Raw genomic sequence first — 72,089 nt, 5'->3', positions numbered from 1 at the left:
CCTTGCCCCTGGAGGGGGGAATTGCACCCAGACCCAGGTGGTGTTACCCTTTTCCCTGCGGTGGGGAGAGGCAGACCACCCCGACTCCGCAGCAGCAGGGAGGCCCCACACCCCAGACCGCAGTCGGACGGCCAACTCCTCCTACTAGCCCTCCCGCTCCAGCAGGCCGCAGAGAATGGGGGTGGGAGAAGACTCCAAACCTCCCTCCACCCGCTCATTGTAGTGTTGATGCATATGTGTTCTAAGGTGCAATTAAAACCCAGGAGGGCATGGAGCTACCTGCCAAGGAGCAGCAGGTAAGCGCATAGTCCCTCCTGCTAGCCCTCAATGACTAAGTGTATTTAAAATTGAGAGGTGGGCAACGACGTCAGGGGTGAGGTATACACCCTGATGGTAATTTGTATTGTCCTTATCTTCAACGTATGCTGCTCGATTGTTTGTTAATTGCCCCTTGGGGATAAAGTCTTCTGATTCTGATCAGTGTTTATATTTGTAGCGATTAGGGATAAATTGTTCAGAGAAAGGAGAACTACAAAAAGAAATATACTTTAGTCAATCATTAATAACAAAACATACAATCAAGCAAAAAAATCATTTTGAAAAAGTGTAATGTTAACTATGGACAAATCTTAATGAAAAATTGATTTACCTTTCAAAGTTAGAACACAAAAACCAGTATAGTTTGTTTTTTTAAATTTTGGCCCTTTGAATCACTTTTTTTCTGAATGTCATAAACCAAGCACATAATAAATAAATTCTTTTATATTCTTGGTCCACATGTATTTTCCTCCCACTATACGCTACTGGAGATTTTTATCAACAGTCTTCAGTGATTGTCATGTGAAGGCTAGAGAAATAAAGGATCTTTGAGCGACCAGTTCTATTAATGGAGAATTATTCTGTCACTCAAGTCTCTGCCTCACCATTGACATATCATGGTTTTTAAATGGTGCTCCCAGGGTATCCACACTAAACTTGACACAAAATGAACTGTTGAGAGACGCATTTTAAATATGAAGTGCCCAGCAGTACTTAAGGGGAGTGGAACACATCCTTCAGTGAGAAGTCACCCGAAGTGGCCGGCTTCAAAACCTGACATTTGTCAGCAGTCTATTTCTTTCCTTTTGCAAAACCTACAGTGGAGATGAACTGTTAAACTTGCATTGTCTCAGGGAATGGTAAGGGTGTTTTCAAAAATAAGGATGCTTATGTCTTCTTTAGACATTTACCTCGACAGAATTCGTGGCTGTACAATTAAAAGCCTCTTTGTACTTAAAAGTGTAAAAAATATAGTGCGTGTCCAGTACATACAATAGAGAATTGTCATCTGCTTCTTGTGATGTCGCAGTTAGCTGTCACGTGGAAGGAAAAACTTTTTTTTCACATTTCCATTGTAGCAAATTCAGCCTGTTTTTAATTTTTACCCTACATTGCCCTACAGGTGCATGTGTATATGCATGTGTACTCTTCAATGTGCAGTCTACCATTGTTTTTTTTTTTTTTTTGCCATTCCAGATAATTTGTCAAGGTTTCAGGTCAGGATAAGAAATGTCTGAGACTTGATGGCAAAAATACAAGGCCCAATACCTTTCCATCCACACTGTTGTGTTAGGAATTTAGGACTTATCTGGTATGTAAAAAGTCAAAGCAGAAATCAAGTGACTGCTAACAGGAAAATACTGATCTGGTATGGCACTTAAAAAAATACAAATAAATAATGTAAAATAGTGCATGCAGTTATCTTGTAGTTGAAAGGATATCTGTGTGTGGGAAACGGAAGAAGGGAAGCACATTTAGACTAAATGGTAAATAGTCTGCATGTGTTCGTCATTCAACCACTCAAACACACACTCACACACCAATGGCAGCAGAGCTGCCATGCATGGTGCTCGCCTGCCATCAGCTCTACCACCTGAGCCACAGCTTCCCCACAAGGGAGACTGGGTTTTCCAAACCGCATGTAAGATACTGAAATGAAGTGAAAGAGGGCTCTGATATCTAATGGAACTGAAATTGAGCTTCTGGCCATTAGATTACATGCCAGGCTTGGCATAATGGTAAGTCTGAATCTCAAATAGGCACAAAAGATAGAGAGCTCTAAGGAGTCATAGTAAAAAAGGTCGAAATTAAGTGCTAGAGTATAGTTTGTTATATTTTCATTAGACAGTGAATCTGATCTTGGTTGTACATTTGGGCGACAGACAACAATTAATTGTCATTTATGCTTTATGCACAGGTCTGAAAGGTGATCACATGTTAAGGCAATTTAGCTAATCAGCCAGAACCAAATCCAAACCTAATAATAGCTGAAAAGCTGATCACTGCACGTCATAGTCACGGCATTAGAATGCTTAATTACAGCTGATTTCACAGTGGTCTATTAATGATTGAATGCTAAAAGTACCAATACCCCCAAATGCTATTGGGTATTCATTTATAGGCCTAAATTATTTTCTGTGTCTAATTAGGATACCCCCTTCTGGGTTGGCAAAGCTAAATTAAGGAAAGGCCATGCAAAGGAGAGAAATAATTGCAAGCTAAAGGTGGGAAATACCGGCACTTCAGGCTGTCGCATGGAGATCTTGCATAAACACATGTTTGTACATAATTCAGGCCATAGGCTTTAAAACGCACTATGAAAGGATAACATGGTAGATTAAGGCAAATATCTGTGTAAAAAAAAAAAAAAAAAATCTGTGTATTGAAATATAAGATTCTAATGACAGAAATGAAAAATTTTTAGTCATAAAAACAGCATATATAGATAACAATGTCACCACAGCTGACAAATAAATTAATTATACAAAGATCAGCATTAAAGGTTGGCCTAAGAAATCAGACCATGAATAGAAATTGGATGTTCTTATGACATTAAACCAATTAGCATTCACTGCGTTTTTTTTTTTTCATTTATGCATATCTGATGTTTAATTGTAATTTTTATGTTTTTTATTGAAGCAACACAGATTTCTATCCATGCCTGCAGTTATTACTGAACAAATTAACGGTTTATTGTAGCAAGAAATGTGCTTGTTTCTTCAGTGAGAAACAATATCTCAGTGTTTTCCTCACAAACACTGAGATAGGTCTCTTTCAACACCATCATGCATGCACACATTGACACATTGACAAATGACTTTTTCTTTCTTGTAAAGGGTTTTTGAAACTTTTTTTTCACATGTTTGCCTAGTTTAATCTGTACATTATGTAAAAGCACAGAACCAAAATGATAAAAGATCACATACACTGCTTGATATAAAGTCATTTACAACTGCCACTGACAACATGCCACTGTCCAAAGCTACTTGCACTGTAATGTATTAGTAGCCAGCAGGGAACATGGGGGTGTTAGTTGTGGCTTGTGACTCGCTCTCAATCTGAGGCAACCCCGCTGTCAGAGAACACAGAGAAATGTTGGCAAGAGCATGTGGTCTAATACATGGAGCTGTCAAAATGCTAACAGGCCTGGCACACTATTCTGCCTAGGAGGCAGAATTACTCATTTTCTCTAGTTAAACATGGACATGTGAGTCTTCCCAGACCAAATCTGAGCCTCTTCGCTCAAGCTGAAGCTGTAAATAAGAAAAAAAAAGTAATCTTGAGACGGAGACATGTGGGAAATAATTACTTTAGTTCACAGTGACAGTACACTGTTTGGCAAAAACACAGACATAATGTGGTTTTCCAGCCAAATAAGAAATTGATTAGTGTGATAACAGTTTACTGCCATCATGTGTTGTAATTTGCACTTGACATTTTAAAAGGGGCCGTGACCCATGCAGCCCTGGTTATTTTGATAATCGCTTGTTTTTAACACCATAGGTGTCAGTCTGAGTGAGTTTTATGCTGTATGTCTGTTATGTTCAGGAGGACAAACAAGGTGATGGCTAAAACGAGAAGTCTATGATTTTGCTCCGTGTATAGCAGTATAACACACCGCACTCTGAATCGATAATGAATTATTTATTTTCTTAGTCTCTCTAATTCAGCTGGAATCAAAAGTCAATAAAGAACTACTGATTGCAGTAAGTGGGCATCCATTTGCCTTGATTTGTCTTTTACTTAATAAACGTCAGCGTAGTCCTTTTCCCCTACCCTTCTTTAATCAATCTGTAGAATTCTTTCCAGTACTTCATTTATTTTTTATGTTTATATTGCTGTATGTTCACAACAGCAAGGGAAAAAAAAACAAAGAACAAAATCTCAAAAGCAAAAAATAAATAAATAAATGAAACATGATTCAAACATTAGCAGACTTATTTTAAAATCAATCAGGTTACAAGGGTTTGGTCCCCTTCTATAACCTGGTTGTGGTCATGTCTGTGGACACTGAATTTGTTGTCCAGTTAGATCCATATATATTTCGACATTGACACAAGATTTGTTTTTTTTACCTGTTTATAATAATAATAATAATGGATTGGATTGATATAGCGCTTTTCAAGGCACTCAAAGCGCTTTACAATACCACTATTCATTCACTCTCGCATTCATACACTGGTGGAGGCAGCTACAGTTGTAGCCATTGCTGCCCTGGGGCAGACTGACAGAAGCAAGGCTGCCATATCGCGCCATCGGCCCCTCTGGCCAACACCAGTAGGCGGTAGGGTAAAGTGTCTTGCCCAAGGACACAACGACCAGGACTGAGATCGAACCAGCGACCTTCCGGTTACAGATGTGCTTCCCAACCCCCTGAGCCACAGTCGCCACAGTTTATGCAAACATATTCCAATTATACTTATATAATTTACATTCATATAATGCGTAGACTCTTGGCTTTCATTTGAGAAATTCAAGTTAAATGAAGGGTTTCAGTTCCCTTAACATGTGCCAATGTCTTTTTAAAGGGACCAAAAGTAATTTGAAAATTGACTCAACACAGTAAATCCAAGAAATTGCTACAATAGCAGGAGTGGCAAAATCTACAGTTTGGTACATTCTGAGAAAGAAAGTAAAGACTGGTGAACTCAGCAACGCCAAAAGACCTGGACGCCCACAGAAGAAAACAGTGGTGGATCATCGCAGAATCATTTCCATGGTGAAGAGAAATGCTTTCACAACAACCAAGTGAACAACACAGGTAGGTGTACTGATATCCAGTCTACCATAAACAGATGACTGCATGAAAGTAAATAAAAAAGGTTCACCACAAGGTGTGAGCCACTCATAAACCTCAAGAGTAGAAAGGCTAGATTGGACTTTGCTAAAAAGACATCCCCCCAAATAAATCAGCACAGTTCTGGAAAAAGATTCTTTGGAAAGATGAAACCAAGCTTAACCTCTACCAAAATGATGGCAATAAAAAATATGGAGAAGGTGTGGAACAGTTTATGATCTAAAGCATACTGCATCATCTATAAAACACGGGGAGGCAGTGTGATGGCTAGGGCGTGCATGGGTGCCAGTGGCACTGGGACACAGGACAGAAGCAGCTTAATGAATTCTGAATTGTTCAGAGACATACTGTCTGCTAAAATCCAGCTAAATGCAGTTTAATTGATTGGTTGGTGTTTCATAATAAAGATGGAAAATGACCCAAAACATACAGCCAATACAACCCCGGAGTTTATTAAAGCAAATAAGTGGAATATTCTTGAATGGCCAAGTCAGTCACCTGATCTTAACCCAATTGAGTCTCTATTTCACTTGTTGAACACTAAACTTCAACTGAAAGATGCTAAAGTAAAGGCCTGGCAGAGCATTAAAAAGGAGGAAATCCTGTCTAATTACTTTTGAGCCCCTGGAATGAAGGGATTGTGTTTAAAACAAAATCAAAAGTTCCTGTTATTTTAATGCAATCTTTTTGTTCAACCTGCAGAATTGCAGCTGGGAGTCTGCATCCCTTCATCCACACTGCATCTGAGTGTGGATGAGGGAATGGAGGTCCTAAACGCAGGACCCTTGCGATAAACAGTGCGCAGTGGAGTAAATAACAACAACACAATTAATCCCCGTGAGCTCCCTCAACTCATGTGTCGTGTCTTCGCCCAACATGTCCGTGCTCGTGCTTTCTGCTCCTGTGTCTCTGCACTCCCCGTGTTCGCTGTTCTCCTGTACTCCACGCTCTTCCTGGGGAAAACACAACAGAAGCAGCCGTAAGAACACTCAGTCCAGGAGGCATACACTATCTGCACGTCACTATACACACACTAACTTGGAGTCTAAACTCAATCATCCAGCATCGGTGGGAGCACCACTATCCACTTAAATAGCTTCCCCACGAGCCTCATCAGTAGCAGGTGCATGGCATGGTCTTCTGGTGTGGCCAGCCCCCTAGCCGGGCCGCACCCTCTAGGCCTTTAGGTGGCTTTCACCCGGCCTACAGGACACCACCACATCTGCCCACACACATGCACACACCCACACTTGCCTAAACATACACGCATGGAATACACAAACGGACAGCAAGCACAGTGCACACATATATTCTACAAAATATTTTAAAAAGTCCATAACTGCTCAGGGAGCCTTAGTCGCTCAAGCCCAGGTCCCTGACACTGAGTTGTTTTATTACAAATTCATTGTGCTAATGTGCAGAACTAAAATTAGAAAAAAGTTGTCTCTGTCCAAATATGTATAAACCTAACTGTAGATAACCATTATTGGGTGATCTGCAGATTATGTTCCTTTTTAATACCAACAGTTATAAATATAGTCTTTCACGTCTCTGTCATTTGATAGAAGAACAAAGAACAAACTTGTTTTTTTATAATTGCACCACATCACATCACCATGCCATGACTGTCCAGGTGGACATTTTTTGGACTGATGTTAATACAAGAATTGTGCGGTCATTGAATCACCAAAGCACAACTTTCAGACACCATGCAACTCCGCACTTGGTGACCCTGCTCTGTAATTTTATACTGTCTGCCACTTAGTGGCCGAGTTTCTATGGTTCCTAAATACTTAAACTTTACAATAATTGCGCTTACAGTTGATTGCGAAGAATCCAGGACGGAAGAAATTTCATGAACTCACTTGTTGCAATGGTAGCATCCTGTTAAAATGTCACATTAAAATTCAGTGAAAAATTCAGAGTAACCAATTCTTTCACGGATGTTTCCAAAGGCAGAATGCATGCCAAGGTGCTTTAATCTTTGAAGTCACGTTTCTTCAAAGATTAAGAGGTGTGGTCCAATATATTTGGCCATATAATATCAACATCCCCGAACCTTTAACATCACCGAAACCGATCATTTCTGTCTTTCACTGAATCTTTAATCTTCCAACTTTTATGTCATTAGCTGAGCAACTTCTTTGAAGGGCACCATTCAGTCATGCTATTAAGTGAACTGTTTTTAATTGAATTACCTTCGCCCACAATTCCTGCCTGGGCACTGGTTTCTCAGGAGAAAATACGACGAGTGAATAAGAAATCTGCTTGTAGAGGAAGAAGGTCCTGTGGTAATATTACATTTCAGTTTAAGTCTTTGGGATAATGAGCTTAGGTTTAAGAGCAAAGAGCCAGACAGTAGTAGAGTGACAGCACTGGAAGAAGCTGAGGAACTCCAGGGATACAACTTCTTAAATCCTCATCTCTTTTATGTCACTTACTTAACTCACACTTGAAGTAGATACAAGCATGCGAGCAGAAAGACGTTTAAATGGAACATTAGCAATTTATCACACTTCTCTTCAGTTAAACTAGCTGAAGTTTTAAATAAAAAATGACAACTCGACAGTGCAGTGCATCTCCAAGGTGCATCATTTAAATATCTATTTTTGGATGCAACTTAAATATGCAGCGTTTAATATAAACCTCAACTTTTAGTGTACTCAAAATAGTTGACAGAAGAAATTTCAGCATCTGTAAGAATGTGCATCCTTATCAGAGGTCTTTATAAAGTCTTTAAATTTTGACCAGCCACCTGTCCCACATTGTGATTTTTCCCCTCAAAATCATATAAGGTCGAGCACTTTTTACTCCTTCGCAGATATTAAATTGGTGAAATCTAGCTATTGAAGCTGGTGCACAGTCATGGTTTAAATAACATAAACCTGCGTTCATCTATAAGGCTTTATTATATGACATCTTAAAAAGTCATCTTGCCCTTAACTCAAATACAACCTCAAATAAACAGATCTCCCATTTTGTTGTTTACACAGTATGTATTTATTAAAAAACCCCAACTATGGTTAAATAGAAAAGTAGCGTGTGGAAAAGCTAAATATACCCCATGATTCAGTAGCTGTGGAGATATTTTGTCCCACTTTTCTTCAATGCTTTGCTTCAGTTCACTGAGTTTTGTGGACAGTCATTCATGCACAGCACTTGGATTGACGTATGGACGTCTGGATCACTACATCACTGTAATTCTTTTCTTTTTCAGACATTCTGTAATAGATTTCAATTCAATTCGATTTTATTGATATAGCGCCAAATCATAACAACAGTCGCCTAAAGGCGCTTTATATTACATATACAGTATATACAGTAGATCGTACAATAATAGATACAGAGAAAAACCCAACAATCATATGAGCCCCTATGAGCAAGCACTTTGGCGACAGTGGGAGGGAAAACTCCCTTTTAACAGGCAGAAACCTCCGGCAGAACCAGGCTCTGGGAGGGGATTTGTAAATGTGCACAGGGTCATTGTCACCCAGTTTGGGGCAAGTTTTCTCCACCACTTTACTTCACAGTTTGTATGAAGTATTTGTGCTCGTAGGCTGTGTTTGGTTTTTAGTAAATGTACAGGGTGGGCCATTTATATGGATACACCGTAATAACATGGGAATGGTTGGTGATATTAAAGTCCTGTTTGTGGCACATTAGTATGTGTGAGGGGGCAAACTCCTCAAGATGGGTGGTGACCATGGTGGCCATTTAGAAGTCGGCCATCTTGGATACAACTTTTATTTTTTCAATAGGAAGAGGGCCATGTGACACATCAAACTTATTGGCAATGTCACAAGAAAAACAATGGTGTGCTTGGTTTCAATGTAACTTTATTCTTTCATGAGTTATTTACAGGTTTCTGACCACTTATAAAATGTGTTCAATGTGCTGCCCATAGTGTTGGATTGTCAGTGCAACCCTCTTCACACACTGATAGCAACACCGCAGGAGAAATGCCAGCGCAGGCATTTAAAACTAATCTCTATGTATGTATCTTTTAGGGGCCTTTTTCTGGAAAAATAATCAGACATAACATTCATCATTTAACAATGCAACATTTAATCTTTTAACTTAAAGGGCTTTAAATGAAGTGAAAAGCAAAAAAAATGTATAGGAACAAGTAAGCTAGTGCCTTGATTTTTAAAATGCATCCATGTGTGACATGCAGGATCTGCTCAAACAGACAATATAATTAGTGCTGTCAAGAGATTAAAAAAAAATAGAGATTAATTAATTATGATTTTTAATTAATTGATCTAATTAATCTCTTTTTTAATCTCACCTAAAAATAGCTGAGGAAAGCCCTCAACTTATTGTGGCAGACCAAAAGACTGATATAACAAAGAAAGTGACTTTATAAAGTCATTTATTGTTTAACAAACGTTAAACAGATGCAACCATTTACATACTGTTGTATTCTTTTGTAAAATAAGTGGAAAAATAAATACAAATAAAATCAAATAAATTAAGTGCTGCAAGTTAGCACATCAGAGTTGCTCTTTTCTGAGCAATACAGCACTGAAATTCCTCTGCTTCAGATAATGAAAAATAAAACTGACATTGCAGTGCTGCAAGTTAGCACATCAAAGTATTCTTCCATCACAAAAAAAAGTGCTGAACATCAAGCAATCTATTCTAGTAGGCTACAAATGACACAGCAGCTATGCTGACCACATGTGTCTCATTTCTTCTTCCTCAGCCAGTCGCTAAGACACACCAGCCTGGTAACATTTTCTGGAAGCAAGGCTGCCCTTTTCTTTTGCACTATGTGGCCTGCAAGGCTAAAGAGTCTCTCACAGGGTACAGAGGTAGCTGGGGAGGCCAGGTACTTTTGTGCTAGGACTGACAGCTTTTCATAGACTCCTGAGTGAGCATACCACCACTGCAGGGGACAGTCATCAATACTGATGCTGGGTTCTGCTCTGTAGCGCTGCAGCTCTCCAGACTCAATTCCATCTTCTGAGTCAGAGTCAGACCCCAGAAGGAGTTCGCTCCTCCTCTTCTTCTGAGCTGGTCCATCATCCTCTGTGGAGGGCTGGAGACTATCTGCTCTTCTGGGCTCTGCTGCCTGGAGCATATTCTCCAGAATGGTCCACACCTGAATGAATGAATGAATGAATGAATGAATGTGATTAAAACTAAGTGCTTTTTTTTATTTTATTTAATCTTGTAAAGAACTTTGTGTTCCATATAATAAATAAAAGTTTGATTTGATAATGAATTGGACTCATTAGTCCAGCTTAACCTTATTGTCCTACCTGTTCCCTCTTTTCTCTTGGAAGACATTTCAAATCCTTAAACCGTGGATCCAATGCTGTGGCCACCTCGAACCATATCTCGTTGCCATTAGCTCGTCGTGCTGCCAGATCCTTCTGGAAGGCATTCTTGAACTTCACCACGTAGGCAGGATCATCATCAGTAATGTCCATGACACGGTACAGATGGCGAAAAGCAGGCAGCACTACAGAGCAAGAGACGTAGGCCTCACCACCCAGCAGCTCTGTCACATACCTGCAGAGGTAGAGAGGTTTGCTAAATAAACCTAGCTGGATTCATTTAAATCAAAGTGTAACTGATTTCCAATTTAATTGTCCTTAAAAGTTCCTTGTTATGTTCATTAATTTTGATTTTACACATGTAACAGTAGTTTATATAATTAAAATGGGAAGGTGTTTATTTGAACTTACTTGCATGGTTCAAGCAGGAGCTCCAGCCTCTGCAGTTTCGCCCACTCAGCTTCGGTTGGCAAGACCAACCTGTGGTTCTGTTGGTCCAACGTAGCCTGGACAGCCTCTCGGTTACATAGGAGGCGTGAGACCATTGCGAGAGTCGAGTTCCACCTGGTGGGTACATCCTGTATAAGTTGATCGCTCTTCTTTCCGAGTGCTACTTGTTGTTGGTTAAGTTCTGTGGTACTCGCAGGGCTTTGTTTAAAATGACCAACAATCTTGCGGCACTTTGCCAGTACACCGACAAAACCACTGCTATCGAGACATACCGTGATGGTCCTCTGGAGAATGTGAGCATTGCATGCGATGTGCTCATATGGAAGTGCTCTCATAGCAGCCAGCATGTTTGCTGCGCTGTCTGTGCCAATGGTGGATATCTTGTTTTCAATACCCCAGTCATTTGCTACCTTGAGGAACTGTTCGGCGCATTTATCAGCAAAGTGCCTGGTTTCTGTTCTCATGACGGTCAGTGCAAATGAGTTGAGGTTCCACTCACTATCAATAAAGTGTCCAGTCACCCCAAAATAGCTGTGGTTGCCAGCTGAGGTCCAGTGATCTCCGGTTATAGCAACACAGTTGGGAGAATCCTCCGCCAAAATCTCAAGTTTGTTTTTCTTTTCGCCGTCGTACATTTTGCTGATTTTGGTCGTTACTGTAGTCCTGCACGGCGGCTTGTATGACGGGTCATTGGACGCAATTTGCAACACCTCTGTCAATCCTTCGTCCTCTACTATATTTATCGGCCTACAGTTCATCGCTATCCACTTGGCAATAACATTAGTCAGCCTGTCGGTTGCAGACTTGCTCATACGAGGGGTATTCTCTAGTTTTGTTTGGCGAAAAGCTTTGCTCTGGCTTGCTATATTGCTAACGTCTTCACTGCTAGCTGTTGCTGCACTCGCGGCTGGGTGCTTTGCGTTGAGGTGATAGGCCAAACTTGAGCTGCTTCGGTGGTAAGCAAACTCCTTCTTACACTCTAGGCAGACCACTTTACCTTTGTCAATGGTGCCGTCGGGGCGTTTATGAAATACAAATTTCCCGTTCATTGGGCCAACAACTCTCAGATGCGCCTCCATATCCACACTGTAAGCTAATCACCACTTCTCACCTTGACCTCACGACGTGACTCCACCCCCAACAAGTCAAGCACAAGGAGCCCAGCACATAAAAACGGATTTTATAACATAGCAACTCTCATACAAAATCAATGACGTCAAGAGATTAAAAATTAGATTAACGAGATTAAAAAACATAACGCGCTAAATAGCATTGTAATTAATTAATCGCAATTAACGCGATAATTTGACACCCCTAAATATAATCTCTTAGTAAATCAGCAGATAAGATACTTCTACGGGCAGGGCATCTGTCACACTAAACAGATGTTCCCACTAATCTTTTTTTAACCCTTTTCCCTAAACTATTTCTCTCCCTCCCCCTTTTAGTGCCAGCTAAGTCCAGTGTTTTCCTACTCCTGATTTGCTCTCACCTGCCACTATCAGAACAGCTGCTCAAAATGTAAGCATGCCTGCTGTTGCCCTTACAGAACTAAAGGATAATTTTGCATTACCTTGATGTGATGAATAAGGGTTTCCTTTCCTTTTCTGCCGCAGCGGTTAGTATAGTTTTTCTTTTTTTCCCCCCTCAGTAATGTGATTTCCCTAATAATTACAGCACTGTTGCTCAAAATAATGGAAAATGCATCACTTTCTGTGCAGCAGAGAATTTTTAAAATTATTTTTTGAAAGCACCAGCTGATGAAGGTATTAAAGAGCGTTCCTGAAATGTATTTTATCAATTAAGTGTTGTTAGGCACTAAATATAATATAATGTCTTTGCCTCCAATTATCACATTATTTCTTAAGACCAACACTGAATCTTTTGCTGAAATGTCAGGACAAGCTTGTTACGGCCCGGCTCTGCTAGGCGGCAGCGGACGTAACATAAACGAGCCCAGAGACCAAGGAGTTAGATAGGAAGACAAACATAAGGTTTATTAACACAACTGAAATCCGTTAGTGAAACAACTCACTAGGCAGCAGAGAAACTTTAAGCAAACACCACGATTAATAACACCAGTAGAGCACTGCTCTACTAAACGTCTCGCAGGAGGCAACACAAAACACAGGCAGAAGGCAAAAGGCAAAAGGGAGGGACTCTCTGTACAGTCTGTTCAAATCAACAAGTCCCTCGACGAATGAAGACTCCTCAGCCTTTTATACTATCCGTTAACTGCAGTCAGCTGTGTCACTTGTCATAACTGCAGACAGCTGTGTCACTTGTCCGTCGTACTCCAGGCTCCTGCGGCAGCCAATGGTGTGCGTAGTCTGACAGGCTCGGATCCGCATGAAGTTGGGGCGGGCATATGTCCGGGCCAGCCAATCCCCCGTGAGTCCTGGAGCACTGTAGCTTCCATGGAGGAAGGCGGGGCCACCTGAGGCCAGCGGCCGTAACACCCCTCCCCTTAAAATACCAACTATGTTGGGCTGAAGCCAACGTTACAGAGCATAAACAACAACAAAAGACAAAAGCAGTAAAACATGTTTACAAACGGGACAGACCGTCAGCTAAAACATTTTCAGTCCCCTTTTTGTGGTGGATACTTAAGTTGTATTCCTGCAACAACAGAGCCCAGCGCATAAGGCGCTGGTTGTGATTAAACATACGCGCCAGGAACACAAGTGGGTTGTGGTCTGTGTACACAACAAGAGGCAACATGCTGGACCCCAGGTACACGTGAAAGTGCTGAAGAGCCAACAACAAAGCCAGGGTCTCCTTTTCAATGGTGGAGTAGTTTAACTGATTTTTATTGAACTTGCGGGAAAAGTAACAAACGGGGTGGTTCAAACCCAACAAGTCTTCTTGCAACAGCACTGCCCCAGCCCCGACAGCACTGGCATCAACCTCGAGTTTGAATGGTCGCGTCAAATCAGGTGCAGCTAACACAGGAGAATGGCAGAGGAGGGCTTTTGCACTCTCAAAAGCATCCTGACACTCACTCGACCAGCTAAACTCAACCTTTGGGCTGAGCAGGTCAGTCAATGGCTTTACTACAGAGGAGAAATTCTTACAAAAGTTCCTGTAGTAGCCCACCATCCCTAGAAACCGACGTAACTCACGCCTGGTGGTAGGCGTGGGAAACTGTTTAATCACTTCCACTTTGGCATCTATGGGCCGGACCTGTCCACGTCCCACCTCCCTGCCTAAGTACGTCACAGTAGCTTTGGCAAACTCACACTTAGCTAAGTTGAGAGTTAGGGTAGCTTGTGCCAAACGGTGAAATACCTGTTGTAACGTTTCCAAATGATCTTGCCATGTTTCAGTGTAAACTACTAGATCATCTAGGTAGGCACTGCAGTTGGACAGACCACGGAGGACTTTATTTACTAGCCTCTGGAAGGTGGCAGGAGCGTTACACATGCCGAAAGCCATGACTGTGTACTGTAAAAAATCATCGGGTGTAACAAAGGCAGCGATGTTAGAGGCACGTTCAGTTAAAGGGACCTGCCAGTAACCCTTAAGAAGATCTAACTTGGAGACATACTGAGCAGTCCCAATACTGTCTACACAATCCTCAACCCTTGGGAGAGGATGTGAGTCAGCCACAGTCACAGAGTTCACCTTCCGGAAGTCTGTAATAAAACGGGGCGAGCCATCTGGCTTAGACTCCACTATACAAGGCGAGCTCCAGGGGCTTTGACTGGGCTTCGCTAAACCATGTTGCAGCAGATAGTCAGCCTCCTGTTTCATGAGCACGCGCTTATGGGGGCTGGCTCGATAAGGATGCTGCTTAATAGGTTTAGCGCCCTGGACATCAATGTCATGCTCTAGCACCGTAGTGGCAGTTGGCACATCCCCGAATAAACAGGTGTATTCCCTAATTAAGGCAATTAGGTCCTCTTGCTGCTCTGACATCAGATGCCCAAGCAAACCCGGCAATGCTTTTAGCATTTCAGAGTTAGACAAACGGGGTCTAGAACAGGTGGGATAACATAGTTTTAACCCATCACCCCCATCCGCCCCTCCTTCCTCCAGGTGGCTTGAGGCTACAATAGGAGCACAGAGCCCAGCAGGCTTTGGTGTTGACCGCGGATGGTACAGTTTCAACATGTTTACGTGACAGACACGTGTTTTGCGTCTGCGGTCGGGAGTGCAAATTACATAATCTGTCTCCCCTCTCTTTTCACAAACTTTAAATGGGCCACTATACCTAGTAGACAAGGCTGAGCCAGGGACAGGCAAAAGCACGAGAACCTGGTCACCCACCTGAAAGGTTCTTTTAACAGAAGCCTTATCATAATGGCGTTTCATCTTTCCCTGTGACGCGGCAAGGTGTTGCTTAGCCAGAGCGTTGGCTTGATTCAAACGCTCACGGAAGTGTTTTACATAACTGCTGACGTTTGTTTTGAAAACCCCTTGTGGGCTCAAAAACGCCTCTTTCAGAGCTTCGAGGGGTCCCCGTGGCCTATGGCCAAATACTAGCTCAGAAGGGCTAAACCCAAGTGACTCCTGAACGGCGTCACGGGCAGCAAATAACACAAATGGAACACCCTCGTCCCAGCTTTTATCACTCTCCAGGCAGTATTTGCGTAACATCGTCTTCAAGGTCTGGTGCCACCGCTCTAATGCACCTTGCGATTCAGGATGGTAAGCAGAGGACACAATATGCTTAACACCCAGAGTGCTAACTGCTTGTTTGAATACCTTAGACTGAAAGTTCGAGCCCTGGTCGGTTTGTACGACCTTAGGCAAGCCAAACACTGAAAAGAAGGTTGTCAATGCCTTAACGACAGATCTCGCTGTAATTTTATGTAACGGGACAGCCTCGGGGAAGCGGGTAGCGGCACACATGATCGTGAGTAGGTATTGCTTTCCTGATTTTGTTCTGGGTAGTGGACCCACACAGTCTACTATGACATGGTCAAACGGCTGATCCACTACAGGAATGGGACACAACGGAGCCGGGGGTATGACCTGATTGGGTTTACCTGCAATCTGACATACATGGCAACTGTTGCAAAATTTAGAAACATCACGCTTCATACCAGGCCAAAAGAAATGTTTTAATAGTAGCTGGTATGTTTTTGTGATGCCCTTAGATATCTAAGGCAAGCCAAAAGTCACAGGCAATAACACCTCTAGGAATCAAAATTATAAAAATGCAGCATTTCATATTTCCACCTTCTACACCAACTCGTGTTATTCTAACTTTTTTTTAACACTTGAAGAGAGGGGAAAAACATCAACAGGAACGTACCTATGTTAATGAAACAGCTTCAGAGTTTTAGAGAGCACTAATGAGACATGGATTGGCAGAGGGGATTGTTATGCGTTTGAAATGCTAATTAAATTTAGAACTGAAATTACAGTTGGGTCACATGACAATACCAAGATAGTACAGTGAAGCCTCCTCTATTATAAATGGAGTCACAAGAGATGAGCAGAATTAAGGTGCAACATGAAAATGAACAGCATTTTTTTTTTTTTTTTTTTTTAATTTTATTTTTGGCTGCCCTGGGCTGAGGATTTGCGGTTGATTCAAAAAAGCATGGCCAAAGTTCAAATCTGTGGCAGATAAGCCCCTTTGAAAGTGAACAGATCTTAAGTTTAAATTGGGCGGTTGGTAGGCTACTAAAAAGTGATTCATATTCATACTGCTTTGAGATAAACACTAAAGAGATCACAGCAGTTCCATTTATTTTTCGAGAAGTGAATACATTAGGGTGTTGGAAGAAACGCATAACTGGAATATATTCCTGTCTGTGCAGCTCCTTTTGCTGATGTGGGCATGTGTCGCCTCCATAGACAGTTAATTTTAGTGTCACTTTATCAGTGAAACAATGCTGTGTGTGTGTTACCATATGCTGCAAGCTGTAAACTTGTTTTGCTAAAACTTGTTTAAAAGATTATAAACGCAGTCAGTTTAATAAGACACTGAACTTCTTATTAGAGTGTAATGATTTCAACAATATAGACCACCTGGGCAAGTGAGTAAAAGTTAAAATGAAAGTTAAGTTATTTCTAATCATAAACCATCTGTCTTTCTCTGCCGTCGCTGGGTTTTATTGTTGTTTTTTTAATATTGTTTCTTAGTTTTAACAGTCTGTACTGTTGGGTTACATTTCATTTTGCATAACAGCACGTATACGTGTCAAACACACGTAAAAATATAACATTAATAATAAAAACAAACAGGAAAAAAATGGTTTTTATGTCGGTATATCGGTTATTATCTATATGGTTGTGAAAAGGAGACTTCTTGTAATCATATTATTAAATTCCAAGTTTAGAAAATTAGAAAAAAGAACAATAATACAGTCAGTCAGCCAAGGGAATAAATAACACTTAAAATAAAATTGTATCCATAAGAGTCTCCATCTCTAACTCTACAAAACCTAAAACCCACAATATAAACAATTAAAAATAACAATAACGGTAGATTGTGTGCTGCCACTTATTAAGCTGATACTTGTGCAGTATGTATATTCTGGAATAAAAGTGTTCCAGATTACACAGATGTTCTGAAAACTATGTCATTATTTATTCCAGTTCACATATATGCGCTCTTTTGTTACTTTACAGTATTAAAACTGTGTATTTACTTTCTCCAAACATAGTTCACATAGTCACAATATGTGTTCTGTTATCAGATGGGCAAAGACAATCAACATATTCCAATGTCACAGACATAGCCAATTTTCTTATGAAACTCCCTTCAAAATGATGCCAAAAAGATAATCCATAACTCTCAAATGTTCCGAAAGAATGGTGTAATCAGCACTGTCTTCATATGTGCGCTGAATTTAGGTAAACACTACTAAATTTGACTAAAACAATACACGATAAAGGTGGAGCCGATCAATAACATTACAGAATGTTGGGGGTGTGTGATCCAAACTAACATGCTACCCGTAGCATGCCGCTAAAGAAGTAAACAAATATTTACAAAAATCTGATTTACTAGACTAAACAATGTTGTGTTCTTTCAGTTTCCGACCTTAATAACTAATCTATGCAATATATCTGGTGTGACTGCTTTTTTTCCTATTTCTGGCACAATACTAACCTGCAAGTAGGAAAGAAATTATTAGATATGGAGACATGGCTTGTCGTTCCTGAATACTCCATTATGAGAAAACGCTCTGAGCATGCGCTTCTAACTACTAACCATAGCCTCACACTGCCATCTACTGGTACAAAAATGGAGCGCCAGCTAAAAATATCTAAGTTTCTAGTTATAGCTAGTTAATTTAGTTAATTTTTCAAATGAAAATATCACTTACATTTAAAGTAAAATAGCTTAAATATAAATTAATTCACATAAATGTCATCACACATTAGTGGGCATCACACTTATCCGAACCGAAGATTTCAAGGTATCCACGACTTAAATCTGAGATCATTAGCCATTTCAGGAAACACTGGTATCAGAGTACAAAAGATGGCTCAAATGATTTCATCTTCAATAAAATGATCAGTGTGGCTTCTCTCCCAGGTGTTTCAATAAAGTTTAACATCCAGGCATCCATGAAAAAGAGGATTTATGAAGGTTGACCGAGTTTGAAGTTAGCAGAACGTTAGCTTGCTAGTTACAGTAATTCTAAAAAAAAAAAAAAAAATCAGGGAAACCTCAAGAACACCCGAGATGATCTATCCACAACACCAGGTTAGTCATTAATATGCTGGATTACTCATTATGAAAAAAAAATGCTGATCGTCAAATTCATCCATCTATTCAAATCTTAATTGGCCTCAGTGTGGATCTTTCTGAAGCATTCAAATATTTGGTGTCTGGCAAACTGTGAGCTGTAGGCTGTAGTAACATCATAAGGATTTAAAACTGAGCTTAAAGATGCAATGCACAGGAATTGTGCTAATAAACAGCCAGAGAAGCCTACAGTGATCACAGATTGTTTTTAGGGGCTTGTTCACATTAAATAAAGCAAGATGCAAAGCATTAAAAGACTTTAAAAAGATAGCCTTGAACAGAGTAGGAGTTTGGACCCAGAAGCAGCCAAGTGCCCCAATTATACCACATCAAAATGCAAAGGGAACTGACAAGCCTACAATAATCTACATCTTTTACACAGAGAATCATTTACACAAAAAGCTCAACTTTTCAAATGATTGTCTTTATGAATCAAGCAAAGTTATTTAAAAACCTAAAGGTTCATGGAAACTAGACGAATACAAACTTTTTGACGTGGTTTCTAACTGGGACTTACTTTTTAGGCTCAAAAGTGATTTAAAAAAATTTACACAAGTTAGAGTTTTCTTTGGAAAGGAAGCAAAAAATATTTGAAAAGAAATTGTAGTTAAGCGAAGGACAAGGTCAGTCAGTTTGTTATGATTTTAAATATGTTAGATAAGGAAAGAGCAGATGAGTAGTTAAAAACTAGGTCACTGCAGAAGCTAAGAATAGCAGGTAATAGTTGAGGACACACAAAAAAGCTAAAATGAACGGGAATGAAAAAAGTAAAGAAAGAAAGGTCAATACTAAATTGAAGTGAAAGATTTTCTAGCTCTAATAAATGGCTGTCCATGATTATCTTTAATAAGAAATCACAGTGTAGGACTGAGCCACAAAACAGTTTTTGTTTTGTTTTTTCCGATGCCGACTGCAACAATTACACTCTGTGGGGGAAAGGGAGCGGGATTTAATAGATAACAATAGCATCTTAAAAAGAAATGACAGCCTTGCTTGCAGATTAATTTTAGACCCCCCGGTGCAGCTTTGTCAAGCGGAACAGCATCTGCCCTACCCGAAGAGCCTCTGCATGGATTCAGCTCACCATTGGCCGTACATTCAGGCAACACGGGTCAACTTCCCACCTTGTCAATGGGAATTTGATGGGCACTTATGATGACTGATGCTGCTGTCAGGTCAAATTAGCATGACACGAATGTGATGTTGATGAGTCTTTTTAATAGTTTCTAGTGGTTTCAGAAACTTTGAACTATAAGTGAATATTTAAGCAGAGCTGTTGTCTTGCAATGAGCTAAATGATGAGAGTAGATCCATCCATGATGCAAAGCTTTCATTGCATCACATCTAAAACCAGGATGACTTGAGATTTGTAACAGGGCATGTTGTTCTACTGTAAGCAAACATCAGAAGAGGCAACGTGGTTATATTGAGATGAACACTGTCAGTAACAATACACAGTTATCATGACTTATCAGATGAAGCAATGACTTTGTTGTATTTTCCAATTTCGGTGAGCTCATTTAAATTGTAGCCTTAGTTCCTATTCTTTGCTGACAGGAGTGACTCCCTGTGTGTTCTTCTGCTGCTGTAACTGTAAGGCAAGGCAAGGCAAGTTTATTTGTATAGCACAATTCAACAACAAGGTGATTCAAAGTGCTTTACAGAGACATTAGAAACAAGAACAAATAAAAAGCATGATTTAAAATTGATTAAAACAAGCAAATAAACTAACTAACTAATTAACAAACAAACAAACAAACAAAACAGTATATAAAATCAAAACAGATAAAATCAGAACAGTAGATAAAATCAGTAGTTAAATGTAAGTTTTGAAATTTAAGCTTAAAGTGTGGATTTGGTGCTTTATTCAAATGCAGCTGAGAACAGGTGAGTCTTCAACCTGGATTTAAATAAACTGAGTGTTTCAGCTGATCTGAGGCTTTCTGGGAGTTTGTTCCAGATATAAGGAGCATAAAAGCTGAATGCAGCTTCTCCGTGTCTGGTTCTGACTCTGGGAACTGATAAAAGACCGGATCCAGATGACCTGAGGGATCTGGATGGTTCATACTGGGTCAGGAGGTCATCGATGTATTTTGGTCCTAAACCATTCAGAGCTTTATAGGCCAGCATCAGAACTTTAAAGTCTATCCTCTGACGGACAGGCAGCCAGTGTAAGGACCTCAGAGCTGGACTGATGTGGTCCACTTTTTTGGTCTTAGTGAGGACTCGAGCAGCAGAGTTCTGAATGAGCTGTAGTTGTCTGACTGATTTTTTTAGGTAGACCTGTAAAGATGCTGTTACAGTAATCAAGCCTACTAAAGATGAATGCATGGACTAGTTTTTCCAGGTCCTGTTGAGACATCAGATCTTTTATCCTTGATATATTCTTGAGGTGATAGTAAGCTGACTTTGTTATTGTCTTAATGTGTTTTTCTAAGTTTAGGTCTGCATCCATCACTACACCCAAATTTCTCGCCTGGTTTGTGGTTTTTAGATGTATAGATTGAAGTTCTCTGGTGACCTGTAATCGTTTTTCTTTGGCGCCAAAGACTATTACCTCAGTTTTGTTTTTGTTTAGCTGGAGAAAATTGTGGCACAACCAGTCATTGATTTCCTCAATGCATTTACCAAGAGCCTGTACAGGGCCTCGGTCTCCTGGTGACATTGTGATATATATTTGTGTGTCATCTGCATAGCTGTGATAGTTTATTTTGTTGTTGTTTATAATCTGTGCCAGTGGGAGCATGTAGATGTTAAACAGAAGGGGTCCCAAGATGGAACCTTGGGGAACTCCACATGTGATACTTGTCTGCTCAGATGTGAAGTTACCTATTGATACAAAGTATTTCCTGTTTTCTACGTATGTTTTGAACCAGTTTAGTACAGTTCCTGAAAGACCTGTCCAGTTCTCCAGTCGTTTGAGTAATATGTTGTGGTCAACTGTATCAAATGCTGCACTGAGATCCAGTAAAACTAGGACTGACATTTTTCCACTGTCTGTATTCAGACATATGTCATTAAACACTTTGGTCAGAGCGGTTTCAGTGCTGTGGTTCTGTCTAAAACCTGACTGGAAGGCATCGTAGCAATTATTCTGTTTTAAGAAGTAACTGAGCTGTTGAGAAACTGCTTTTTCAATGATCTTACTTAAAAACGGGAGATTTGAGATCGGCCTGTAGTTGTTCATTTGTGTCTTGTCAAGATTGTCCTTTTTCAGTATAGGTTTGATTACAGCAGTTTTTAGTGATTCTGGAAACACACCTGATAATAAAGAAAAGTTGACGATCTGTAACAGGTCTGACTCTAAAGTCTTTGAGACCTTTTTGAAAAAACTTGTTGGCAGGACATCTAAACAGCAGGAGGAGGAGTTCAGTTTACCTAAGATGTCCTCCAGGTCTTTGCTGTTAATAGGTTGAAACTGTTTCATGGTGTTTAAACAGTTTTTTGGTGGACACAGTACATATCCTGGATCTGCTGTTGATGTACCAATTGCTTGTCTAATTTTTTGGATTTTTTCAGTGAAGAATTTGGCAAAGTCATTGCAGGCCATGGTCGAATGAAGTTCAGCTGCCACTGACACAGGAGGGTTTGTTAGCCTGTCAACTGTAGAAAATAAGACCCGAGCATTATGGCTGTTTTTAGTGATGATGTCAGAGAAGTAGGACCTCCTTGCATTCCTCAGTTGTAAATTATAATTGTGAAGTTTCTCTTTATAAATGTCATAATGAACCTGGAGGTTTGTTTTTCTCCATCTGCGCTCAGCTTTCCTACACTCTCTTTTTTCTTTTTTCACCAGTGTGGAGTTTCTCCATGGAGACTTTTTCCTTCCAGAGATAACCTTCACCTTAATGGGAGCAATAGTGTCCATTACATTTAACATGTTGGCATTGAAGCTATTGACGAGCTCATTGACTGACCCTCTGGGCAGGTCAGGTGTTAATGGGAAGACCTGGTTAAAAATTGCACTACTGTGTTCAGTTATACACCGTTTTGTGATCACTGTTGTTGATATATTTGTGTGGGCTGAGATTTTACTTTCAAAGAAAACACAGTAATGATCAGACACGCCCACATCAGACACAGTAACCTTTGAAATGCTCAGGCCTTTGGAGAGCAGTAGGTCAAGAGTGTGTCCTCTATTATGTGTGGCCTCTGTTACATGCTGAGTCAGCCCAAAGTTGCCCAGAGTGTTACTCAGGTCTTTAGTCCCTTTGTCCTGAGGGTTGTCCACATGAATGTTAAAATCCCCAGCAATAATTACACAGTCAAAATCAACACAGATCACAGACAGCAGTTCACTGAGGTCATTAAAAAAGTCTGTGCAGTATTTGGGAGGCCTGTAAACATTAAGAAACACAACTTTGGATGGGGCCTTCAGCTGTAAAGCCACATATTCAAAAGACTGAAAACTTCCAGGAGATAGCTGCTTACATTGAAATGATTCATTAAATAAGACAGCAACCCCTCCTCCTCTCCTGCTCGCCCTGACCTCACTGATAAAACTGTAGTTAGGAGGGGTCGTCTCGATGAGAACAGCTCCACTGTTACTTTGGTCCAACCAAGTTTCAGTTAAAAACATAAAATCAAGGCTGTGCTCAGTGATTAAATCATTAATTAAAAATGTTTTCCCAGCTAGAGATCTAATGTTTAATAAAGCCAACTTAAGTGTTTTAGAGGTATTACTTGTCCCCTCGTGTTTGGGAGCAGTCTGTGGCACACAAGGTATGTTTACTATATTTAAAGATCTTTTAGAGTGCAGCTCTCTGTGTTTTGACCAAGCCACATGTCTCCTTCTGTCACCTAAAAGTACAGAGATTTTAAAACCTTCTAGTAAACAGGGTCCCAGCTTCTCCTGGGAAAAGTCACCACTGCCATAATCCTCGCAGCCCGGACCCTCCACACATCACACATCAGACTGCGGAGACAGGGCATGAAGAGGAACTAAGGGGGGCGAGGCTGGGCAATGTGACTTCGATTGCTCTGTTGAGGGTGGGGCTCGATGGCGAACCTTTGGCCGCTCTGGTGGGGGGTTTATGGGGGACAAAAAGGGATTGGGACGGGGGGTAGATCTGAGCCCAGCATTGACCCGCTCCATCATCTCCTCAGTGAATTTCAGGTGTGGGGAGGAGGGAGAAAGGGAGGGGGAGGAGGGTGATGGCCTGTCAGGGGTTTGGGGGACTGGGGAAGGTCGTGGTCCCTTGTCCTGGTCGTTGGTGTTGTTGAGAGAGTTGGAGGCAAATAGGGACCCCTCTTCTTGCCTTAGATGTCTCTCCTTTCTGAAGCTCTTCCTCAGATGCCATGGATGTCTCTCCTTTCTGAGGCTCTTCCCGGGTGGGGGCAAATGGAGCTCCTCCTCAAGGTTTCTGCTGGGCTTTGTCTGTTCTTGGAGTACTGTTTGTTCCTCTTTATGAGATAACTCCTCGTTTATCTCAGCCTTGGCACCAAGCACGGATGGATGACGTATGGAATAAAACAAGTTGGAGGTGAACAGTTTCACCCCTGACTTGTTAAAATTAAATCCATTTGCTTTGAACAGATGCCTGCGTTCCCAAAAAATATTAAAGTTGTCGATAAAGTGCACTGAGTGGTCAGCACATGCTGATATAAGCCATTTATTCAGTGTAAACAACCTGCTGAATCTCTCGTCTCCTCCTCTGACCGGCGGTACAGGTCCACTGATGAATACAGCTGCATTCAGAGAGTTTACAGTATTTAATAATCCAGTAAAGTCCCGTTTCAGAACCTCCGACTGTTGTTTGGACACATCGTTTGACCCTGTATGCAGAACAATGTTTGTCACAGTTGGATATTCATCTGCAATTTGAAGAATTCTCTCCTGTAGCTGTAGGTTTGATGTTCAGAGATTCTTTTCTACGTTCTTTGGTTGTAAGAAGTGGTTATTTGCACTACTGTTGCCTTCCTATCAACTTGTAGTAGTCTGGCCATTCTTTTTCTGACATCTGACATTTTCACCCAGAGAACTGCCTTTCACTGGATATATTCGGACCATTTTCTGTAAACCTTAAAAATGATGCTGTGGGAAACTTCAGTATATCAGCAGTTTCTAAAATACCCAAAACAGTCTAGCACCAACAACCATGCTAAATTCAGAATAATTTAAATCACCTTTCTTGTTCACTCTGATCCTCAGTTTAGCTGTCCTGAAGTTCAGCAGATCAGCTCGACTTAAATGTGTAAATGTATTGAGGTCCTGTCAGGTGATTGGCCATAGTAGACTTTCAAACATGACAACCTGAAATCATATTTTAACATAATGCAACACCGATAAGTCAGATAAAACCAACAGTAAAAAAATGAACACTACTGTATCCACACTAAGCCAATCAGTGACAGCAACTTATCAGTCTGTTAACTGTTATTTTTTTATTTTTATGTTTCCCGTGAACTCCAGAAAGCCTCATTGTTTGTTGAGTTTTAACTTTTCAGTTGACTAGCAGATTAAATAAGAAGGAAATCACAACCCCAATTGGGGATAAGCACATCTACGTCTTCCAGAAATACTGCTCAGCCTCTCAGGGGACATAAACTCTGCAGCAGTAGATGCGCCAGAGCCTATGAGACCACACATCTCTTCTCCGTTTTCGTAACAAGAAGAAGCAGCTACCTGCCATTCTAATTGCATTTCTCACTTTCGACTAATCGCAGAAGACACAGTGGCCCTCTGGGCAGCCAGCCAGCTGGAGCAGAAGGACACTGTATGTCAAATTTATTCCCTGGCAACATAAAAACACTGCAGTAGCACAGAAAACTCCCCCTTGAAAACAGAATGTGTTAATTCCATCGCAGGTTTATCGTGATTTGGTTTTTCACAGGAGTCCCTTTGTACGCATTTACAAGGTCTGAAAGGAGGAAGGACAAGTAATTGTGAGGTGAAGATTTTGAGCAGTTGAACGTAACACATCAGTCTTGTCATCTTCCTTTTCAGTGTCATATTTTTTAATAGCAAAACCTGAAGTAACACAGTAAGGAATCCAGTGAGTGTATAAGTGAGAGAAAGTAATTAAAAATTTTCACTGAGACATGCTAATTCAACGTGTGACCCTGTTCTTGGTTTTGTTGTTGCTTAATAGGCAGTATTAATCTAACCGTTTGGAACTGTGTGTGGTTAGAATAAGAATCATTGAAGAAGCCTTGAAGCAATAGCTCTGACTAAAGCTTTATAAAAACCATAACTATCGGAGAGGACTTTCTCTGTTAACTTCTATGGTGTTTTGTGGAATGTCTGTAGTTTTCAGTTTAAAATTGGATATTCACAGATTTTTAAAGGTTTTTCATGCTAAAAGTAAGTTATGCTTTAAGAAAATAAAGCCATTAATACATTATATCACTACTTTCTACAGTTAATTAAGGGGATGAACAATTGAGTCCAGTCTCATTTATGGTGTGTCAATTCAGACCACAAAGTTTCTCAAGGTGCTTTCTTTTGTATCGAGATTAACCAAATGATGCCCTGACACCGGGGATGGAAAATGATCATTTAAGAAGATAAGATAAGATAAGATAAGATAAGATAACCTTTATTAGTCCCACACGTGGGAAATTTGTTTTGTCACAGCAGAAGAAAGAGAGGTCTATGTCAGAACCAGGCTAAAGGAGGGACAGACGTCTGCAGCAACTGGCTGAGGTAAGAGAAAAATGAAGACAACAATCGACATGCAGAAATGCTGCAAACATGAATGCATATAAATACATGCGATTGAAAAGAGGAGAGTGGGTGACGTCCTTCACAATTACAACCTATTGTACTATAACTAAGGGATGGTTCAGGCTCCCCAAGAGAGTCGGGATCCACCTGAAAGCTATGCCGACTATTCTACTTTTGAGTGGAGCTCGGTAATTAGTTGGATTTTAAACTTAAAAGGTTTCTATAGGCTCGCCCAGTCCAGTGGCACACATCAGATGCTTGTCCTCTTTGAGTGTAGCCAGTTCCTGTCATGCAGGTCCTTGAGGGAAGCCAGTCTGCTCCCCACGGGGCCTTTCTTGTCTCAGTCTACAACACAGATATCCCAAGATGGTGACAAGCCTTCAGTGATTTTTGTGAGAAGAGGTTTATTATTCAATTCTCCAACTAGTCAGGGCTTTAATTATATTTTCAGGTAAATAAAGACTATATTTTCAATCTAAATACCTGGTGTGCATTAAGTTCATGAATATTCATGTTAAAGAATTGAGATTACATTAAGAACCACAGTTAAGCACTTGTACGTTTTGCCTTTATTGTGTAAAATGCTCTGAGACAATTGTAAAATTGAATCATTTTTGGGATAATATGGTATTGCAAGTTGGTAAAATATAAGCAGGTGTGGAGAAGCATTTTTATGCCACTTGAGCGGACATTGCATAACATAATATTTGCTATGAGCAGCCTTTGCCTTTAAAATTGCTCCAGTTTTCTGTTTTCAACCTACATAAAGGCAGGTAGGTGGTGGAAAACTTGCCACAGCTGTTCTGTGGATTTAGGTTGTTTCAATTCCTTGTGTCTCTTCATGTAATCCAGACTGACTCAATGATGTTGAGATCAGGGCTCTGTGGGGACCATGCCATCTGTTGCAGGACTCCTTGTTCTTTTTACCACTGAATGTAGTTCTGACTCTAGCTGGCTGTTTAAGGTTTCTGTTTTATGCTGCAAAGTGAATTTGAGAAAACTCTTCTGTCTTCTTGGTGTTACTAGATAGATATAAAACATTTGAAGCAGCTACATTTTCACTTATGACTATAAGAGAGATAATTGTGTTAATGTTTTAATGTAAGATGACAATGATCAAAGTGGATTTTATGCTATGCAGTTGCTAGAGTTGTATCTAAATCTTCTTTGAGAGACCATAGGATTAAAAAAAAAAGTTTCATTACTGTGGTCAGCAATCGATAATCAACTAAATGATTCAATTCAGTAAAGCCATTATCTTTCATGCCGGATTAGCCCAAAGATGACTTTTTTCTTTTAAAGGGAATTTGAAGTCCCTAGGCTTTGGTATTAAAAAAAATAAAAATGGCCATCTGAATCAATGTTTCTGACATCTGTGTCCATCGGGCACTTCATGGCGCTATATGTATTAATGGAGTTTGTTTGCCTCACAGCGCTTTTCATTTTCCAGCTGTGATTGTCACACACTGGCGTTGCTGCCTGTTTGCGATGTGCTGATAGGACAGATCTGAGACAGATATCTCCCCCAACCGCATGCCTGAGAGACTGATCCACACAGCAGCTCGGAAGGGCTCGCCCTGCAACCTCATAAATGCTGGTCTTGCACAGGCATCATGGGTGGAGTTATCTCTCCACTGTAAATATGCCCCAATGTGCCCGATCTCTACATTCAACAGATAGTGCATATACATTGGTTGCAAGTGAACCCAGCGCTTTAGGGTTTAATTATTTTTTTGTCTGTTCTGGGTCTATCTCTGTAGAAATTATGTTTCCAAGCAAAATAATGGATTGCATTTATATAGTGCTTTTCGGGGCCCTCAAAGCGCTGTACAATTCCACTATTCATTCACTTTCACATTCACACACTGGTGGAGGCAGCTACAGTTGTAGCCACAGCTGCCCTGGGATATATCGCGCTGCACTGACATATCGCGCCATTGGCCCCTCTGGCCATCACCAGTAGGCAGTAGGTGAAGTGTCTTGCCCAAGGACACAACGACCGAGACTGTCTGAGCCACGATCGCCCCAAACACTGTTATCACATTACAGTGTGCAGATTGCTAACCTTATAAATGATACAAAAGGCTACAGTAAATTAATTGGACGGATGGACAATGGAGGCAAGCTGTGTGTATGGTTTTTCGTTTTTCTTTTTTCAATAATTAATCTTGTAGGAAATATCTAAGCAAGTATTCTTAGGCTGCTCATTATTCTCCTAATCAAAAGTCATGACAATCAGTTAAGAAGTGGTTCACCCTTAGCTAGTCTCGTCATTTAACAGTCAACCTATCATGAGTAAATTTTTCAAATTATGGCGATCATTAGTCCTCTGTAGACAAGCTTTAATCTTGTGGGTGGTTTTTAAATCTATTGTGCATGCGGGTCCTCTGGCCCCTAATGATCTTCATGCTAGCACCTGTTTGATGTCAGTGTTTTCAGCAATGTAGGGATGTTCTATGCAAATCATTCCTAAGCTAATTAAATGGGGAAAAAAACATATTCCTAAGCAAACACTCAAAAAAGTTAACTCCACAGTAGCCACTGTGTCTTCCTTACCAGTGACTGTTAGTTTTTACTGCTGTCTGCATATGAAAACATTTGTGTATGTGCGTTATTTTGATGTATGTGAAGAACGCTTAATGCGTTGGGAGTAAACGGAGACTTGTGATAATTACATGTGGTTTATTAACCACATGTCCGCCTTTTTTTCCGTCACAGTTTTTAAGACTTCACATGAATCTGGAGTAGTTGAATAGACTATGATGTGAATAGATAGAGTTAACAGTTTAAGGTTAAAAAGAGGCATCTGATACTATTAATCACGTCCCCAGTAATCGACTCTAATTTAAATAATGTTGAAAGTTGTGCCACTTTGCGTCGAGCGTGATAGTGGGCACACACAACATCAGATTGGTTTGCCGTGAGTTGGCAGTGATAGCAGCAGAAGACTTTCCTTGCAGGTGAGTATTTGTATGACCCCCCCACGTCCCTTTCCAGCTTGTTTACACAGAGAAAGAAAGGGGAGAGAGTTGCTGTTGTGTACATGGTAGACCTCACATTGAACTGGTTTTGCAGAAGAATAAATATGAATAATTATTTTAACAAGCTACTATTTCTAGTGTCAACTAGCAGAATGGAATTGTGCAGTATTATAGTGTTCTTCACAAGACATATTTTGTTCTTGCTGAGGTTTCCAGACAGCCAAAACCTCATCTTAACATAATCTGACTTTGAAACAGAGGAACTGCTTACTCCTGCATTGCAAGACTGCTTTGTAACCCATCTGAAATGGGTGTAGGTGGGGTTTGGATTTGCTTTGATGTTGCTGAATACCTTGGTGTGCAGATTGGCAACACTTTTATAATTAACTTAGATTCAACCTCAACTACATTTCACAGGAGTAGAATTCAGTGTACAAACATGCAAAAACATTATGTCCTTGTTGATGTAGCTATAAAACATTTACTTTTTTAGCAATATATACTATAATTCATCACTGGATAGTTTTTTTATGTATAAATTGTCTGCGCTATTAAAAACCCTACTCGCTTTCATGGATTATCACATTTGCATTTCCTTGATTTAAGATGATGTCCTTGTGCAGAGTATGTAATATAAATGAGGAGAAACCTGCTCACTTGCTTGGTGAAGGGCTCTTCAGCATGACTCAGTGAAATAGATGGCCACTTGGATCACTGGAGTAAACACAAGTCTTGATAAAGTTCATCTACAAATATTTTCTAAAAGCCTTTGACCAGAAAATAGCCCCTTTTCTTTCTAGCCCTTGCTTTTCACAATTTTCACAACATGGTTGTTTATATGAATATTTGAATGGTATTTCTTTCAATTACTATATGGATAATTATTTAATTAGTTCAAGCTATTAGTTATACTACAGGTATTATCCTTTTCAGAGTGGCAGCAGGGACAATAGGTTCTGTTTTCACATGGCTAAGCTGTCACAATTCCTACAGTTCAAAAAAACAGTGCGCAGTAATATGTGCACTTCTTGTTCTAAGGTCAGTTTATTGTTTATGCTCGCACAAGGTTATTGTAATCTAATGTGAGTGCTGTTTTCACCCATACATTTCAGAAAAATACAACAAAAATCTTTGCTCAAGTCGTAGCACTATAGATATACACGCCATCATACCTTTCTTTCTTCCTTCCTTCCTTCCCTCAGGAAGGTTCCTGGTATTTTGGTCCTTCCTCGTGTTAACTGTAGTACGTCTGTTTTTAAACACACACATGCGAAGTGAAGGAAACCAGTCTCCAGGTGACATTAGTCACTTGTCTGTATAACTGACTTCTTCACACAACAAAAACATAAAAACAAAACAATAGTGTTATATGGGTAGATAACTTTACTGGACATTGGTATATTATAAAATGCCTATTTAAACATGTGTGTTGTATTCATATAAATACTGTTTTTGTCTTACTAACAGAATTTAAAATTGAAGGAGGAAAAATATTAGTAATAACAAAACATTAGTAATATACGGTGTGCTATATAACTGTAAATGCTAAAGCTTAGATGTATAGATGACTAAAATTTCCTGACTCAACAGGGATAAAATATTTGCTTGTCAGTGCAGGTCAAGAATCCACAGTTTGTCCATTATTCCTGCTGATAGTGCCCACTGTCCTATTGCTGGTAAACAGTACTGTCTGAATAAAGGCCCAGGTTCTTGCTTGGCTGCTTATGAAGACTTCCATCTAGGTTTTCAGCTCATACAATAATAAAGAATTTGCTTTTTCCGCTCTAAACACCGGCATCGGCGTTGGCCAGATATCCCAGCATCAAGCAGTTTTTCCAGGTAGTAGTTTCTTAAAATATAAATAAATCAAAGATTGATGTTGACTCATGTAATAACTTGTTAATGACTCCCAAGCATTAGTGGTTTAGAGGGTTAAGATCCTGACTGGCTTTGAAGCAGATGTGACTCCATCACAAGACTGGAAATTTTCATTCTCTATGCTTCACTGAACAGTGGACTTTTTACCTTTCATGAATATTTAATAGGGAAAAATGGATTGTGATCTTTTGTGACTGTCAAATTAGTAAAGTATCAAAGCATTTTGGGTCCTCTTCTACCTGCATAAGGTTGAACTGTTCAGTCTGTCTATAAAATCTTACCACAGCAGACAAAGATATAGTAGTAATGATGAAAGTGTGCACCAGTTCTATAAGTAAAAGGAGATCCTTAGGTCCCTTTGATTTGAAGGACAAGGACCAGGTTCTCTAAATTAAAAGAATGACACTGACATTCATGACATGATTTCATAGTGGGCCCTAAGCTCCGTCAGAAAGCTTCTGAGTGCACATAAGCACTGTGGCTGAACTCATTCAGTGTGACTGATCCAGTGTAGGCACTGACAGAAGACTGCTGCGGGTGTTGTGCTGCCGACAGGCTGCTGCTTTCACATCAGCATTGTGCCATCAAAGAATCCTGGATTCTTGTTTGAGGAATCCATCTCTGCTCATAGAACTAAGGGTACAGTAAACAATAAACAGGCAGTGATATAATGCAGGGAATGAAAAAGAACAACGCCAGCCCGAGTATAACAAATATTCAGTATACTATATTTGTTTTGTGTTTTTAAAAAAAACTTGCATTGAATCAGAATGTCTTAGAGCAGGGATTTTAAATGTATTTTATATAGTAGGCCACATACAGCCTATTTTGATCTTAAGTTGGATGGACTAGTGAAACTACATGATAAATGTGTAAAATTACTGAAAAAGTTCTGGGACTGCAATGCATGTAGTGTCCTGTAATTATAAAATATCTAAAATATGTCAGCAGGACGGTGGCATGGTGGTTAGCACTGCTGCCTCACAGCAAGAAGTTCCTGAGTACCCCGGCTTCCTCCCCCAGTACAAAGACATGCAATTAGTCGGGTTAGGTTAATTGGTGATTCTAAGTTGCCGATAGGTGTGAATGTGAGTTTTTGTCTGTTTTTATGTGTTAGCCCTGCGACAGACTGACGACCTGTCCAGGGTGTACCCTGCCTCTGGCCCTAAGACAGCTGGGATAGGCTCCAGCCTCCTCGCGACCCTGAAAGGGATATGTGGAAGAGAATGGATGGATGAATAAAACATGTCCTTTAAAATAAACAAAAAAAGGTAGATGGAAAAACAGGAACCTCTCTAACAGTTAAATATATTACTTAATTAATCTTGTGTTGTATGAATGTCAATTGGGCGGGGTCTTTAAACATAGAAAAAGTTGTAACATTAGCCCCTGGACCTTTGACTTGGCACCCCTGTTTTAGAGGGTTTTCATGTTTTTTTTTCTTTTCTTTTCTTTTCTGTAAGCCATTGATTTAAAAAGAAAGCATAATAGTACTTTTGAAATTACAATCGCTTATACAACAATTATATGAGTGGCTTAGCATGAAATTAGATCCTGCTCGAGCCCTAAAACTGTATTATTGAATTTCATCTGCGTACGCGGCGATGTCTCTCACAAGGCCCTGATGCCAGTGGATGGCCAGATGTGATAGGAATGTAACTGATATGGAGTGAGACTGCACATATAGATTAACAAATTAAATCAAGTTAATCAAATAATGTAAAATCAAGCCGAGGCTGTTAAGCTATATGCTTTGATGTCGATTGGTGTTGGACGGAGCCCCAATTTCAATGTTGTCCTCACCTTTAACTCTGTTTCTCTGCCAATACCTCGCTCACGCTTATATTCGGTTTATTTTCATCAATATGCTGGGTCATACTCCTCTCCCTCCTTCTGCCATCTGCTGTTACATCCCAGCTTCAAACCGCAAGAGCAGAGCGGTCACTTAATTGTTGTGAGGTGGGAGGGGTAAGTACCTTGGACTGGTGGGATGGGCTCGGGCTGTGGGGGGGTGTTAATGGGTGCAGATTGATGCATGATGAGTGTCTATATTATGCTAATGAACTACAACAGTCCCTTTCATATGTTGCACTGAATGAATTGTGGTTACTGCTAATGGCTAAATTTTGCATAGGGTAATGGGAAAATCGGAAAAGTGTTATCCCAGTGCAGCAAACAAACCCCGTGGATCAAGCTGTGAGTTCACAAGAAGTGGCAGTTATTTATTGTGCTGACGCAAGATTTTATTTCTTAGGAGCTGCATGCCTCGTGACAATATATTTTATGGTCCAATGCACACATTACCATTTTATTATAGGAAATCATTTTCAAAATTAGCAGTATTTATGTAAATAAGATGGTGAAACCTCATAGTCATGTGGCTGAGTTTGGATTTGAGTCAATTCACTTCTACCAACAGAGAATACTAATGAGAGAGTTTGTGATATTTTATTTTGTAAAGCTAAAGTAAAAAAACTAGCAAAAACTATGCCTCAAAACTCAAGTTCGTCATTCGGAAGTTGATTATTGTTCAATTTGCTCTTTGATTTACTTAAGTCAGCGCTCGGTGAATCTGGGATTTGGTTTAGCTTTAGTTTTATCCATTTGTCACCAAAACGCTTCACTGATATCCTCGACTTACTACCTATCTTGATTCTGTCTCACACTTTTGGTTTAACTTGACTGCTGTATTTATTTATTTATTTATTTATTTATTTATTGTCATTGTCAAGAACAATGAAATTGCGTTTGGGGCTTCCATACAACCTAAAAAAAAGAAGAAAATAATAAATACCCCTTAAAACCCAAGTGTACATATTTAACCCAGTGTGACTCCAATGCAATAAGACAATCCTTAGCAATAATGTTCGTAGAAATTCAGACAAAGACCTGAGAAACATGACAAAATACTGCACACTTCAGTGTCTGGTGAATAAACCATGGCTTTGAGATAAGACAGACTTGAATCTTCAAGAGGTAATAAAATAAAAATTTTAAAAAAGCTGCCCTTTTCCTCCCATTTTTTTAAATAAACACTGAATTAATTCCTCCCTGAGCAAATATTTGTAAGCCCTTTTGTTATATGTATTCTTTCATATATAGAGTAACTCAGTGTGTTTTGATTAGAGTCTAACTCTGATTTTATTTTTTGATATTGCACAGTCATTATTAGATCCAGTATTTGAACATTTTGAGGAAATAGGTAGGTAAACTGTGACCTTCTATTTCTATGCCATCTCTCAATCTTGTTACTTTGTGTTCTGCTCAACAAACTAGAGCTGTATTGTTATTTACACTTCTTTATATTCTTTTTACCTTTTCCATTCACCATCTGCTGTCCTCAGCTCCAAAAACGGAATCCAAATAACTTCACTCTAAAAACTTTTGTTCTGTTCTGTCGATACAGTATGTTCTCTTCACCAGCCAGTGCTGCCCAGAGCAGAACAAGCAAGGGCTCACTAAAGATTAGAATCATACTCACACAACAAAAGTACGAAAATGTGTGGAATCTTTTTTATTGTAATTGCATTGATCAAAATGAACAGCTAAAATGTGCTGAGGATGTTAATTTGTTCATCAATGATATCATCTCAAGTTTATGCTGAATTTGTATTTATGTGTCTGCTGAAGTTTTTTTTTCTTTTTTGTTTTTAGTTTAATAATTTATCGCTAAAGTACAACAGCCAAATCAGATACAAAGTTTTATTTGGGAACACACACACATCTTGAGCTTTAGTTTCAATGGCACACAATTTACATAAATATAAATGAGTCTTAAGAAGACAGTGATTGTAATTGGACTGTGCCAAACTGATGACATAGATACCCAGGAGTCTTGTATCAGAGTCTACAGAGTCTAGAGCTCAAAAGTTTCAACAAGACTGTGAATGGAAATGAGTTACCGTTGCTGCCACACTTTTTTTTTTTTCTTCTAAACTCTGTTGAAACCACCATAGTTTTAACAAACTTCCAGTAATCTCAAAAACCACATTTCACTTGGGGGTTAAAAATAGTTCTTTTGGTTTTAGTTCTTTGGCTCAATTTTCTAGGATACCTACAGAGCATCATCAGCTTAAGGGGTCTAACAGTAGCACACCTTTGTAAGAGAAAGAGGGAGCACGTCTTAATATAGGCCTCTGATAGGACATTCCAATCCATTTGGAGAGTAAAAATAAAATAAAAAACAACAGCAGTTTCTCAACAGCTCAGTTACTTCTTAAAACAGAATAACTGCTATGATGCCTTCCAGTCAGGTTTTAGACAGAACCACAGCACTGAAACCGCTCTGACCAAAGTGTTTAATGACATATGTCTGAATACAGACAATGGAAAAATGTCAGTCTTAGTTTTACTGGATCTCAGTGCAGCATTTGATACAGTTGACCACAACATATTACTCAAACGACTGGAGAACTGGGCAGGTCTTTCAGGAACTGTACTAAAATTGTTCAAAACATACTTAGAAAACAGGAAATACTTTGTATCAATAGGTAACTTCACATCTGAGCAGACAAGTATCATATGTGGAGTTCCCCAAGGTTCCATCTTGGGAGCCCTTCTGTTTAACATTTACATGCTCCCACTGGCACAGATTATAAAGCACAACAAAATAAACTATCATAGCTATGAACATGACACACAAATATATATCACAATGTCACCAGGAGACCGAGGCCCTGTACAGGCTCTTGGTAAATGCATTGGGGAAATGAATGACTGATTGTGCCACAATTTTCTCCAGCTAAACAAAAACAAAACTGAAGTAACAGTCTTTGGTGCCAAAGAAAAACGATTACAGGTCACCAGAGAACTTCAATCTACACACCTAAAAACCACCAACCAGGTGAGAAATTTGGGTGTAGTGATGGATGCAGACCTAAACTTAGAAAAACACATTAAGACAATAACAAAATCAGCTTACTATCACCTCAAGAATATTTCAAGGATAAAAGATCTGATGTCTCAACAGGACCTGGAAAAACTAGTCCATGCATTCATCTTTAGTAGGCTTGATTACTGTAACAGCATCTTTACAGGTCTACCTAAAAAATCAGTCAGACAACTACAGCTCATTCAGAACTCTGATGCTCGAGTCCTCACTAAGACCAAAAAAGTGGACCACATCAGTCCAGCTCTGAGGTCTTTACAGTGCCTGCCTGTCCGTCAGAGAATAGACTTTGAAGTTCTGATGCTGGTCTATAAAGCTCTGAATGGTTTAGGACCAAAATACATCAGTGACCTCCTGACCCAGTATGAACCTTCCAGATCCCTCAGGTCATCTGGATCTGGTCTTTTATCAGTTCCCAGAGTCAGAACCAGACACGGAGAAGCTGCATTCAGCTTTTATGCTCCTTATATCTGGAACAAACTCCCAGAAAGCCTCAGATCAGCTGAAACACTCAGTTTATTTAAATCCAGGTTGAAGGCTCACCTGTTCTCAGCTGCATTTGAATAAAGCACCAAATCCACACTTTTAAGCTTAAATTTCAAAACTTATATTTTAACTACTTTTAAATCATGCTTTTTATTGTTTTTGTTTTTTAATGTCTCTGTAAAGCACTTTGAATCACCTTGCTGTTGAATTGTGCTATATAAATAAACTTGCCTTGCCTTGTGTGACCAGGAGATATTTTATTTTGTATTCTTATAATCAGTTATCATTGATTAATCATTTACCATTGTTGAATCTGTTGACAGAATAATCTTTTAATTACATCTGTGTTACTCTGAGCAAATATTAATGCACACTAACTGTCTATTGAGGTTCTGTATCATTCTTGTTATCTGCTTAAGTTGTTGCACTTTAGTGCAGTCACACCGCTCAGACCCACCAGTCCTGTTGGACCCAGGCCCGTCTGCGTTCAGTTCTGCACGTACGCCGGCCTGTAACCACATGCACGCACTTATATAACACACGCACGTTCAAATACACACTTAGTAATAATAGGAGGGTCGTCTGAGGACAGTTTTTCTGATAGATATACTTTCACAAAATGCACAATGTAATACACACTTGTTTTTCTCTTAAGAGTAGCAGTTGATGTCTATATAAGGACAAGGTTTTAAAGAGGAGGGCAATTGTTATCATTTCCAGTAAAGATCCAACTGTGATGTCATGATGGCAATATAAGGAGACGGGACGGTCCAGTCGACGAAGGATTGTATTGCAAATTGTCTTTCCCACACTGACTGCGCAAAGTGTGTAATAAAGATCACTATTTTTTGACACCTACTTCGGCCTGGGCTTGCTTTCTTCTCTTCCCTAAATCGAACGAACCATAACACTTGTTAGTCATTTGGGGAATACCTCAGACTGTAGTAGTTTCACAGTTGCACAAAGGCTAATTTTAAACTATTGCAGAAATACACTCACTAACTACTTCATTAGGAGTACCTACTAGAACAAGTTGGATGCTCTTTGCCTTTAAAACTGCCCCATTTCTTTCTGGAATAAACTCAACAAGGTCCACACAAAATTTTTCAGAAATCTTAGTGCATATTGACATCATAGCATCACACAGTTGCTGCAGATTTGTTAGCTGTAAATCCATGATATCAATCTCCTGTTCTAACACATCCCGGAGGTCTTCTATTGGATTGGGATCTGGTAACTAATGAGACAATCTGAGTACTGTGAGCTCATTGTTATGTTCAAGAAACCAGTTGCTGGAAGCAGCAATCAGAAGGTGGGATGATGTTGTCATAAAGGTCAGCAAAAGTAGTGAGAAAGGCTGTGATTTTTAAAGGATGCTCACTGGATATTTTCTTTTCTTTTCTTTTTTAAACCATTCTCTGTAAACCCTAAAGATGATCATGTGGGGAAAATCCTAATAGATCAGCAGTTTGTAAAATACTGAGACTGGCATGTCTAGCACTGACAACCATGCTGCTTTCAAACTCACTTCAATCACCTTTCTCGCCTGTCCTGATGCTCAGTTTGATGCAAGCCATTTGACCACGTCTAAGTGTGTATATGTACTAAGCTGCTGCCATGTGATTGGCTTATTAGACATTTGTTTTAATGAGCAGTTGAACAGGTGTGCATAATGAAAAGGCTGGTGGGTGTATCAGGTTAAATAATACACGAATATGTTCATTTTATTTCTACATAATACTCCAATAATAGTAGATTATATTTATTTATTCCCAGCTTTGCTTTCTTCTTGTCAGATAGAAGTTTTTTGGAGCGTGGGCCAACAGCTTAAAGCCCCAAGGTCGTTGCTCTATATGTTATCATGGGACTCACTTGCTGCTTGACTTGCTTGGCTTAGAGAACATAATCCTTCTCTCCTTCTGTCTCTCTCTGTCTTGCTTTTCTCTTTCTGTCCCCCCCTCCCCTGTCTTTGGCTAGTCCACTGTATATCAAGGAGATATGAATATATACATGAATCACGAATGAATCAGTTGAGTGAATGAAGGAAACAACATGATGACGATGTCTTTTTTTGAAATGTTTTGCCCGTATGCGTGATCATGTGCTGAAACTTATGGCTGATAAAGAAGCCTTTTCAAGGTTGACTAGCTCAAGTGAAATATCATTGCCAGATGATTTGATAAAATAACATTTGGTGTATCTTGACAACAAAAGTCAAGACATTTCATTTTGGCACCTTAATGCCCTGTGAAAGTACTACATCTGCTGCCTTCTATTGCATTTCATATTTGTCACAACTTTTGCCAGCATTTTCCTCGTTGCTCTCAAGCTCAGAACAGAATGTCTTTCCAATTGACATTCAGCACCATAGCACCATGTAACTCCTATCCTGAATGTTAAACAGATATGACATGGAGCTTTTATTGTAAATAATTTGGCTCAAGCTTTGGGGTCAGCCAACTGAAGAACATCTACTTTCTTTTCATATCAAGGCCTTCTGTTCCTCCAGCTGCTGAGCTGCCTGTATTTGAGACAGGTGCCATAGTATCTATACGAAACACCTTCATTCTTGATGCAATTATCCCCCTGGCTTTGTAACTCAACCTACAACACGGTGGGAGTCACCCAAGTGCTTCCAGGAATACTAGCTGTCTATGCAGGGGTTCTGTGGCATGAATGATTATATGTATGTGATGAACTGACCCACCATAATGTAGTTGTCTTTGAAAAGTGCACCGTCGACTCAAGCTCCATTGTGATAAATCAATCAAGAACTGCAAGAACGGCTTGGTTAGAGGAAGTGCAATCAAAGCAGTTACATCTGAGATTTTCAGGCAGTCGTTCATATAAGTTGTTTGCTGCTAATTATTGACAGTTTTCAACTTGGCTTAAAGAAATTAAAACTGTTTCCTCAACAATAATTAATCAGGGTTCAGAGTATGAAAGCAAACAGGATGTATCCAGTGGCAATGTGGATTGTGAACAGTCTAAATGAGTTTTTCTTTTATAAGAAAAACAGATTTCTTAAAAAAAAAAAAAGGTACCACTTTACAATAAGGCTCCCCTTATATATGCTAATAAATAGTTCTTCAGAAATGCATTATAAATATCCACAACTATCAATCGGAGCTTTGTAGTAAAGTGTAAAGCATAAAACCATTTATTAATGAATAATAAATATTTATAAATGCCAAATGGGAGCCTTATTGTAAAGTGTAAAGCATAACACCATTTATTAATGACTACTAAACATTATAAATGACAAAAGAGAGTTTTGTTGTAAAGTTTAAAACATGTCAACATTTATTAAGGACTAATAAACATTTATAAATGCCAAATGGGAGCCTTATTGTAAAGTGTAAAGCATAACACCATTTATTAATGACTACTAAACATTTATAAATGACAAAAGATAGCTTTGTGGTAAAGTTTAAAACATGTCAACATTTATTAAGGACTAATAAACATTTATAAATGCCAAATGGGAGCCTTATTGTAAAGTGTAAAGCATAACACCATTTATTAATCACTAATAAACATTTATAAATGACAAAAGATAGCTTTGTCGTAAAGTTTAAAACATGTCAACATTTATTAAGGACTAATAAACATTTATAAATGCCAAATGGGAGCCTTATTGTAAAGTGTAAAGCATAACACCATTTATTAATCACTAATAAACATTTATAAATGACAAAAGATAGCTTTGTCGTAAAGTTTAAAACATGTCAACATTTATTAATCACTAATAAACATTTATAATTGCCAAAAGTGAGTCTTAAATGTATAATGTCACCATTTATAACACTTAGACCTAAATTACAATCAGTGCTTGAAATAACATTTAACTACTGTCAAAAATGGCAATGTATTGTAAGAGTAACACATGTAACATTAAATGTGTTTTTTAAAACACCAAACAGTCACCCACTCCAAAAAAAGTTCATGCCAGACTGGTTCAAACTGGAAATATTTTTTGTATGTCCTTAAATAAGCGTCCCAGTGGTCCATCAGGGTGTCGCGCTCCAGTTCCTCCTTAAGAAAAGTCAGTTTCTCTCGCTCCTTGTTAAGAAGGGCAGTTGCAGTAGGGGCAGGATTAGAAGAAGAATCTAAAGAACAAACAATTATTAAATTACAATACTAAAATAATTTATAATCTAAACTTGGGAAACTCAAATAAAATATTGATTAAAAACGGTTACAACTTGAATTTATAAAAAGCCACTTTGTAAAAATTATGTTATATACACATGTGGTGGTTCAGACATTTCTAAAACAAGGCAAATAATTCTTATGTGTACTGCCTTACCAGGGTGTTTAATATAAATTTAATGATGCACATAAACAAAACTAAAAATATACAACTAAGTGATATCAATCGTTTGGAATAACCAATAGTAATAGAGCTATTCACATGTTATGTGATGTTAGTTAGCCACTGTAGCTAGCAGCCAAATGGCTCGGTAGCTAGCTAGCTAGCATTATACTCACCTTCATGTCTAACTGCTGACGTCGTTGGCTTAGTGCAATCTAGATCATCCAGTCTCTGCTTTTTGTATCTCTTCGAACGTGTGCTAACTGTGTAAGTCGCAGACGCACACAAATTTTTATCTTCTGCTCCATCCATGGCGCAGCAACTTGAACGAGCGCCTTCAGTGTGTCTGTTCGTGCCCCTTTGGCTTGACCTTCCAGAGCGCTCCACTGCCTGTCACGCTCTGAGAGGAGGGGCTTTCCTTAATAAAGTTAACTGTGATTGGATGGTTGTATAAGCTCCTCTGCGTTTAAATTAAATTTGTTTTCCCTCCCTTTGGCAGCAGAACATATTTTTTTAGCATGAATCCAGCGGGTTAGATCTACATAACAAAGTCGGAGATACATTATAACAGGTGAGACAATCCTCTTTTTTGCGTGGGACTATTTTTGATTATAGGGCTTGTTTTATATTGCATGTGAAGTTCTTTAACTCTGAACCGATTTGCACTAGACTCCCATAGAGTATTTTACGGTGTTTCGAGGTGATAATAAAATAAATTACTCATTTTTTTCCACCAGAATGTCTTTGGGAATGAGATTGCGCGCCAGTATAGAAGGAAAACAAACTAAATATAAGGCACTAAGGCTCATTAAATGGCTGCAGAAGAAACACCTGCTAAAAAAGAAGCTTAGATGTCCTGTTTGTCACCATAAGATGAAAATGATTTCCGTGGTGAAGAAAGACCAATATATGTGGTATGTATAATGCATGATAATGTAGTGCATGTAGTAAATATAACAAAATATTTCGGTTATCAATGCAAGAGGGAGCATTAACCTCTTTTCATTATTATTTTCTTCATACTTAATTTTGTGATTATCTTTTCAATTAATGCTCTTGTTTAAGGGTCCATTTCTTTACTTAACTCATTGATATGTTCTCAGGTGCTGCAAAAGAGCAAGTCATAGGAGAGTTTCCAGAACAATTAGAACTGGCTCCCTCTTTGAGAAATCAAAAACATCTCTTTTCAGTTGGATGAAGTTCATTTACAGGTATATGTAGATGTAGACATTAATAGCAATGCACCTTTCATAATTGAACACCAATACGAGACTTGTGAAATAAAATTAGGGCCTCAGTAAGTAATAATTGCCTCAATTTCTATCACAGATTTTCACAAGGGCTCAGGCTCAGACAAGTAGATATGATCGATGATGAAGTGGCTGGCAGCTCCAGAACACTAAGTAGCATGGCAAGACACATTCGACATGTTTGTATACGTGCAATTAAAAGACACAGAATAAACAATGGACACCGTCTTGGTGGTGACAGAGAATTTGTGGTTATAGATGAAAGCTGTCTCCGTCATCAGCGAAAGGTTGGTAAACTCTCAGACAGGTTTGTTAGAATCAATGCAGATCTGACTGTGTCCTCTAAACATGGAAACCTTTACCATAAGTAAAAAAAATTAGTAGAAGCAACCATCTTTTTGAATGTTTCTTTGTAGATATTTAATTTTATTCTTTTTCATTTTAATTCTGTTTAATTTTATTCTTTTTGTTTTCAGTATGCACGTGGACGCTTTGGAAATGCATGGAAAAGGAAGAAATGGGTATTTGGAATGATGGGAATTAAAGACAAAAGGCGAAGGCTCGTGTTAAAACTTGTTGAAAAACGATCAAGGCGCCACCTTGTTCCTCTGATCAGACAGCATGTTAAGTTGGGTAGTGCCATTATCAGTGATGAGTGGAGAGCCTAGAAAAATGTTTTGACAAACATAGGGTACAGACATTACACTGTAAATCACAGCAGGTGGTTTGTAGATCCTCAATCTGGCAGTCATACACAGCATATCGAAAGGGCTTGGATGACCATCAAAGGACATGTCCGTAGACTAAGAGGAAATCGCACTGAGAAGTTGCTGGAGGAACACCTGATGGTTCTTGAGTGGTCATCTTGGCTTGGTTCGCGACACCCTGATGGACCACTGGGACGCTTATTTAAGGACATACAAAAAATATTTCCAGTTTGAACCAGTCTGGCATGAACTTTTTTTGGAGTGGGTGACTGTTTGGTGTTTTAAAAAACACATTTAATGTTACATGTGTTACTCTTACAATACATTGCCATTTTTGACAGTAGTTAAATGTTATTTCAAGCACTGATTGTAATTTAGGTCTAAGTGTTATAAATGGTGACATTATACATTTAAGACTCACTTTTGGCAATTATAAATGTTTATTAGTGATTAATAAATGTTGACATGTTTTAAACTTTACGACAAAGCTATCTTTTGTCATTTATAAATGTTTATTAGTGATTAATAAATGGTGTTATGCTTTACACTTTACAATAAGGCTCCCATTTGGCATTTATAAATGTTTATTAGTCCTTAATAAATGTTGACATGTTTTAAACTTTACAACAAAACTCTCTTTTGTCATTTATAATGTTTAGTAGTCATTAATAAATGGTGTTATGCTTTACACTTTACAATAAGGCTCCCATTTGGCATTTATAAATGTTTATTAGTCCTTAATAAATGTTGACATGTTTTAAACTTTACAACAAAACTCTCTTTTGTCATTTATGTTTAGTAGTCATTAATAAATGGTGTTATGCTTTACACTTTACAATAAGGCTCCCATTTGGCATTTATAAATGTTTATTAGTCATAAATAAATGGTGTCATGCTTTACACTTTACAATAAGGCTCCCATTTGGCATTTATAAATATTTATTATTCATTAATAAATGGTTTTATGCTTTACAACAAAGCTCCGATTGATAGTTGTGGATATTTATAATGCATTTCTGAAGTACAATTTTATATGATAAAAAATATGTTTACAAATGCTGATTGTGCTTACAGGATAGTAACTTAGTCTGAAATGTTTAATATAGCAACTCTAGATGAAATATATAGGTGAACACATTTGGCTCACTATTTGGCAAGAAACCGGTCAGTTTTTTTCCTCTTTCTCACCCTTAACTAATGCATAATAAACCATTAATAATGGTTTATAAAGCATTTACAAATTAATTAATAATATAGCTATAAACTATTTATTAGCATCTATAAGGGGAGCCTTATTGTAAAGTGGTACCAAAAAAAATGTTACAATTAGAGTGTAAATTAGTAGGAACAGTTGGCTGCATCCAGCAATATATAGCTTCAAGTCTTTATTGTAGGAGAAGCTATAAAGAAGATCAGATTAGATCTCTTGTGTGTCTCATAAATTATTATTATCTTTTTTAGTACTGTTAAGGAAATGTGTTGTCATAGCAAATTAGCAAGAAAATTCCAGTGAAGTTAGCAGATTTGGGAATATTTTCAGCAAATACACTTTTTCAGATTAATTGGAAGTATGACATTTATTGGCAACTAACCATTCACTATAAATCTACCAAGCTAAAATACTAACTGAAAAGTGAAAAGTACCACATTTACACTTGTATATCAAAGACTTTTGTTGACAGTTTATTGACAGACTAGAAAGCGAGTTGCTTTTTTTAATATAAAGATAATGCATTGGTTCTGCAATGGTGGAATAATTTAAAGAGAGTTTTCTGATTATGTCTGAGAACTAAAAGATAAACTGATGCTTAGAGGCAGCGGAGCAAATGTGAAACTCAATGAAATGGCCAAACCTCCCCTGCACGGAATACTTATTAGAACTTGAAGTGAACAAGATGCTGTCAAATCAAAGACCAGTCAGAACTAAGTAAGTTAGCTAACCATTCCCACGTCTCTTTGCCAAACAGAGACTTTAACATACCAGAACACAAACTATTCCAGGCCATTCCACAAGATAAAACTCTACGACTCACCAGTGTAGAGACTGTAGGCCACTGAAACTGAACTAAAGTGACACTGGAAATGAGCCACAGTGAATACATCCTTACCTACAGTATGTGACAGTACCAATGATACCACATTACAAAGGACCCTCAACACAAGGTATTAGAAGATTCAAACCAATCATGGGGGAGTCTGATCAAATGTCTGTGAAAACAAAGAGATGTTTGCCTGCCAGGTCTCTTAAATTATGCAGTCTATAACCAGAGACAAGCAAGAGAGACCACTCAAAGAGACCATATTGCTAGAGGAAACCAGTGGAGAAGAGCAAGTGGCTGCGCAAGAAACTGATGAAAAATGCAAAAACATTTACAAGGCACTGAACAGAGGAAGCACCCTGTCACTGATGAGATGTTAAGTTCACCACTGGGACCCCTCACAGATGACCTGTTGTTACCCAAAACTTTGATGATGTGTCAGACACCAAGGTATAAAAAGGACTTCTTTGAATTAATTAGGGTAAAAAAAGCAACAAATGACAACTTTTAAAGTAAAATTTGAATCAGTGCCCAAACTAAAAATTGAGGACAACTTAATACTATAACTAAAACTAATGATGACTACACACACGACACGCAAGAGGCAGTAATATAGACACAAAGGGTGGCATATGACAGATGCGGAGACAAGGTTATTTTCTCCAATCATAACAGAACTAGCTGAAATAAGTACCTTTAACAACAGCTCTGACCCCTTTCTGTTTTTCAGCTGTTGCCTACTTCTGTGTAATGTGGATGGCAGTTACAAGGTATTATAAAACATTTCAGAGAACTGACCCATAAGAATAAAAAACCCAAACATATCCTGTCCTTCAACGTCATCTTTTGGGCATCTCTTTCCAGCACTGTTGCTATTTTTAGGTTGCTCAATGAAAGTCTGTTCTGTCCGTTGCGGTTGTGCATTTGCGATCCATGCTGGATCTCCACCATCGCATTAAAACAGTGACCCTTGCATGGAGGCAAATCTAGCAAGTAGGGTAAGTGTTGAGCATAGATTGTGTGGACGTGGCCAAGAAAAGAATCCATTTATCTTTGCAAATGTTGCTTTTTTCAAGATCTAGTTAAGAAACATGAAGGCAAAACACTATAATAATGGGCAACCAAATTGAAGGTAAACCTACGGAGCCCCACAAGGGACATGGGAGAAAAAAAGAATTAAGATGAACTTGCGGGATCTCGCAAAATAGACTGCGTCCTTCACAGGTTGGATTTGACGGCCGAGTCAGTATGTCCTTCATGACCCAACATATCCCAGAATTCATCGCAGGGCCCAGCCAATTCATTTCCAACAATGGTGGCAGATACTTAGTTTTAATATTACTCTTTCTGGGTCACAAAATACACTTTTAAGATATTTTCAGGCGTGAATGTAGCTGTGTAAACTTCAAATATCTGCTCGGTTTATCAAGACATCACATATTTGTCACATAAGTGTTCTGACGTTTTCGTCTGTTACCCACCAGCTCGAAGCTAACGGGAGGTGGAGGCCCACTACAGCTGGGGGGAATACCGCACTCCTGGCACTGTGGCAAAATAAAGATGAACATTTACGAGATCTCGCAAAAGCTCGTAGATGTTCATCTTTATTTCTTTTTCTCCCATGTCCCTTGCAGGGTTCCGTATAAACCAAAGTATATAATGAAAAGACTAAATAATCTTTCTGTTGTAGAATTGGGTGTTTGAATTTTCCAACTACAAATTAGTATTAATAATAGACAACAGCTGGTGGGCTACACAATTGTTAGGTATCAAGGACACGGCTGAAAAAATTGATAAAAAAGTGTCTACAGTATTTTGGCCCAAAATTAAAAGAGGGTTGGCTGAACATCAATGCATTTTACATCTAAAGAAAACTGAGGGAAACCAGATCTATGAAACTGTTTCACAAATTTACCTTTAAGTGATTCCATAGCAGCACTGAGTGGAGGTGGGGGGCAGCACAGTCATCTCTGTTTTCAGAGGGCAGTGGCAGGGTCGAGCCAAGGCACATTACCCAGGTTGGTAAGGGTAAATGTAGGTATTTCATATTGAAGTTTGTTTACAGCTCTTGGGAATAGTGCTTCATATGCGTGGGGTGAAAATCCAGCTTTGCCTTTTTTAGAAGCTGTGCAACACTGTATAAATCACCTTGAGCGATTGTCACTTTAAGACAAGTTTGAAAATGAAAAAAATCTGGGGGTGTGGGACTTGAAAGAAGCAGGCTGACTATACCTCTGAAGCTTCCTCATTTCTGCTTGAGGGTTGTGACTCGAGGCTACATTAGCTGTTATTAGCATTAGAATAAGACCCCACTGCAGAACACTGTGGGTAGAGAGTACTGAGTACTTATGAAACTGAATATTTACTGTAATCTTGGTGCACGGAAAGATCTGGCAGATACTTTTAAATGATCACGATTTGAAGTTTTTGCATATCAACAACAAATGTGCTGATTATTCTGTTATTTGGAAATAGTGGAAAGTGATTTTTATATCATTAGTGTTGTGAAAGCTCCTGGTCAAGTATAACAGATTGCATTCAAAAAGCTGCAATGGTCAGATCATAAATTTTGCAAAGGCTGAGGCACTTTGGCTCAGGTCAGGCCTTTTTCTCTTCCCCACAGACAGACAACAACTCGCTTTTTTGCTGTTAATTAAAATGAGAACCAGAGCCATGTTGCATGATTAATTACCTCATACCTTGGAGTAGCCCACAAACACTGATGGGTCTTTGCTTGTGTGTTATGGATAAAACTTGCATCATTCATCACCCCTGTAAGGTCAAGCGCAAAGCTACATAGCATTCTGTAATTACTTGTCCCTTGTACCTGACACCATGTTCCCTTATTGGCTTTGATTTTTGCAAACACGTTCTTGTCCATGTCTCCCCCTTTTGGATGTCAATCAGTATTCCTATTAGAAATTAAATTGGTGTTTGCATAAAGTATAGGCCTGTGAGTTCAAGAAAAAAAAATCCTTGCTATCAGTAGATCATCACGTTGTCTCCTACATTTAGGAACTGGGATTAGTGAAAGTTAGAAGTAAGTGACAAGAAACAACACTGCCTTCTCAAGGTTATACCGAAATCTTAAGATATTCAACAGGCTGGTTCTGAGATATTCAGCACTGATATACATCAGACAACTAGAACATCTCCCTCTGTACCTTTCTCTAGAGAAGTATTACATACCTTTTTGGCTTTGGAGAATGCCACTGAGCAAATGTGTGTCCCCTGACACCTTGAGTTAATGATCAGCCAGCTTCCAGAGAGGCAATGTATTTTGAGTCACCAGTGAAGCATGACAATAACCTTTAACATTATCATTTACACACATATTATACCACGGGACAGATTGTCTATAGGCTGCCTCACAGCAATAAGTCATCCTCCACTGATAGGGTACCATTCTCATTTTTCCACGTTAAGGTATGTGACTTTGAAGTGGTTTGCAGGCCAAAATCGTCCATCTTCTGGAATTTAATTTTTGTCTTTTTCAGAATATTTCTCTCAAGGTGAAATGTTGTGATATTGCCAAAGGCATAATGTTCTGAGATTAAAAACGGAGCGAAAAGGGAGGGAAATTAAATAAAGTGAATCTTAGCATAGAGCTTGTCAAACAACATCAGTTTATGTGCAGATGTGAATTATGGCATGTGTTCTCACTGTGGGCTAACAGTTTCAAGGCCATATTATTTTTGACGACATGAGAGGAATGGAATATTTTTGAGGAAATGAAAGATACCTGGAGAATGAAAGCTGTTGGAATACAACTATTTGTTTTATTTGATTGTTTTGTGAATCATGTAGGCCGAGGTTAACACCATTACTGAGCAATGTTGTCTGGTTTCTATCAAGGCCTTGCCAAATTATAGAAGAAGGATATTACAATTTCATAATCTCTAAAACTAAATCAGTGGGTCTGAATCAGTACCTGCACCTTTCTGAATAGCATGGTTGTGTGTAGTCTCTTTTCAATGTGCCTATATGCAAACAATAGTAAATCTTAAGTAAAAAAGTTTAACATATTTTGTACAGTTTTAATAATAATAATAATGGATTGCATTTATATAGCACTTTTCTGGCCCCTCAAAGCGCTTTACAATTCCACTATTCATTCACTCTCACATTCACACACTGGTGGAGGCAGCTACAGTTGTAGCCACAGCTGCCCTGGGGCAGACTGACAGAAGCGAGGCTGCCATATCGCGCCATCGACCCCTCTGGCCATCACCAGTAGGCAGTAGGTGAAGTGTCTTGCCCAGTTTGTATAGTGTTGGTCAAGTTTCTTGAAAATACTAATTAGTTACTAATTACTCTTTACTTCTCCAAGAAAGTAATCCCGTTACTTTTCTGTTTATTTATTTTCAAAGGTAATTAGTTACTTTATTAGTTAGTTCTGTCACTCTTAAGTCTATTTTCACCTGTTTACCAGGAGTGGGGCCATTAGAAGTTTGCCCGGTGCAAATGGATGTTGTAGCCGCAGCGGGCATGTCAGTGGGGGCATCCAGGGGTTTCTCTGTGAAGTTCACATTCCCGTGGCAGCGTGCTAGGCGCTTGCTCAGATTGTAAGTTGAATCGTTTGCTGTGGCAAGAATATTTCTACCCCCCCTTCCTTCCCTCCCCATCTCCAGCTACCTCCCTCTTCCCGCTCCACCACAACCACCCACACATGCAGGGCCTTGGAGTAGGGGTATGTCACCAGGGCGCAGAGGAGACTACCCCCCCCCCCCCTCTGTCCCCTTCTGGCTGCCTCTGCCTCAATGCCTCAATTTTATCCCACAACTTAGACATTCACATTACTCACACTCTCATTACACATACATATAGGATCTTGGGGGTGGGCACGATACATGGACTCCAATAGACCATCAGGGTGTACACCTCACCCCTGGCGTCGTTGCCCACCCCTCAATTTTAAATACACGTAGACATTGAGGGCTACCAGGAGGGGCTATGCGCTTACCTGCTGCTCTCTGGCAGGTAGCTCCATGCCCTCATGGGTTTTAAATGCACCTTAGAACACACATGCATCAACACTACAATGAGCGGGTGGAGGGAGGTTTGGAGTCTTCTCTCACCCCCATTCTCTGCGACCTGCTGGAGCGGGGGGGCTAGGAGGAGGAGTTGGCCGTCCGACTGCGGTCTGGAGTGTGGGGCGGTCTGCCTCTCCCCACCGCAGGGAAAAGGGTAACACCACCTGGGTCTGGGTGCAGTTCCCCCCTCCAGGGGCAAGGGTACCTAGACCCGGTTCGTAGAGTACGCTTGGGGAGTGTGATCGTGTGTACAGCGTCTCTTTATGTTTGTCTCCATGTTGGGTGAGTGTTGAGTAAGTGCATATGAGAGCATGAGGGTGGGAATGGATGTTTGTATCTGTGTGTGCCTGTATGTCTGTGTCTATATGTCAGGTTGGGTGTCAGGCGCCACCTCTCTGGGGACATCTCAGGCCCTCCAAGGTTTGGAGGCCTATCTCCCCCTACCACCACTTCCCCTGCCAGTGGCGGACTCCCTCAGACATCGGTGCGTTGGTGGTTCTTTGTGTCTGGGGATGGGCGTCCGGGTACACACCGGCTCACTCCTTGGCGGCCGCTTATCGGGGCCTGGAGCCTGGGGCTCGCTCGGGCCACTTCGGAGGTGGGGTGCCCCCGGCCTCTCGGCCTGGGGCTCGGTCACTCAGGCACAGCTGGCTGCCGGCGGAGCTCACGGGCGCTTCACTGCAACTCCCCCTGGCTTCTGCTCCGCGGCTGCTGAGTGAGCCCTCATCTGGGACTCTCCTCAGCTCTTTCTGGGACAGTGACGCGGCTGCCCCTCTGTTGGTCTTCCTTGGTCTCTTGTATTCTGGGGGCCTCTGGATGTCTGGAGTTTTGATCTCCTCCATACCTGCTTCATGCCCTGGAGGACGGGGCTGTGGCCCCCCCACACCCTCTAGCAGATCATTACATGAAGGAACCTTTTAAAAAAACAAGCGCGTCCATGCTCACAGGTGTACACACGGGTGATCACACACACAAACTACACCCTTTTTGGCTCCTACCTCAAAGCACACTGTGTTCTGTTGATCTTATGTGCTGCACAATAATGTTTAATATTTAGTATTTACTGTCATATTCCCATATATCATTGTGATGTTGTTTATTCTATTACTCTTGTTCTCTTCTGCTTGTTTTCTTTTTTCTTTCTCAACAGGTGATCCAGGTGATCGATAGATGCATTTTTTTTCTCTTTTTTTTTCTGCCCATTCTGTTGGTTTTTGTTTTTTTGCCCTTCTCCCCCGTCCCTCTTCTCAGCTGTTTCTCTTTCCCTCTTTCTTTCTCCCCTTCTTTCCCCCAGTCAAGTCTGTCCCGTATTCAGCAAGTGAAAATAAAATAAACAATAAAAGGTGAATCAAATGGACCATTACGGCAAGGCTGGGATGGTCAGTTTGGTAAAGTAAATCCGTTGGGCATCTTTCTTTGCCTTTAGACAACAATTCTGAGGGCAAAAGAGCCAAACGGGACAGGCAAAAAAAAAAAAATAAAAATAAAAATTTTTCTTCCCACGTTGAGCGTACAGCAGACGCAAATGTTTTGTCAGTTTTTACAGAATCAAACTCAAAGTAATGTCAGTACTTCCAAGCTTTAAACGCTTTATGGTTGTACTCTCTCCCGCACTCCATATTATCCATTGTTGATCTGCACACGTCTTTTGCAGCCTCAGACGTTGCACGCTTGTACATCATTGTCATGAGACACTCTCACAAACATAATTTAGTGACGCAGCATGCTTACGGGAAAGTAAAAGTAATCTGACTACTTTTTGCAATAGTAATCCCTTTAAGCGTTAATTGATAAGAAGTAATTGGATCACAGTAACGCGTTACATTTAACGTGTCACTGCCCATCTCTGCAGTTAGGTCCATAATAATTTAAACAAGGAAATTTTGTTTTTCTTATTTTTTCCTCTGCACACCATCACAGTAGATGAAACACCTTCTTGAAAGGAAATACAGAGAATGCAAGGTGCAAACCACTGGTTACAATCAAGAACAAGAAGGTCAGATTAAACTTCACCAGAAAAGATCTGAACATAAAAAAATTCTGATGAAACAAAGAATAACTTGTATTAGAGTAATGGGAAGACAAAAGTATAGAGGACGGAAACAGCTCATGATCTGAAGCATACGACATCATCTATTTAACATGTTGAAAGCAATGGTATAGCATGATTTGACTGTTGTAGCAGGATGAATGCTAAAGTGTACAGTGTGATACTCTCTGCTCAGATTCAGCCAAATACTGCTAAATTGGTTGAAGCAAATCAAGAGTTTCTCAAGGCAAAGTCTGGTGTTGTTCAGATCTCCATGCAGTCATTATCTGCAAAGCATTTTTGTTCAAGTACGTAGCCAAACCTTATATTTATAAATATTATAATTTGTTCAATTAATGTTGAGCTTCTAAAAAAGGGGTCACTATGTATAAATGGCTGTAATTTCTAAAGAGTTGATGCAATCCTTATGTTAAAACCCTGGAATTAAAACTGAAGGTCTGCACTTTAAATACAGTCAATTACATCTTGGTCAAAAAACAAACTGGTGGTGTACAGAGGTAAAAAAATAAGTAAATAAAATCTAACCAACTACTGGCCTTGGTTGAAAAACTGTTTCAAAATAAAATCTATGCCAACATTACTGATGTTAGATTTTCTTGAATGTGAATATTGCCTTGACATTCAAGTTAGATTTAAATGCTGAAGCAACAACAGTCTGGGGAACATTTGTGTACAGTAATTGCCTCAAATGACCCTGCCATCGATCATTGATTACCAAAATCAAATTGAGAAAACAATGTGGATCAAGAGAAGAAAGTTAGAGAGAAATAAGAACGTTAATAAAAAATCTCAAGATCTCAAGATCAGCCCTTCTTCTTGCTCTAAAGTCTATTTCTTGCATTCCTAAGATAAATGATCTAGACACTGATTTAAATGCACAGTGGATTTATGATGTTTACACCAGGAGGCAGAGAGATAATGTTTGTAACAGTCCAAACATGTAAGGTTGCTATGTGGCACAAGAGACAGAATTTAGTTATAAATGTTTTTTAAAGCCTTAAAACAGTGTCCATTAAAAATTTGGTTGACTAAAAAGCAGAATTAATATTGCACATACCTCAATTATATGTACTCATATAGAAACAGAACTGCAGAAACATTCATAAATGCCACATTCATTTTACTTTAGGTGACTAGTGGGACAATGTTTACTGTAACGCAGTGCCGTGACACAATAATGTATGAACATGATCTAGATTATTGAATTAAATTTTACGCACAGACTCCCTAAAGGATACTCTAGACTTTTCCATTAATTCAAGCACACCTCGGCCCACTGGTGCCACAGTAATCGCATCAAAGTAAAGTGAAACTTTTTATACTTGTTTGCAAAACAAATTACAATTAGGGATTTTAAGAATGAACTAACTTATAGTGACTCTTTAAAAACAATAATAAAAAAAAGTGGGTGGGGGTGTCTGACATTTTGCCAGCTGCACTGCACAGCTGTGCAGCCATTCCTCTCCTGGGTCACAGATAATCACTGACTTCTTGCACAGTCAACTCTGCCTGTTGTAGATGAACTTAATTAATCCCCTCCCATCCAACAGCAGAATAGAGGGAAAGGAAATTTGCAGAGCTTTATTTTGTGTACAATTAAATATGCCCTTCCTTTAAAAAATCTCCTCATGCTATGGCAAGGCTGGAGAAGCAAATTTGGTACAACATATCAAGACCACTGAAAGGAAAAATTTGGATTCATTGTACAACCTTGAGAAGTCCTTGGAGGCAGCCAGCCTGTACTCTGTGGTGGTATGACTCAGTTGTATCTTTTTGTGTTGTCAAGTTACTGTAAATTCTCACATTTGTTATTGTGAGCATGCACCCTCTTCTTGTAGAAACAAATGTGACCTTGAAAACATGTGCCATAATCACTTATAATTCTTATCAGCAGAAACATGATTTACGGATAACCGCTTGCTAAAAAATTCTTTGAGAATTTTCTTCTATATGTTTGCTAAGATTACACCAATTAAGCTTTTCTACCGTAATGACTTTGTTAGAGCTTTTAACAAATAATAGTCAAAGATCTGTTAACTGAAAGAAAGAAACTTGTAAGCAAGAAATGTTTTTCATCTAGATTTTTGCAGTCTTAAAATGCCAGCACCTTTTTCACTAAATCACTTGAGCAAATAATGTATTCAGTGTTGCCATTTTTATTAATGACATTTTCACTGCACAACAGTGAGGTAAAAACAAACGCACGAGAGCATATCACTAGATGTTCTCTCACTTTTGTTCAGCCTGTGTAAAATGTCAAGTAAAAAACATAATCTGTCAGTTATTGTGGCAAGTACAATTAAGCGCTCAGCTACTGTGAATGAATGTTTTACAGGAATGTCATATTATTGAGATCCTGCTAATATCTTTTGCAGATTAACACTTTTTTTTTTTATCAAACTGAAAAACAATTGTAAAAAAAAAAAAATGCTGAATCCTGTTATAATTCACAAGAGACTATGTACCTTCTAATTTTTATGACAGGGAAGAGGCAGTTTATCACAGTTTCAATACAGAACATTAAACTGATGTGCTGCTCAGGTAGTTTATACCTTTGGCTAATTGCGTAAACTGTTATAGAAATGAAACATGAATAAAATGAAAAGATTTTATTCTTATGAAGCCACAGCACACCAAGGATACAAAAGGATAAACACAACATTGTGAGAAAAAAACTGAAAAACTAAAGTTCATTTTGTTTCTGTTTGTTTTATTTTATAATTACAGTTATGTGCGAAAGTTTGAGATACCCCTCATTTTTTCTCTAAGAATGAACCAGGATGAACAAAAAAAGAACTTAGCAAAGAATTTAAAATTGTGTCTTTAGGCACCTTGTTACCAACAGCCTGATGCAAAAACAATGTTTACTGATTTTTTTTAGTTGAGTATATGAAAAATGCTAAAGATCAGGCAAAAAAAAAAAAAAAAAATGCTTGCCTCAACAAGGTGATTCCCAAAAAGCTATTAGCTGAAAACCTATCTTGCCATAGTGTATAATGTGTTGTTTAAAATATTTAGGAAGTTGGTTGAGTGGAGGCCAAAAGAAATGTCAGGCCTATATGGGAAAAAAACATTAAAAAATAAAAACATCTACAATAAAGGTCCTCAAGAAAGAGGAAGGAAATCCAGCAATCACCTGATACGGGACCTAATATAGTGTTTGCTTCATAATAAATGATCTCGGAGGTGTCTGCAATAAAGCCACAGAGAAAAGGTTGAGATAGATAAAATGACAAAAACTTTTACATTGTTGATCCAAATTGTAATTCTAAACAGAGAAGCTCAGGGGAGTGATTGCCATCTGCAACCATCTGTAAAACACGGTGGAGGCTCCGTCATGGTTTGGGACTGCATTTCAGCGAGTGGTGTTGGAGATCACTAACTAAGAAAAGCACAGTTACATTTTAATGTACCATGCAGTCTTATTTGGTTTTAGTCTTATTCATTTTTCAGCATGGAAATGATCCCAAACACACTGCCATTGCATTCAGTGGGCTCAAATGGGTTTGGCCTCCCCATTGCCTGGACTCAACATTATACTATATCTAAAGGTTATTCTAATTACCTATTTATACATTTAAAGACCGATTTAAGGTTAAAGTTGAATTAACATGTGCTGTATAATTTGCTGAATACATTCCAGACTTTATCTTGACAGTGGCCTTGCAGCTGTTTGGAAGATTGATCACACGTGCACACTTTTCAAGGCTGCAGCACATCAATTTGTGAAATCTTCCCAGTTTTCTAATTCTCTCAGCTTGTAGAACTTGCATACTCTGTTTTTTCCCTCCTTTGTAAAGATTACTTATTACCAGAACAGCCCTAGGAATTGTGATACCAGGTGTTAGCAGATGCAATGTGCAGTGGCTATGCAGCTGTCCCTGGGAGAGAGAAGACTATTTCACATATAACAGATATGGGGAAGCATTTAAGTGTCAAATGTGACACTCTTTTTCATACCCTGTGGCAGATGTTGCTCAGGTATACACAAAGAGTGGGAGCAAGGCAGCACAGTGCACAGAACAACTAGGACACTTTCAACTATTTCACCCTGTTGGCATATGGTTGCAAAGAGACTGAAATAGCACAGAACAGGGTATAAAAAAAAAAGTGGGTGCATGCATTCATTCACCACTATTTAGTGGAATAAATGTAACAGCTGAGCTGACAGAGGGGTCAGCTGTTGTATATGTATTCCGCTTTTCAGTGGTTTTGACTTGAACAGTAGTAGCATAACCATGCTGACTAACTGACCTATACTTGTACAAAATTCCTGGTATGTTGCCCTGAGGATATATTCATACCCAGAAGATAATGTGAGCAGTCTGCAGCTGCAGAATTTAAGGCCAGGAGAATAGTCAGCAACAGTGACCCATGCCAGATGGGTTGAATAATTAGAGAGACTGTTCTGAAATGGAAAGGTCACAGTTGTTGTTGTTTTTTTGTCTTTGCACATGCAAACATGCAAAATTTTCTATGGATAGTAAACTCGAATAAACAAGTTTGTTAAGATAAAAAGAAGAAAAAAGACCAAATAGTTTTGCCTTGAACACAGACATGTAAATAAGAGTAGACCTCGACTACTAATCAGCTATAGATAGTGGATATTATTGCTAGACGCTGTGCTACCACAGCTTGTATCAGCGATACAGTGTATGGTATTTATCAGCATCCTAGAACTGAGATGTTTACATATTTACATGATTGTCTGCAGCACATGTATCAAAGTATGCATCACCAATTTTGTAGTGTCTTCACTGTAAGCTGCTACTAGAAAGTCAGTAAACGGTAACCCTATCGATCTCCAGTTTAGTATATTTATCACAGAGACTGTATGTCTGTATGCATTAAGAGCTCAAATTATCCCTGAGATGTAGTTTAATTTTTCTTTTATCAAAAAAACCCTCAGAGATACAAACAGACACACTCAGTCTCGCTAACACTCAAAAATATAAAAAAAAAAACCAAAATTTGATGTTTCATGCTGATGTGAGCATTGGTATACCAATGTGGAAATCCCCAATAATGACATTGTTTTCATAGATCATTTGTGCTAATGTCAGCATTATTAATATGGTAATCTAGTGCAGTGTATTAATCTTTTTGTGTCACTGTGAAATCATATAAGGTTGTATTGAAAAGACAATGTCTTAAGGAGCTCAAACAAAAACCCTTATGTCCCCTAATGACAGATATATTGCTTAATACTAAATCTTTGTGCTTTGGCTTCTGTTAAAAACTTGATATTTAAAGACATATTCATGCAGTGTGTGAGTCTGCGACAAAGAGCGTTGCACAGCTTGCTCCGTGCCCCTTCATATGATATTATTGCTCAATATTGTTTCTTGGACTGATGAAGAGCAGGTGTGCTCGAAACATCACTAGATGCAATAAATAAGGAATCTGGAGTTCTGCAATGTGTGAACCATTTATTCTTTTTTTTTTTTTTTAGTTCTTACATGTGTCTTTTTTTTTTTTTTTTTAGTTCTTACATGTGTCTTTTTTTTTTTTTTTAAGATCAACTTTAACCTTCGGTGTTAACAAGTATGTCAGGGTCAAATGCTTCACCAACCTTGGTATTCCATATGGGTAATAGCAAGTTTTAATGTTTTTCAAATTGAGTGTGACCTCGACCCAATTTTCACAAAATTAAATGAACTCAAGCTGTTATTGGTATGTACCATAACATAAAATTTGACAGTGATATCTTGAAGACGGCAAACATAATAATTATAACTCCATTTAGGGAATTTGTAAAACACTAGGAAGCAGGAGGCAACATCCTCCACCTGCCCAGCACTTCTGGTTTTCTTTTGACTATATAGAAGCCATCTATGTCCACTGTGAGCGACCATCTTTGAACAGAGGCGGGGGTTTACGACACCAACTCTCTGCCATCTATAATCCAGTTTTGAGATCCCTTCCCAGATGCCTTAACGCCCACTCACATCCTGGGCCATCTGACCTCAGGAATTCGCATGATAAGGTGGGGCCAGGTTTCACAATGAACACACCCGAAACTCTGGCTGATTGGGACCCACACCCAGTTTCACACCTTGGCTCAGGCGATTAGAGGATCATCAGGGGGTCCTTTTGTCCCTCTGTGGGGGGATACTCTCACTAGGTTTATATCTGGGACTCTCCACCATTTGACCTTAGAACTGAAGAAGCTTCTCGGATGAGAGGTGAAACGTCTTCAAGCAACTTAAAGAAGTCCAGACGCTTTTCTTTGCAAGCTCCTTTGACTTTTGACTATATAGTTTAAAACCATGAAATCAAAAACGATAATCTCCCATTAAAATTCTTCCTTCTATTCAGTCATTATCACCCTTCCTCTTGCCATCTGGTGTTGTAACATTATACAGTACGAGTCATTAAAAATGATGTATGATCTGGATAAAACTTCCTTTAAATTAGTAAATTAATTTTGATATATGTTGGCCAAATAATTCATCATTAACCACACCGACACCTACAGACATAACAGAAGTGCATCTGTGAATTTCTTGCGGTAGGAAAACTTACAGATTTACCTCCTTCACCAACACTTTGCTGCTCTTGCTTTCCTGACCATCATCGTATTGTCTTGCCTGAAAAAGTTTTAACCGGCTACTTAATTGATGAATAGCTCTGCTTCCATCAAACTGACACAAAACAAAGCAGAGCAACTAGACAACATATTCCTAAGTTTGGAGCATATTATCTAGCAAATCACGTTTCCTGATATCACGAAATTCTCCATAGAACTAATTAAAGGAGTTGATCAACTAGGGAGCCAGAGAGCTCAGATCGCCTTCAAATAAACAGCAAATTGCTATCATGAGGAATGGCAATGCCTGTGTTTAAAACAATGAATGCTAATTGCTCGCTGTCAGTTACAAAATTTAGTTTTCATTAAGATCTTAAATCCGCCAATGCAGTAAATATCATTGTCTGTTCTTTTTACTGTTTAATTTCCCTGTTATTTTGGCAGCTGGTTGCTACTTTGTGTATCTTTGTTTTCTGTGGTTTGCTTGTTAATATGCACTGCAATGCAAATTTAAGTGAGGAAAATTGCAGTTATGACTGCACTATATGACTTTTGTAAGTCATATATTCTTGAACTTGAATATATGCCCCCACAGCTGCTTTGGAAATGATTTGTATCTCTTTGCTCTTTTTGTTATTTTACAGTTTTGTACATTAATTCATTTGAAAAGTAAAATAATGCGGCAAAATTTTGCACTTTGTTTTTATCAACTGAAAATTAAATCTACAGCTTAAAGTGTGCAGAAGTAGCCGCTTAGTGAAATGACTTTAAATCATATCAATTGAAAGATTGTCAATAACAATAAAAAAATGAAGAAATGACAATAAAAATTTTTAATTCATTTAATTAGTTTATTTTATTTAGAGTTTTTAGACTAGTGTAGGACTAAACAGTCTGTCACTGATTTATATTTTGAAGGAGTGGTGCTATGTATAGTCTTAAAGTCTGAAAAAGTCTCACAATATAAAAAAAAATGCAATAATAAGATTTATGACAACTTGGACAAAAATACCGAACAATGTTTTATCAGTGATTGCAGCTCGCAGGCACCCAAACATTTCAGTATTGAATGACTGTTAGTTGGCAGTCTAGTCATGGTTGAAAAATAGCTCCAAAATGAAAGTTGACATCAACATCAGTGACACTTGCTCAATTCAAGGTTCTACTTAAACAACACCTGGATGATCTTGTTAGAATTTTGAACAAGAGAAAGTTTCCATCCTAGTATTGTTTTCCACCTAAAATAAAATGAATTATTTTTCATTCATCAAAAAGTTGATGGCTGAAGACAAAAGAGGGAAAAAATACCTTCATTGACACCTTGAACTCATACTTTGTGACCCATCAGCTAATTGACTTTTCTTTAAGAGCACTTAAAGAGTTTATGATGATGACAGTAAAGATAATTATGAGAGTGTGTTAAGTTCACCATGCAAAAAAAGAACCAGTATTTCCGTGTACAAAACTTTACATAGATTCAAAATGTTGTCTTTGTAACGCGTCATCTTAGGTCAAGCTTTTTAACAATTTGGTTAAACAATTCTTTTCCAGCATGTAAGAGTGTCAAGAATTTCTAGCCACTGTTTGCTCTGCTTCTAATTGAGTCATTTGTTTACTTCTGGGTTGCACATCACCGGCTGCTATCTCCTCCTCATGTGTCTTCATAGCCAATGACAGAGTGTGTTTGCAGTGAAAGAAGTTAGTTGTTTCCACCTTTAGCTGGAACAGTCTTCTTTCAGATTTAGTCTTGTTGGAAGTCTGGCAACTACCTGTTAACTAGTTTGTATATTTTGTAAATAGCTTAACTTAGAAAAGATACAGATACTGAAAAGACCGCATAATTTGTTAACTGTAAAAAAGGCATTGCCCATTTTACTTATCATTACATTTTGGTTCCTGAGAAGTAGTGGTACTAAAAGTAAAGCACAGATAAGATGCTTTTTAAGGCCTCTTTTTAACCCGGAAAAGAGATAGTGAACTTGGAAAATCTGAAAACTGTCTGCTCCTTTTTTTCCCTTAGCTGCTCCCATCTTTCTCAATAATTTAATTCTGTCATGCAGCCAAATTAAGATATAACGTGACCCAGGGTTACCAGAATATTTTCCTGCAGAACAGATTAGAAAAACAATCTGTGATGTGTCTCGGGGCCAATTTAAGTTTAAATTAGCACACTCCGAGTGGTGTTAATAAGCAACTGTGGTGTTAATTTGGTATAACTTCTGAGTTGAAACTTGCATTTCATCAGAGTACACAAACTAATGTTACTTCAGTACTTGCCAAATATTTCATTCACAGTTTTCTTCATTAGGCCGTGTGTGCCAGTTGTGTTATCTCATAAAATAAAGACATAAAGGGAATCTTCGAAGCGCACACCTTTACTACCCCCTTTTGGTACCTGATAATAAAAACAAATTATTCTGTCTGTGTTTGGCAGCCCACTTGGGACATGGTATCTGCACGTCAGTGGGTTCAAAATAGAGGAGCTGGAGTCCTCTAAGACAGTAGTTCCCAAACTACCGTACGCGTACCCTCGGGGGTACGCAAGTGGCTGTAGGGGGTACGCGTGGGTTGGGGTTGGAGTGGGGATCAAAAGTTTTAAAAGCCGAAATTTGCGCTAATGCAGTTTTTTTTGCCTGTCAAATACATGACTATATACCACCCTCTGGTGTTCAGCAAAAAAATAGCTCTGACAAAATACATGGGCGTGATTTGCCCAAATGACTGACACCTAACAGTTGAAGTTGCCTCCAAGCATTCAGTGCAGCGCGAAAATGGACAAGTGGTTAACAAGAAAAAAAGGCCCTACCACAGAGACACCGGCCACAACAACCAATAAGCTCATATCTGAAGATGCATTTTCCAGTGACCGCACAGGTGATTGTTCAACAACAATGTGTTCGTCAGATTTGGATGCTAGCAGTGCTAGCAGGGATGTATCTGTGGTTACTAGCCAAGTGGCTAGCATAGCTGGAGCCAGCCATGTGGAAAGTGATGAAGTGTCTGATGCGGAGCGTCAAAGTGGGAGAAAGCATGACAGCACGGACTGTAACACAACCTCATCAAAGAAGCGCAAATATGATGACAATTATATTTCGCTGGGGTTCACGTGTATAAATATTGGTGGATTTTCCCAGCCACAATGTGTTATTTGTGCAAAAGTATTGTCTCAGAACTCAATGAAACCTTCACTTTTGCGCAGACATTTAGAGACAAATCATCCCCATTTGAAAAATAAACCAAGGGAATATTTTGAGCGACAGCTAAAATCACTTTCAACAAGTAAAACCTGCATTCAGGTGCCAGATCTTATGAATAAAAACAGACTACAAGCATCTTACATGGTCAGTTACAGAGTGGCTAGAAACAACAAACCCCACACTATTGTGGAGGACCTCATTCTCCCTGCTGCTTTAGATATGGTAGGGACAATGTTGGGGGAAAAGGCAAAAAAGACGATACAGTCCATTCCATCATCAAACAATACTGTCTTACGGCGCATCAATGCAATGTCAGAAAATGTTTTACAGCAGCTACTTCTGCGCATACGCCACAGTGAATGTTATGCAATACAGCTAGATGAGTCCACGGATGTGGCTGGCCTGGCGCATCTTCTCGTATATGTGCGCTACATTCATGAAGGAACCATCAAGGAGGACATGCTGTTCTGTAAACCGCTGGAACAAAGGACAACTGCCGCAGATATTTTTCAAAAGCTGGACACATTCATGAACACACATGGACTCGTGTGGGACAGATGTGTTGGCATCTGTACTGATGGCGCACGGGCCATGACTGGGAGACACGGAGGTGTGGTTTCGCGTGTGCAAGCAGTCGCGCCAGATGCCTCCTGGGTACACTGCAGCATCCACCGAGAGGCTCTTGCTGCAAAGGGAATACCTGTCCGTTTGAAACATGTTTTGGACACGAGTGTAAAAATGGTTAACTTTGTGAAAGCCAGGCCGCTGAACTCCCGCTTATTTGCTGCGTTGTGCAATGAGATGGGCAGCGAGCATGAGACATTATTACTCCACACAGAGGTTCGCTGGCTATCTAGAGGGAAAGTGCTGACCCGTTTCTTTGAGTTGAGGGATGAACTTAAAGTTTTCTTCAGTAACCATCCCTTTGAACTGTCTGAACATTTGCATGATGAAGAGTACCTTACCTGCCTGGCTTATCTGTGTGATATATTTTCTCGTCTGAACGAGCTCAATCTCGGATTACAAGGCGTTTCTGCAACTATATTCAATGTTCAAGATAAAGTTGAGGCCATGATAAAGAAGTTAAACCTTTGGAAGAACTGCTTGGATACAAACAACACTGAAGTCTTTCCTGTGCTGCATGATTTTCTGTGCTCTAATGATCTCACACTATCTAAAAGTGTAAAGCGCGAATGTAACGTGCACCTTGAGGAGCTGGCGGTGCAGTTACGCCGATACTTCCCAGAGACGGACGGCTCAAATGATTGGATACGTCACCCGTTCACCGCCGTGCCTACTTCGTTATCACCGTCTGACCAGGAGAGCCTAATTGAAATCGCCACAGATGGATCTCTAAAAGTTGAACACGCTCAAAAGAACCTGGCGGATTTCTGGATAGGGCTGCGCACTGAACAGCCCGCGCTGGCTAAGCGCGCTGTCAAGACTCTGATGCCTTTCGCCACCACATACTTATGCGAAAAGGGATTTTCTGCTTTAACAAACATGAAAACAAAATACAGAGCAAGACTTTGTGTGGAAAACGATTTAAGACTCAGCCTTTCCCAAATTGAGCCAAACATTGAAGAGCTGTGTGCCTCTGCTCAAGCACATCCATCACATTAAATAAAGTTCTGTTTAATGAAAGTTCATGGCCTTTATGCTCTCGACAAAAAAGTGAATTCTAATAAATCCTTTGATACACTGCTAGTATTAAGTAGTAAAGTTTGTTATTAAAACTCTGTCATTACTAAAAAATATTGATAAATTCATTTGGTGGTGAGAAATAATCGACTGTGCAGTATTTATCTTTATGCATGCGATATTGCAATGTATTTATAGACACTAATTAAGAGTCGTTCGTAGTAGGGGGTATGCGGCTGAGGGTGACATGTCTCAAGGGGTACGTGGCTGGAAAAAGTTTGGGAAGCACTGCTCTAAGAGCCTTTCATTATTATAATTGCCATGTCTGTCCATCACATAGACACTCCCAAAAGAACATTATCTCACATTGTGCAGTTATATGCGACTTAACTTGAGGAAAAACACATATTTCCATTTGAAACTCGAGTCATGTTATGCATAAAAGATTAACATTTTTTGTAGTCCGTTCTGTTAAAGTGAAAAGAAAACACATACTTTCTTTAAAATATTTTCTATTCATCGTTGTGCTCAAACAGGATAATCACTTGGTTTTTAGTGCAATAACCTGATACACTTAGCTCTACACTTAGCTCTAAGTGCCCGGTCCGTGTCAAAAGGTGATACCCTCATTTGCTCATTGTATTTTGTTATGTCCAAATATGCTTCATACATATATAAACACAACTCCCGTCAAACATTAGTGATGTTTCTCTATATGCTTCTTCTTGTAAATTGAACCTCTCCCTCTATGGGGGCGGGATAGGCTGGGATAGCTGGGATAGGCTCCAGCCCCCCCCCCCGCAACCCTGACAAGGATAAGTGGAAGAGGATGGATGTAAATTGAATGCATTGGACTTTTAGTTTTTCCACATATTCCATATTACCCCATCATATTTTAACAAATTTTTTGATGTCATGACATTTTGATGAGCCTTTTCTTATTTCCTATTGTCAGTTGAGCTTATAATTAGTTTATTAAAGAGGAAGCTGGAGAGAACAACCATATCAAAACTGAATATATATAATATATATATAAACTATAATATATACAATTGATTGTGTCACCTTGGAATGATGGTAGATGTGGGTTCAAGTTAGACAGCTAATCAAGAGTCTAAAGAATGAATACTCTAGGTGGGGCTTTGATCAAGTAAGAGAGAGAACAGGATCTGGAAAAGAACAAAGGACTTTTCAGTTAAGATGCTGTGGATTTCAGACCTGCAATACCTGAAAGAGAATAACTGCTGTTTTGGTGCTCTACTTAGTTCACCAGTTGGCTTCTATTGTCTAATGCAGCGGTCCCCAACCCCCGGGCCTCGGACCGGTACCGGTCTGTGAGTCGTTTGGTACCGGGCAGCAAGAGTTGAGGCTCAGGTGTGAAATGTATGGTTTTCAGGGTTTTTATCGGTTTTCAGCGTTATTTTGTTATTGTTTTTATCATTAACTCGGTTTTCCTGGGTCTTTTCACGTGTGTTATGAATAAATCTTCTTTTTTTCGGTACTGGTACTAGTTTTATTTTGTTGTATTTATCCGCGACACCTTAAAGGCCGGTCCGTGAAAATATTGTCGGGCATAAACCGGTCCGTGGCGCAAAAAAGGTTGGGGACCGCTGGTCTAATATGTGGATATGGAGATGGATGTTTTTGATTAACAGTAGCTAAAATACCAGCATATGGGTATATATGTTTGCAAAGCACATTCGTGTAGTGTTTCTTTAGAATCTAGTCTACATGTTTGGAAGAGTGGGACCATTAGTGACAATTGCTACTACTATGCACAAAAAGGCAACCCTAAAGTGGATTGGGTCCCAACATAAAGAAGGAAAAATGCATTGGGCAAACTCTCCTATTCATGGAAACAAAGTGACAAAGCAACCCACTGACAGAGATTATTACCTATGTGCCCACCATAACACCCTTTGACAGTATTACAGATAGATTAAAGATAGATTGGGTTTATTTGGTGGACATTCTTGTAAGATGAGATTTGGTCAGTACACTTTCGGAGTGCAATCCTATTTAAATGCAGGCACAAAGCAACCCGCATTTCTGCAGGCCAGTAATTCAGTATAATACGGGTTATTGTCAATGAAGAGTAACCCCTTTCTCCTTGATACGATGGCCTAATTAATGGCAAGGATAATTAACTGAGTCCCATTTCATTGGACACAAAGTCCAAGGCAACAGCCCCATTATCCTGTTGATAACTGAAGTGTCCTTCCTTTCATCTCCACTCTTAATGCCATCAAATACCATTACTGATTGTCCAATTTACAGAGTGCTCAGGGATCTCACTGCTTGTTGAAGCGCAGAAGTGCATCACAAATAGGGGGTGAATGCTCAGTGAGGTGCAGTGGGCATAACATAGCGATGCATTCTAACTTACTTTTTTAAGATGGCCTCAGGAGGTTAGCTGTAACAGCGAGCCAGTATACAATACTATATCCGGTGCCCCGAATTTTTCCCACCTAATGGTGTGGTGTGGAAAAGGTGAGTTTATCAGAGATTAGCCCATGCTGGGAGTCACCCACATTAAATTATTTCAGTGTGTAGCATCGATGATGATGAATTCTAAAGAAAGACTGTGGCAGGATGGCAGCAGGGGTAATACTCACATATGAAAGATAGTAGAAATGGAGGTCAGAGGCAGATAACCTCGGTGGCTTGGGTAAATGAACCAAGAACTACTAACAGTTTCCTGCTGCGGTTACATATCAGTGTCCAATGTAACTTTTTTTTCAGTGTTGGGCCAGTTGATCAGACTTTTACAGGCCACTTTTAACGAGTATTTTTCTGTTGCTTTTGCAGTTTTGGTAATTCATTTTGAGTAGGGAGTTAGCTTCAGCCCTGTTTTAGGTCTTGAGCTTGTTAACTTAAGGGAAATGTCAAAATCCGACAGTTAATTGTGTGTCGTGTCCAATATAAGCAATACAATATAAGCTGTTTGGTAGAAGAATGCTTACTCGTGTGCTCATTTCCAGTACATAGACAGTTGAATTCACAGATGTAGTTGTGATTGTAACTGGATGAGACACCGTCACTTGCTCTGATGGGACCACAAGGTGTCGAGTCTACTTGCCAGATGTTTTCTTTTTCTTTTTTTAATTAAACCCACTGGACTCTTCACGTATGACTACCAAACACACAGTGTCACATATTAGGTGCAGATTTAATTAACGCAATATTTATGAATTACAATAAAACTCATTAAGAGTTGTGATTTGTATTTTAATGAAAGAAAAATTTATTTATGTTACATTAAGACCTAACCATTTTTTTCATTACATGCTCCATCCATCCTTTCAATTCATAGGTCTACCAAAGGTCAAGAGGGAGTGTACGCCCTAAACAGGTCACCTGCCATCTGACACAGGGCTAACACAGAGAAATGGACAATCATTCATACTCTCAGTCACATATATGGCCAATTTAGAATTAACCACACGAACAACATATCTTTAGACTGTGGGAAGAAACCAGAGTACCCAAAGACAACTGATGCAAACATGGTGAGAACATGTAAACTCCACACAGAGCCAGATAGTGGAGTCAAACACAGGACCTTCTTGCTGTAAGGCAACAACACTTACCACCACACCACTGTGCTGCTGAATCTTACATATACCATCAATGATTTACATACATTATTTGCATCATTTGAGTATTGTTGTTTGCATGTTTAGCAGTCCAAGAGAGTTCTAATTGTGCAAAAAAGTATTTTCGGAGACATATAACTGTGGATTCTCCTGTAAGAGTTGAAACCTTGTAATGAGGTCTTTGCTACAATAGAATTAGTTTCCTTTTCTTGCAGTTACTTTTATCTGGGCCATTGCATGTGCAAATACATCACACAACACTTTTCTTAGTGGATGAGCTTTTTTAATTTAAAAAAGAAAAAAGAAAGTGGACCCTTATTCCAATGTCACCATCATAACTGCATGAAATGGTCAATAGCTTACAGTGTATGACCTGACAAAAACAATTCCAATCACAAAAAAATAAAATAAAATAAAAATCTGCTTGCTTGGCAGAATCTGTAGACTGTGCATCATACGTCCTTTAACATAATGGAAAGAAAATGTTTCTGGAGTATAAAGTAGACTTTTGTCTGTCAATGTGATTGTTAATTTTCCCAGCACTGACAGAATTAAAAGGCAAGTAACTTGTCGCCCAATGCCAGCGATATTGAGCTTTTGATGTCTTTGTTAGTAATAATAAAAAAAACTGATGGGCTCAGCATAAACAATTGTTGTTGGTGATGAAACAGTTCTGACAATCATGAAAGAATTACCAGTGTGGATTTATATGTCCTTTGGGGATTATATGGAATCAACACAGCTGCAGTGAAGGAGGTGTTAACAGAAGCAGATGTTATTTGTTTTAATACTTAGTGAGGAGGGGGTGTTTCTGCTGCAGGCATCTTTGCTTCACACTACACAGCCTTTACATGTCGATTAATAAAACTTCTTGGTAAACAAACATATTTGAGATGCAGATTTTAAATATAGGCGTTCATTTACATATACTAATCACTTATAAATCTCAGTCTGTGTATTTATTTTTAAGATGTTCTGGTGAGTTATATTTTCAGGTGTGTGCTGAGTCGGTCAGTTTGTATTAAAACTCAAAATAAAAAAGTGAACTCTTATCCCTTACGTGCATCAAAAACCGTATCATAGTAAGGACAATATGTCTGCACACATTTTGTGTGCACATAAATACTGCTAGATTTTCATCTAGGGTATTTTATGCTAGCTAAAAACAAGATATCATTAGATTGATAGTGCACAAGCAAACACAATACATTACTGAGACCTTGGTTGTACACATTTGCATTCATAATCTGTCCATGTGTGTCACTTGGTCCTGAAACGAATACACTTCTCCAGCTTGGGTACATCTCATCTCCATGAATATAAAGGTGACCAGATTACTCGTGTTCTGATTACTTCAAGAGATAACATATGCATTAAAGGAGCATTTCTGAAACTTTCAGCAAGGTCAAACTTTAAATATAGAGCATGTAGCAGGTTTGTAAAATTGCACCTGTAGTTTAATATCTAACAAGCAATTTGATGTGGTTAGAGATAACTGGGACATGATGTATAGCATATGCCAAGTCACATCATTTGACTTATTTGTTGCACCACATTTATATCCTGTTTCCAATAAATCTTATATTGGCACAGCCTTATCGTACTCAACCTGAAACACACATACTTTTATTGAAAGAGACACTTGAAGCAGCATCACATGAGTGGAAAATACGACCCTGTCGTGCTTGTAAACAGTAAATGAGTAAAACCCACTCTGCACCTCATTCTGCGGAGATTCAGGTGGGGTGGGGGACTTTGCTCTTTAAGAAATGCTGATCCGGTTGTACTATTGGCAGGTGCTGAGCCAGGAGAGGTCTGTGGGTCTGACACATTAAGGTCATATTACCTTCCTCAGCCTGTGTGATTGAGCTGAGTGCTAAAGATAGCACTTTGCCAATACAAAAACCCAACTTTTGCCATGTTGATGATTAAAAATGCATGAATCTTTAATGTTAAACATGAAAAAGGACAATGACTTGATATAGGTTGGAGACATTTGGCTTGAAAACCAAAATCATTTAGCGACCTGCTAGTCTGTCAGTGTTTTAACTTTGATTAAATACATCTGTACTTTGCTGAAATCAAAGCCAAATTACTTATTTAATTTTGACATTCCTGAAACAAATGTTGTGATTGTTAAATATTCCCATTAACTTTGGATAGACAATATCTTATTGAAGTGTCAGGCCAAAATTCAATATGTCTTCTTGGCATATAAATAATGCATCACAGGCTCTTAGGGTAAAAAGGAGAGGAGGTTATAAATATGAAACATATGAGTTGTATCGACAAAGCCCAGCCAAGTTGGCACCCGTCACCAGCAGGAGAGCTTCCCATGAAACAACAGACAAGTGTCCTCTATCATCACTGCCCTTGATTGTACCTCTGGAGGTCACAGTAGTATGTATATTTCGTGAAGGTGAAATCTGCTCATGCTGGGCTTGTTGAAATCCCTGTCAAATATTTTGATTCTGTCTGTCTCCCCCCCCCCCACACACACACACTCACAAATATATACATAAATAAGTAAAATTCCTTAGCCCTTTCAGTTGTTTTCTCAACAACCGCTATCGCAGAATGTTTAAGTAATAAAATGCATTCTCCTGACAGCTTTATTCTGTGTCTATTCTAATTTTGTTAAAAAAAAAACTGCCTGAAGGAGTGTACTGTTTCTTTCTTATCCTGACATTCAAACACTAGGTTCAATATTTTATTAATTGGAAAGGGAATAGGACTCCATTTGAATTCAAGGAGCTGCCAAAGTTTTGAGCTGCCTTCAAGAGATAATTGTTACCTGAATCAATGATATTTTGTTGCTCAGCCCACGCAATTCCAGTCACAGAAGCAAAGATTCAGTCACTCATGGGGCTACATGTAAAGACAGATTGATAGTTCACAAACCAACTTGAGTTATGGAGCTTTGTGCCTTCTGGGTTGGGCCAAAACAGAAAAAAACCAACTCTCTCTTCTATGAAACAAAAAATGTTGATAGTAGCATTGTAAATTGCTGAAACGCCATCGTATTTTGGTGCATTTCAGTAAATTTTAAAGAATACATAATAGAAAAAGCAGTTGTAACAATTGAGCACCCAGCTAAGGCTGAAATGGTGAAATGAACGTGTTACTGCAGTCAGGTTTAGAGGTATGAATCCACCTATGAGCTTCTGAAAATAAAATACTTTCTACACTAATTGTACAACAGAGCTGAACAGAGCACAATCCATCTACAATACCGCATACTGTGTCGGAACAGCAGTATGTCTTCAAGGTGCAGCTTCAGACTAAAGATAGACTGCTACTCGTAGAGACAGAGATGCATTAATTAGCCTATTATAATGACTGAACACATATGGAAACATAACAGCTGAACAACTGAACAATTCAGGCTCTTTCAGTTAATCCAGCTGAAGGACCAATGAGCTTATGCCATGGTGAGACATCAATCATGCAACATCTCTTCACCATTCACAAGAATAGCTCCTCCTCCTCCTGGATTTTGGTGAATTGTGAATAATTTGTTCTGCATATGACTTTTTCTCAGCCTCTCTGACTTCTCAGTAGATTTTAATTATCAGCCGACTAATGCCAAGAACAGTCGTAACTTTCTTTATGACTTCACACATTGCAATAATCTGTGAATTGTGTTGACTCATGAGGGGGGAGGTGATCTACTACTGTACATCACCATGTCATATAACATTAACATGAGGCTAATTGCATACATATCCTGGCTTAATAGTTGTGGCTTGGGTCTAAGAAAAACATCTTAAATGTCAAAATTTTCCAATTTTAAGAGGTGGTGGGAGTCGGTTTAGGCCATGACAACTGCATGAAGTATTTGCAGTGTGTCCACTACGCTACTAGGCTATTTAGATCACAAAGCTTACTACTTGAGATTTTAGTCAGGATATATGAAAATTATGGATCCTTAACTGTGCTGACGGAAAATGGAAAAGGATTATTTTTCTGTTTCATATTGCGGAAATGATCATAATTTTTCAATGTTTACATCAGTAATTGGGTTGACCTTTTAGTTTTAATGAACTGAAATGCAGTATGTAAGTGTAAAAGTTTAAAAGACACATTTATGTTGACAGCAGTGTATCCTTACAAGGGGCTATGTCTGTTGCTATATCTCTTTCGTAGTTAAATGCAATGGGATATTTATATGGTTTGAGGCTGTGTGGATGTTTATATGGCCTTTTACCAAATGATCTGGCAGATTGCTGTGCTTATTCTTACTCTTTCAAGTTTTTATGTTTTTATTACATACATTAGATGACAATGACTTGGCGAAGATTATGCTTATGATCGTGGCTTGGTTCCAGTTGTTTTACATTCTGAAACCAGTGATAATTTGTTTGGGTTAGATATTTGTTTAAGGCTGGGAAAATGCTGTGGTATGGGTTAAAAAGAAAACTTTGTTAGAGTTTGCAAACCTTTGACATGAGTATTTTAATTATGAAATAAACCATTAACTCTTTAAAATAACCCTTCGATCCATACATGATTACTTCTTTCCTGTGTAGAGGTTTTTTGCAACTGAGTAACATTAACTGCTTTATCTACAGCAGTGGTTCTCAAACTTTTCACAATGAGTACCACCTCATAAAATATATGGCTCTTGAAGTACCACCCTTATGACCGATGTTAAAGTACAGTAGTATAGGCCTATTTAACACCACATACAGTTTACACAAGACAATTTTATTTCTTATATGAATGTTATTTATTTTAACTGTCATAAAGTGATATTAATAACAACTGTACTGCATTAAAACATTCACAGCACGTGGGATATCCAATCTTTAAGTGATGACCTGATGAATCCTGCTTCTGGGTCCAAACTACTCTGCATTTATTAAGGCTGTTGTGTTTTTAGCAGGTGTTAATGTTTTAAAACATTATTCATTTTAAAGCTCAGTTTCTAAAACCTTACATTGGCATCCAGGTGATAGTTCCCGACTAAACGACGGTATCGCCTGCGCCCCCACCGATTCTCCCAGGAGCCTCCGACTCAACGATGGTGGCTGGGATCGCGGCACCGCGGAAAAGGGCCATGTTTTTACCATTAGCGTGACAGCGCCGTGGCGCCTTTGCAGTTTTAAGGCCTAGGCAAACTAACCTGCCAGCACTCTGTAGTGGCCGCGACCACTGGCGATAAGGAAAGGCTGCTCTTCATTGAGGACTCGCGCGCGAAGAGACGTTTTCTGGTTTACTCCGGCTCCCAGAAGAACCTCGGGAACTCTCGTGTCGTCTTTGCATACCTCAACA

General features: G+C 39.1%; 3 protein-coding genes and 1 pseudogene across 3 annotated transcripts in view; 3 read left to right on the top strand and 1 right to left on the bottom strand.

Moving 5' to 3' along the window:
* Positions 1 to 5,910, top strand: part of LOC146625381 (uncharacterized) — a 9,388-nt gene extending 3,478 nt beyond the window's left edge. Inside the window, exon 4 of the mRNA XM_085362173.1 lies at positions 5,819 to 5,910. Within this exon, the coding sequence (XP_085218299.1) occupies positions 5,819 to 5,910 (92 nt within the window). The remainder of the gene's footprint in view (positions 1 to 5,818) is intronic.
* Positions 5,911 to 9,772: 3,862 nt separating this feature from the next.
* LOC146625380 (E3 SUMO-protein ligase ZBED1-like) lies at positions 9,773 to 12,149 on the bottom strand. Its single transcript, XM_085362028.1, has 3 exons — positions 10,810 to 12,149; positions 10,381 to 10,633; positions 9,773 to 10,220 (listed from the first exon to the last, which is right to left on the bottom strand). Exons 1-3 carry the CDS (start codon positions 11,925 to 11,927, stop codon positions 9,804 to 9,806), a joined length of 1,788 nt encoding a protein of 595 aa, XP_085218154.1. The 5' UTR covers positions 11,928 to 12,149; the 3' UTR covers positions 9,773 to 9,803.
* A 29,362-nt stretch (positions 12,150 to 41,511) lies between these two features.
* Positions 41,512 to 42,964, top strand: LOC146625379 (uncharacterized; annotated as a pseudogene).
* Positions 42,965 to 61,152: 18,188 nt separating this feature from the next.
* Positions 61,153 to 63,201, top strand: LOC146625378 (zinc finger BED domain-containing protein 5-like). Its single transcript, XM_085362172.1, has one exon. It carries the CDS (start codon positions 61,153 to 61,155, stop codon positions 63,199 to 63,201), a length of 2,049 nt encoding a protein of 682 aa, XP_085218298.1.
* The last annotated feature ends 8,888 nt before the right edge of the window (positions 63,202 to 72,089 follow it).

Source organism: Diplotaxodon limnothrissa, linkage group LG9, assembly GCF_057381915.1.
Source record: "Diplotaxodon limnothrissa isolate DT_005_m linkage group LG9, D_limnothrissa_male_GT1.1, whole genome shotgun sequence".
NCBI lineage: Eukaryota > Metazoa > Chordata > Actinopteri > Cichliformes > Cichlidae > Diplotaxodon > Diplotaxodon limnothrissa.
This window is presented reverse-complemented; position numbering and strand designations above follow the sequence as displayed.

Excerpts from the sequence above, each read along its gene's own strand:
- LOC146625380 (XM_085362028.1), bottom strand. The coding sequence starts at position 11,927 with ATGGAGGCGCATCTGAGAGTTGTTGGCCCAATGAACGGGAAATTTGTA. Across the intron at positions 10,634-10,809 it reads CTCCTGCTTGAACCATGCAA|GTATGTGACAGAGCTGCTGG; the intron begins GTAAGTTCAAAT and ends CTACCTCTGCAG. Across the intron at positions 10,221-10,380 it reads CAAGAGAAAAGAGGGAACAG|GTGTGGACCATTCTGGAGAA; the intron begins GTAGGACAATAA and ends TCATTCATTCAG.
- LOC146625378 (XM_085362172.1), top strand. The coding sequence starts at position 61,153 with ATGGACAAGTGGTTAACAAGAAAAAAAGGCCCTACCACAGAGACACCG.